At 46.4% G+C, this 55874-nt stretch overlaps 2 protein-coding genes across 4 annotated transcripts in view; both read right to left on the bottom strand.

Moving 5' to 3' along the window:
* Positions 1 to 22903: 22903 nt before the first annotated feature.
* On the bottom strand, positions 22904 to 34173 carry Tmem171 (transmembrane protein 171). Of its 3 annotated transcripts, none has more exons than XM_013025223.1 (4): positions 34086 to 34173; positions 30431 to 31146; positions 26226 to 26367; positions 22904 to 23190 (listed from the first exon to the last, which is right to left on the bottom strand). In XM_013025223.1, exons 2-4 carry the CDS (start codon positions 31071 to 31073, stop codon positions 22992 to 22994), a joined length of 984 nt encoding a protein of 327 aa, XP_012880677.1. In that variant the 5' UTR covers positions 31074 to 31146; positions 34086 to 34173; the 3' UTR covers positions 22904 to 22991. The 3 variants fall into 3 exon arrangements, with proteins under 3 accessions (XP_012880677.1, XP_012880675.1, XP_012880676.1); XM_013025221.1 differs by lacking the exon at positions 34086 to 34173 and adding an exon at positions 33905 to 33962; XM_013025222.1 differs by lacking the exon at positions 34086 to 34173 and adding an exon at positions 33905 to 33962 and having other exon boundaries at positions 22904 to 23187.
* Positions 34174 to 51812: 17639 nt separating this feature from the next.
* The window catches only part of Fcho2 (FCH domain only 2), a 133538-nt gene continuing 129476 nt past the window's right edge, over positions 51813 to 55874 (bottom strand). Inside the window, exons 25-26 of the mRNA XM_013025285.1 lie at positions 54532 to 54696; positions 51813 to 54221 (exon numbers count right to left, since the gene is read on the bottom strand). Coding sequence (XP_012880739.1) covers positions 54199 to 54221; positions 54532 to 54696 — 188 coding nt within the window. The 3' untranslated portion in view covers positions 51813 to 54198. The remainder of the gene's footprint in view (positions 54222 to 54531; positions 54697 to 55874) is intronic.

Raw genomic sequence — 55874 nt, 5'->3', positions numbered from 1 at the left:
TGTGTGTGTGTGTGTGTGTGTGTGTGTCCATAAAAAAAAAAAAAGCTGGGAAGGTGTCTCAGTAGTACAGTGCTTGCCTCACATGCATGAGGCCCTGGGTTCAATTCCTCAGCACCACATACACAGAAAAAGCTACAAGTGGCACTGTGGCTCAAGTGGTAGAGCGCTAGCCTTGAGCTGAAGAGCTGGGGGACAGTGCCCAGGCCCACAGTTCAAGCCCCACAACCTACCAAAAAAAAAAAAAGAACAACTTGGTTGTGTGCCAGTGGCTCACACCTCTAATCCTAGCTACTCAGGAAGCTGAGATCTGAGAATTGCAGTTCAAAGTCAGCCTACGCAGAAAAGTCTGTAAGACTTTTATCTCCAATGAACCACCCAAAAGCTCAACGAGGAGGAGACCCAGTGAAGGCTCAAGGGGTAGAGCTCCACCCTTGAGTAGAAAATGCTAAGGGATGAAGCCCAGGTCCAGGTCCTTAGTTCAAGCACCTGTACCAGCAACAAAAGAAAAAGAAAAAGGCTTGGGAAGATGTCAAGTTCATGTTTCAAAGATCTGGCTTCTCAGGCTAGGGCCCTGCAGGTCCCTTGTTTTCACAACACTGTGGCCACAGTCACGCTCCCTGATTGCCATGAGAACCCACAGCATGTCTGATAACAAAAGGGCGCCCAGGATCTCAACTGCTTAGAGCACAGAAAAAGCAAAATAAAACCAAACACAGCCACGAGCCTAAATGCGGATGGAAAAAAACAGGCATCTGCTCATTGGCTGGCAAAGATGTCTCGTAACCCTTTAACATTTCCAAAATTCAAAAAGAATTGTGTTAGGATAACAATGCCTTGGGAGGGGGTTGAGAATGTGGCTTAGTGGTAGAGTGCTTGCATGAGGCCCTGGGTTCAATTCCTCATTACCACATAAACAAAAAAGAAATAAAAGAGAAAACTGTTTTTAAATTATTTTTTTAAAATGCCTTGGGTGGCTTTGCAACCAATGGCGGAAGGTGCAGGTGAATGGAGGTGTTGGGGGGAAAAGAAGAGAGGCAGCGGGAAGGGCTGGGCACTCTGCTGTGCATGCCAGTCACCTGTGGCCAGCATTTCCTTGTACCTGGGAGACAAGGCAATCAGAAAAGATCAGAATAGGCTCTAGAAAATTGCTCTATGGGCTTAGTTCTGCATTCAGGTTGATGAGAGAGGAACATAGGATCAGAAAGCTCAGCTCAGAAACCAAGGGGCTACACCTGTTCCCAGGTTCTGCCCAAGGCAGGACTTCTTCCAGCCATGCCTGAGCTTTAGGGCTAGAGCAGAAGCAGGCAGGTGTCACTGAGAGAGGTGAAGAGAGTCAGAACGCCCAGCTCTGTGCCTTCAGAGAGCTTCAATGGGGCCTACCAGGAGCATGAGCAAAGATGGGGGTGTGCACCAACCCTCAGGGACTTTCAGAGAGAAGAACCAGGGACTTTCAGACAGAGGAACAATAACAGAAGAAGTGTAATTCTCGGCCCTAAGAACAGAGTCTCCATTTACATAATGTTCTTAGGGCCGAGAATGTCAGTGTCCTCAAGTCAGGAGAGGGGAGACACACCTTGGGGGAAAGTTTAACAGGAATTGTGTACTGACTTTATTTTATTTGCCTCAACTGTGTCTGACTATAACAGCAGGTTATTAATATAATATAACCTTTTAAAATAGAAGGATAAAGTGATTGCAGCTCATGCTTATAATACTAGCTACTCAGGACGCTGAGATCAGGATAGAGATTCGAGGCCATAAAAGAGTTTCAAAGACCTTATCTCAACCAATAAAAAACTGGGTGCTTCCTGGCACCAGTGGCTCATGCCTGTGGTTCTGGCTACTCAGTAGGCTGAGAACTGAGGATCGCAATTAAAAGCCAGCCTGCCCAGGAAAATCCATAAAATAAACTACTTTTTAAAAAGCTGGAAGTTGAGCTGAGGCTCAAATGGTAGAGGAGCAGTGGTATTGATCAAAAAAGCTCAGGGACAGCATTTAAATTCTGAGTGCAAGGCCCAGGATACACACACACACACACACACACACACACACACACACACACACACACACACACAGAGCTAGGAGCCATAGGATTTTTCCTGTTATCTCAACAACACAGGAAGTGTAACTAGGAAGATCAAAGCCCAGGCCAATCCAGGCATGAGCTAAGGCAAAGAAGACTGGGGCAACTGCCTAGCAAGGACAAGGCCCTGAGTTAAAACTTCAATACAACTACCACTAAAACAACAACAAATCAACATAATAGCTCAACTGTGACTATGTTGAAAATGGAAAGAATCTCCTCATGTTTTAGGTTTTGCTTTGTTCTGAGAGCAACATGATTATTTGGGAGTGGATCATTGCTAGGCGGATTCTGTGCATTTATCCCGTCCTCTGGTTTGAGCTTCCCAGAGTCCTGGTAAGGGAGTTATAGAAGATTCATCACAAAAGCAGGAAAGTAGGTGATTGACTTCGTAGCAGCACAAGAGGACAATGTGTTTTCTTACTTTGTTTTCAAACTGCTCTACCATGAAGGGCAAGCTCTTGTTCACAGGGACCTCTCTGCATTCATGAGCAACCCCATGTCCGTGAGGCTGGGTTGGCCAGGCAGAGCTCAAGACCTTCTGATGATTCAATTGGTTTTTTCCCCTACTGAACAGAATGTTAGCTTGGTGGAGCTAGAATTTAGGTCACAGCCCCTGCTATTTCCAGCAAAGGATAAGATGACCTTTCCAGTGATGTAGTATTTGGCCTGAGGACCTTGTGAAGGGAGTTGCTCTATGCTAGGCAGTAGCTTGCTTCTGATCTCAGGAATTTATAAATGTGGCAAGTTGGGCTTTTATTGCACATAGCCATGAACATAGAGGCTTAAAATCATGTTCACTTTATCTGCTTGAAGTTCCAAAGGTCAGACATCCACCTGAATGTTATTGGAGTCTTAAGAGTAGATTCTATTTCCGAGCCCCTGCAAGTTGTTGGCAGAACTCTGTCAGGTGCAAAAACAGGACTAAGGTCTCTGTCCCTTTGCTGAGATCACCTCCTGCAGCTTTCCTCCCAAGCTCCGACTGGACACCACCGGCAGCACTTCTCTGTAGGTCAAAGTTCTTTTGCTTTAGATCTCTGGCTTCCCCCTTTCTACCTTCCTCTTCTGTCTCAACCAACAGAGGAAGTTCATTGGCTTTTAACGTGATCAAATTCCACCCACCTGGACAATCCCATTTTCAGGACAATATGTGACATTCATGTAAAACAATCCAGCCATGATCTCAGCTCACACCTCCCCAGGCCCTGAGCAATCAAGGGTATGGTGTAGGATCTTTTAGAATTCAGCCTATTGCATTCTAAAATGGCCCTGTTGCTGGGAGCCCAAGAATCCTTAAGAGTGATCCCCCTGGGATGTTTGTCCCAGCATCATCAACAACAGGGCTGACAGGTTAAGTCACAACTGCAACAGGTCCATGGGCTGCACCCTCATGAGGTGGGTCTCTGCTATGACTTGGATGTGGTTTTGTGTGTGTGTGTGTGTGTGTTCCCAGACGGTTCATGTGCTGGAAGCTTGGTCCTCAGAGCAATGATGATGCAAACTAGTGGAACCTATAAGAGGTGGGGCCTAATGAGAGATAGATAGGTCATGGTGGGGCGGAGGCATCACGCTCTGAAGGGATTAAGGCTGGTCTCCTGCAGTGACTCCTCATAAAAGTGAGATAATGTTTTGTTTGTTTTCAGTTTTTTGTTTTCAAAAGAAGAATGAATGTGTCCTCTGAATCTCTACAGTTTCCAGTCTCACCATGTTTTCTCTTCTGTCCCACCTCAGATGGGACTGCCTGACTTGACTTTCAGCCTCCAAAACTGTGGACTAAATACACATCTTGTCTTTGTACAGTATCCAGCCTTAGGTATTTCTGTTATAGAAACAGAAAATAGACTAAGACAGTCTCTGAGTATGGTTCCAGCATCTGTAGCACTAGCATCACCTAGCAACCTGGAAGGAAAGCACATTCGCACATTCCTATGCCCAAGGCAGACACGGAGAAGCAGCACCTTGGAAGTAGGGCCAGGAGCTTTGTGCTGGAGCCAGTCTTCCAGGCAACTCTGATGGGCGCTCAGGTTTGAGAATTTGCCATTTCTCTAAGGCAAGGCCTTCCTTGTAAAAACCAAACGTAGGAAAGTCAGAGCTAATCTTAGAAATGACTCTCATAGGCTGCAAGAATCTAAGATTCTGAGTATTCTAGAAGTTATTATACTGTATGGACCACAAGGGACACAATACCTATCATTGTGTGTGTGTGTGTGTGTGTGTGTGTGTGTGTTTGTAAGAGAGAGAGAGAGAGAGAACATAGCTCTGGGACCTTTTCTTTATGAACCCCTAGCTCCTCCTGTTCCAAGCAGTGGAATTAGGTCAGCTGCTTAGTCTCTGAGACACACTGTCCTCATTTGTACACTGTGGTATCCACTTCATAAGGTTTTCAGGTTAAATGACGGAGAGAGAACACTTTGTATAGTACTGTGATGTCAGGTGTGACTGACTTACTAAGTTCCTAGAAAATTTCTCCTTGGGTTCTAGTTCACCACTGAAATTTAAATTGAAGGCTTCGTGCATCCTTGGCTTGCTTAAACAGCTGGAATTCTACCACTTGAGCCATGCCTACAGTCCTGCTTTTTGCTGTTCCTTTAGAGATGAAGTCTTGTGAATTTCCCTGCATGGGCTGGCATCATCAGGATTCTTCAGAGCTCAGTCTCCTAAGTGGCTAGGGTGACACCTAAGTAGTCAGGGACATGGTGGACTGGCACCTCCAAGCCCATGTCACAAGGCCTGTGGGCTACTCCTTCAGATTGAGGACTAGCTTCTCCCAGGCCTAGGGGCAAAGATGAACCAAATTCTTAGCACAGTCTAAGCCCTGTCACTGTAAATCAAGACTGCTAAGCGTGTGCATGGTCCCAGGGCTGTGCCTCCTCCTCCTCTGGGAAGCTCGTGAACAAAGGGAGAAACCAAGCATCCCACACTGAGTCAGCCAGGACTGGGGGGTGGGGGAGGGTGGGATCATTCAGGGGCCTCTGCTGCCTATTTTTGTAATTTAGGGAGCTAATATATTATTGTTATTTTGTTTGCTTTGCATCTGCAAAGAAGCAGAACTGGTTATGTCCTAGAATAGAGTCAAGATGGGCCTCTGTAAAGTCTGGGTGAGGAAACGTGTCATTTGGAGGGACTTCAGCCTTCCCCCACCTCCACCCTGACTCCACGGGCCTCACCATGCAAGATGCAAGAGATCTTGCCAGAGCTGCAAAGCCTGAACGCACGTCAAGAACATGGGAAGGAGAAGGCCTGCTTTCCTTTGAGAGCTGAGCTCTCCTCGGCCTGCTGGGCCTGTGGCACTGACGTGGGAGGCAAGGCAGAGGCCACCCAGGGCGAATCCCTGCTGCCTGAAATGAAATCCACTACCCCAGAGCTGGCAGGCAGTGACAGAGGGGCCGAGCCCCCACAGCTGCTCCCCACCCACAGTCCTGTTCCCAGCTCCACATGGCTCCTGGATCCTCAGCACCACCAAGAGAGCTGCTGGGCCTGCACTATGCTGCTCCATTCACAACCACAGGAACTCTCTGAGCCACATGTTCTGGCTGCCCAGGGGAGATCAGTAAGGCCTAGCAGACACACACCGTCAAGGTCAGTGTCTGGCTGAGATCTTTAGCAATGCCAGACCTTACATGGCTAATGAGATGTAAGAGAGAGTCAGGCCCAAAGATGTGCTCAAACCACCCTGGCCATCACATGCTTTATTTATTTTCTTTAATGTCCTCTGCATGTCCCCCTCAGGCCAACCAAAGTCATACAACTTTGGGGTCATACCTGCTTGTTCCCTTGATCCCTCCAGAAAGCCCACCAATCATTTGATTCCAATGTAAAAATGATTCGGGGTAACCGAGCAGTCTCACTGAATGGCAAGCACCCTGGAAGGAGCCTGAAGACCCAGTTCCAACCCCATGGGGCATGTCTTTTTGGTGCGGGTACTAGGACTGGAACTCAGTGTCAGGAAACTCTTAGCTATTTTATTCAAGGCTGACTCTCCACCATTGGAGCCATACCTTCCCTTCCGGCCTTTTATTAGCGATCAAAGTCTCACAGACTTTTTGGTCCAGGCTGGCTTTGAACCATGATCCTCAGATCTCAGTGTCCTGAGTAGCCAGGATTACATGTGTGCTCACCAGCACCAGGGTTCCCATACAGACTTTTTTTTTTAAATGATACAGAGCAAAACTTAGACCAGATGAGGACTTAGAATAACCTAATGCACCAATCTTAAAACACATACACAAAATAATGATCATACCTTATGAAACTATATACCTAGTTGGGGAGGGAGGGAAGGAGGGAGGGAAGAGAGCTGGAGAGAGGTAGGGAAGGAAAGGGAAGAATTTAATAATGTTGAGAGCCAACTGTGTTTGGACTTTGCTCTCTAGACCTGAAATTCTAGAATAAAAATAAAACAAGGAAGCAAGCCCTAAAGTCCTATGTTTTGATTTTTGCCAAGAGAGACACAGAGGCTTGGAAGATGGGTGGTTTGGCTGTGGGGTTTTAAGCTGCTCAGTGACAGAGCTTCTAGTTCACTGCCCTTCCTGCCACAGCAAACTGCTACATGTGTACTTAGAATACCTCAATCTCTTCCCATCTAATAAGTAATTCACCCAGGTACAGTTTTAACTAGAGAGGTAGATCATTGCTGGCCCAACTCATACCTCACCTCAGGGAATCTCGCCACCCCCTCTTAAAGACAATGGTCTCACTGAATACCAGGTGATCCTCTCACCTCCTCTGGAGAGTCTGGCCCAGGATGGGCACCGGATGAGAAGGTGGTCTTCCCAGAGACATGAGTGAGGGGGTTCTCATGACTTGAGACTTTCAGTGCTAAAACTAGAGGATTCCTGGGCTAACTAGGACAAGTGGTCAGCATAGACAGGACTTAGGGCCTGTGTGGCTGGGCTCAAACCTATAGCATAGACAATCGAGAGCTCAGTTAGAAACAGGAAGATGCACAGATGGCAGCCGTTGCTGACATAAAGTGGCCTGGGTGAAAGAAGGTCTGAATTGTTAGAGAGCAAAAAGCTTAAGCAGAGGATTCTGGTACCCAAGAGAGGAAAAAGGTGTCCATCTTGGTCCAGAGATGAACCCAGATCTCGTTCCAAAAGAATGAGCATGTGCTGGGAGGTACAACTCTCCCTTCAGTCTCCTAGAATTACTGCACCACAGTCTGCATGCACCCCTTATATCAGCGCTCTGCTGTGGAACTACCCCACTGGCTTTCTGTTCCTTGTGCTCCAGCGAGGCTGACCAGCACGATTATGTGTTAGGAAAATTGGTTTTTTAGTAGCTTTAAAAGAAAAAACCCATCATGGCCAATTTCAAATCCCTGAAGACATTCTTTCCAGATGCTTCTGTTTGCTGCTGCTTTCATTGCCAAAGGTCATGGTACAAGATTCTTCTCTTCTGGAATCTGGCTAGCTCTGTCCCAATCAGCTTCTTATTTAAGATCCAAATTAAAAAGAAATGAGCAAAATCCAAGGCACTAAGGAATTTTAAGTTGGGAAACCGAAAAATGACCCTTGTTGATTTTTCCCCCCTGGAGCTCCTGAGGCACTCCCTCAGCCAAAGCTGGTGTAGAAGACTGGATTCTCCCAAGGGGGCTGTGACATTGCTCCTTTCCTCTCTCCTGAACATTGTTCAAGTGACACTGCCCTCATTAAGAAGTGTTACTGCTCCTGAAAGCAGTGCTTTTTGTGACTGCCACAGAGAGTACGGTGAACTCCAAAGCCAAATCATAGAGCACAGTTTCACACTGTTCACAGGAATGCTCACACCAGGCACCTTTGGTCATTGTGTGGGCTGTCACTGTGACCAAAGGTACCCAGTGTGAGCGTGTGTCCAGTGTGGCTGGGGGGCCATGCTATGAGGAAGCCCAAGCTGTCCGACCAAAGGGGCCATTCTGAGAGGTGTGCATATTCCCTGGAAGACCTAGGAACCCTCCCTCCTCCCATCCACCAGAGAAAACTTGTTTATCTCCATTCCATCCATTATGGATTTATCTTGTGTATGTGTGAGCATGCGCATAAGTGCATGTGTGTATGCCAATACTGGGGCCTGAACTCGGGGTCTCCTGAGAGCAAGGTCTCCTGTTCTCACATGGCTTTTGCTTAAGACTGATGCTCTACTATGTGGGCCATGGCACAAGTTCCAGCTTTTTGCTAGTTAATTACAGAGAAGAATCTCATGGATTTGTGTGCCTAGTTTGACTTCAAACTAGGACCCTCAGACCTCAGTCTCCTGTGTAGGTAGGATGATAGGTATGAGCCATAGGTGCCTGGCTATCTTCTTTATGTTTAACTCTCAGATGGCAATGTAATTTCCTTTGTTTCTCATGTGTTTCTCAAAACAACATACTGATAACAAAACTTTTAAGTGTCACCTATGACTACCACCTGAAGGACTGGGTAATGACAAACAGCTTTGGGAACCGCTGGGCGCTTCAGCCTTCTGTGAACAACATCTCCAGACAGGAAAAGCCGTAATAGAATCCAAGGCACCTCCTCCAGGTGATTACTACTGATATGTATGTGCCCTGTTAATCAGTCTTTCATTATAGTAATTTTTTTTAAAAATACCCTACAGAATCAACTTAAAAGGAGGATCTCTGACTTTGCCCTAGAGATTCAAAATAATAACAACAAGTGAAAAAAGACACTAAATAACCTATTATCTATGAGAGTCATTAATATTAATCTATTAACCTATAAGACTCAGTGATTTACTCAGACTCAAGGGGAAGGGGACAGCCATGGTCTTTGTTTCCTTCTATGTATCTTTCTTTTTTTTTTTTTTTTTGGTCGGCCGTGGGGCTTGAACTCTGGGCCTTGGCACTGTCCCTCAGCTCTTCAGCTCAAGGCGAGCGCTCTACCACTTGAGCTACAGCGCCACTTCCAGTTTTCTGGTGGTTTATTGGACATAGGAGTCTCACGGTCTCTCCTGCCCGAGCTGGCTTTGAACCGCGATCCTCAGATCTCAGCCTCCTGAGTAGCTAGGATTACAGGCGTGAGCCACCAGCGCCCGGCCTATGTGTCTTTCTTTGCACTACCACTTGTTCCAGATTTTACAATAGCTTCAATTTCCTTATCATCTCACACTACACAATGTCTCCTTATTTCCCTCCCTTCTGACTCTCCAGTCATAATGCTAATGAAAAGTCTGTCCACACTACATGCACACATCAAGAGGGATTTATGTTTTCTGTTCTTTCTAAGGAGACAGGTGCCAATGGCTCATACTCATAATTCTAGCTACTCAGGAGCCTGAGATCTGAGGATTACCATTTGAAGCCAACCCAAGCAGGAAAAGTGCATGGAACACTTATTTCCAATTAACCACCAAAGACCCAGAAGTAGAGATATGGTTGATGCGGTAGAGTATCAATCCTGAGCATAAAAGGTAAGGAAAGCTGAATGCTGGTGGCTCACACCTATAATCACACCTATAATCTCAAGAGGCTGAGACCTAAGGCTCGTGGTTCAGAGCCAGACAGGGCAAAAAAGTCCTGGAGACTTTTATCTCCAATTAATTCCCCCAAAAAGCCAGAGTAAGTATGGCTCAAGTGGTAAAGCACTAGTCTTGAGCAAAAAAACCTCAGGGACATCACCCAGACCCTGAGTTCAAGCCCCAGGACGCTTAAACCTTTTAAGTTCAAGCCTCTTGGGCGCACATGCACACCCACACCCACACCCACACACACACACACACACACAGAGCGTATGACCTTAGCCCCTCCCTCCTTCCTGACCTCTTGAGGATCCTGTCATCTCTGTTCTACTTGTCCACTCAGCCTCAAAGCACACGCAGTTCTCCAGACAAGCAGACCTTCTCCTCAGCTCCCTCCTTGTAGCCCAGTGATCTCAATGTTACATTAAATGCTTGGCAAATTGTTTGTAGTCTGCCTTCCCAGGCATCTCTATGACCCTTCCTTTTCTCTTCCCAAGCCTTGAAATTTAGTTTGCTCCTGATCTCCAAGACCCACGAAGCAGGCAGGTCCAGCGCCCTTTCTCTGCATTCCTGAAACTCCTCACACCCGCTGCCACATGCTTTTCTTGAGCTCAGCTTCTTGTAGTTAAGGTGAGAACTAGACTTTGCTGATTCCTTCTCTTCCTGCATCAGTATGAAGGGGCTGAGAGAAGGACTCACTGCATTCCCTACCCTGCCTTCTCCTTCCCTATCTATTCAAGGCACACTTCCAAACTGCTTCCTTTTCATACCTTAGCTCCAAGACCTCAGCTGGCAAGGATGCTGGACAATCTGAGCAGTTGTGCCTGAGGTTGCAAGAAGACATTGCATTTGTGCAAAAAGCCTCTTGCGAAAGACTTTGGTTTTCACTGTTTAGCAGTCACTTGGATTTGGCTTGCCCTGTGCCTTTGCTGAGACTTTTAGTTTGGCTGGCAGAATTCAGCCTGGGAAAACCCTGTAGAGAAGGTTGAAAGATGCCAGCAGTGTGTGACCAGTTAACCATTCACCTCCCTCCTGCAGAAGATGTAACAGGTAGGTGCAGTTGCTGCCCATGACCCTAGTGTCCCTGACCCCACACATAGATACTCCCTGCCTCACCTACCAGCCAAGAAAACAGGAAGCCGGCCAAGCTCCAACCAGGTTGCTACATCAAATCAGCCACATTATGGTGCACATTCCTAATGCTCTTGTTCTCTGGGATAGAACAGATGCACCTGGAAGACTCTGGAAGAAATCATTTTCTAGGAAAGAATTTGTACACTGTGGTAAGGACCTCAACTTTCTCTTCTCCCAATTATTATCATAATAGAATGTTATGGTTTTTATTTGCATGTCTGAAAACTAGAGACATTATGCATCTTTTGTGGGCTTCCTGGCCAGGCTTATATTTATTCTTTTTGCAGTATGTCTGTTAAAATGTTTTTCTATGGGTCTGGGAATGTGGCTTAGTGGTAGAGTGGGCCTAGCATGCATGAAGACCTGGATTCAATTCCTCAGTACCATATAAGCAGAAAAGGCCAGAAGTCATGCTATGGCTCAAATGGTAGAGTGCTAGCCTTAAGCAAAAAAGAAGCCCAGAGACAGTGCCCAGACCCTGCATTCAAGCCCCAGGACTGGAAAAAAAAAGTTTTTCTATTTTTAAAAGTAGATGGCTTATGCCGGTATTTTTGGTGTGTTGGGAGGCTGAGTTTGGAAGGATCACAGTTCTGGGCCAGCCTAGACTTAAAAGGTGAAAATATTCCATCCCAACTGAAGAAGTGGATGGGGTAATACACACCTGCCATCCTGGCTACCACTGGAAATGCGAAATAGATTAACTGTATTCTAGGCAAAGGTCAGAAAAAAAAATGGACTCAGGCCAGGCACCAGTAGCTCACACCTGTCATCCTAGCTACTCAGAAGGCTGAGATCTGAGGATTGTGGTGCAAAGCCAGCCTGGGTAAGAGCATCTGTAAGACTCTTATCTCCAATTAACCACCAGAAAACAAGAAGTGGCACAGTGACACAAGTGGTAGAGAGATAGCCTTGAGCTGAAGAGTTCAGGACAGCACTTAAGCCCAGAGTTCAAGCCCCAGACTGGCCAAAAAAATGGACTCATCTCAAAAATAACCAGTGTAAAAGAGAGATATATGTGGTTCAAGTGGTCGAGCACCTGCCTATCAAGTGCTCTATTTGTATGTCTATCCTAGGCCAATATCACAGTGTCTTTTTTTGTTGTTGTTATTGGTTGTGGGCCTAAACTCTAGGCATGGGCACTATTCCTGAGCTCTTCAGCTCAAGGCTAGCACTCTACCAGTTGAGCCACAGTGCCACTTCTGGCTTTTTCTGCTTATGTAGTGCTGAGGAATCGAACCCAGGGCCTCATGCATACAAGGCAAGCGCTCTTCCACTGAGCCACCTTCCCAGCCCCCATCACAGTGTCTTGATGACTACAGTTGTAGTAAGTCTTGAAGTCAGTTGTTTAAGTCCTCCAAATTGTTTTCCAAAATTACTTTGGCCTTCCTGCATACATTTGGAGTTTATGTAACTTATTTTGAGAAATGCACTATAGTTAATAATGTATGTGTTAGGTTTGTTATATGTATATATGTAGTTTATATGGATATGTTTGTAATATATATGTGTACATATATATTCCTAAGACATTAATCTTTTTATATTATAATATCAAAGAAAATAGTCTTTTTATTTCTTTTTCCAATTATTTGTATCCATAAATAGACATAGTTGTCTTTGTGTCTTCTAGATTCATGCTTATAGGGTATTTTATATTACTTTAATAAAGCACCTGGTGCTGGATACTTTATAAAGAAGAGGTTTATTTAGCTCTTGTTCCTGGGTGTCTAAGAGAATGGTACTGGAATGGCTTCTGGTGAGGGTCTTATAGTAGATGGTCTTATGGGGGAAATGCATGTAGGAGAGAATTAACATGGTGAGAGAGCAAGCAGTTCCCCTGCAAGTATAACCAATGACCTAATAACCTCCCATTAGGCCCCACCTCTTTTGCGTGAGGTGTTTTGTTTTATGTTGAGGTTTGTTTGTTGCTTTGTTTGTTTGGCTGGTTGGTTCTTTGAGACAAAGTCTTTCTATAAACCATAGTCTGCCCTTGAACTCTGGATTTTTCTGCCATCACCTCCTGAGTGCTAGTATTATAGGCCTATACCACCATAACTTAAAAGTTCCACCACCACTCAATACTTTTATATTAGAGACCAAGCCCCTAGCATGTAAATTTTAGGGCACAAATTATATCAAATCATATCAAACCATATCATTTCCTTTGGGGCTTGGGTAGCTTTTAATAAAATCTCAAGATATAGCCTATGTTCACAATCACATTTTATGTCTTTCTTCCCAATAGTTATGCTTTTTTACTTTCTTTTTTTTTTTTTTTTTGGGTCCGGTCGTGGGGCCTGAACTCTGGGCCTGGGCGCTGTCCCTCAGCTCTTCAGCTCAAGGCTAACGCTCTACCACTTGAGCCACAGCGCCACTTCCGGCTTTTTTCTGTTTGCTTATGTGGTGCTGAGGAATCGAACCCAGGGTCTTGAGCATGCAAGGCAAGCGCTCTACCACTGAGCCACCTTCCCAGCCCTACTTTCTTTTTTTTTACATCCTTTTTTCTTGCCTTTTCTGCACTTTGGACCCCAATATAACATTGAATTAGAATTGTGAAAGAAAGTCCTTTATTACCCTGACTCTCATATTAGAAGAAACATTGTCTGTCACCAAAAACTATGAGGCTAGCTAACAGCTTGTGGCAAAAGCATTTAACAAAACTCAAAGTGTACTGGAATCAAATATTGAAAGGATCTCTGTTGTCTTCCTTTAAAGAATGTTGAATTTTACTTTGGCTGGCAGTTGACTTATGTGTGGATGAATGTGTAGATCTTTGTTGACATGGTTGGTGAGTGGCCTTTATTCTCAGCTAGTTGAGTCCTAATCCTGGATGTGGTCTTAGGGGCACACTATTAAATACCCTGGTGTTTATGATCTTTTCACTATAGTGTTAGCATCTAGGCTGTGTGGTTTCCAGCTTATTATAGTCTTTTTCTCCCTGGAAGTTGTATTTGATTAACCCCCCCCGCCGCCCCCCCCCCCCCCCCCCACACAGACAAGTGAAACCCATGGACAATATGGCTTACAAGTATCAGAAATGTGTCTCTCTGTTCCAGAGTCTGAGAAGACCAAGAGCAAGTGGCTAGTCAGGGCTTACTTCCTGGATCACAGATGGCTGACATTTTTCTGTGTCCCATGGAGTATCCTGAGATCTCTTATTAAAAAAGACACTAATCTCATTCCTAAAGGCCCCATACTCATGAACTAATAATTTCCCAAGGGTCCCACCTCTAAATGTCATCCTATTGTCAATTCAAATTCAACATATGGCCTGGGTTCAATCCCTAGTACTCCAAAAATAGAAAAATCATGTGGAGCATGTGAATTTAGGGGAGACACAAACACTTGGTCCATAGTAGTAGCCATCCTGGAAGTGGGATCCCCTGGCCCCATCACAACTTAGGGGTCTGCAGCCTTGTCTGACAACTGGGCCATAACACTATGAAAGAAACATGCCCTCACCCCCCCTCCCCAACCCCCACCCAGCCAAGTGGCTCCTGAATTCCTGAAACATGTGGATAATAACGTAGAGTAGCCTATGTTCATTTAAGCCTTTCATGTGGCATCTCTTGTGGAATAATAGGTAGATCACTAGCACAGTGACTCACATCAGTAAGACCCCCACTTCCCTCCATCCAGGGCAGCCATCTTGAGAGCTACTGGAGTCAGGGCTCTGATGGCTTTCCTGTATGACACATGTGTCTTCTGCACTGGCTGCTGACCTCACAGCATTTTCCCAGGCAGACCCAACATCAGGCCTCCAAAGAACCAGGACTTGAGGTATCCACCCCCTGGACAAACTATGCGTGGAGATGACGTCATTGCCCCTCCTTGCCCACAGTGTTCTTTTGAGGCTTCTGTCTGAATGTGCAGCAGCTGGGCAGTCCCTCTGCTGGCTGGAGAACAGCTTTTCCCAGTGTGCAGCCAAACAGCACAGATGGCCAGGGAAACGGCAAGCTTTGTTGCATTAACACCATGTTCTAACAAAACCAGCAGACTGACCAAGATTTTTGAAAATACCAAAGTGATGATTTGGTGCCAAAATACTCTAGTTGACTAGATGGTACTTCTAGAGAAAGGTTAAGATGTAAGGAATCACCAGTGCTTTTGATTAGGGTGAGTTTAGGGGGGAAGGGAGGAAAAAAGCATAATGTTATTGTAGTTCCTTGTTGGTTTCATGTTGTATTTTATATATGTCTATCTAAGAGATGTAAGTTAATTTTGTTCACACCAGGAAAGACTCAAATTCAATTTTAAAAATTAGACTACAAGCTTGTAAATAATGATAGCGTATACAGGTCATAGAAGAATCAAATTGTAAGTTGGGAGAGGGTGAGGAGTGGCGGGAATAGTTCTAGCATTTAAACTCGGGCTTCATGCTTGCTAGGCTGGCACAGTACCATTGAGCTACACCTCCAGCCCCATTTTCCACCAGTTATTTTTCACCCCTCTTGTTAGGATAGGGTCTTGCTTCCCACTTGGGTATGCACTTGAGTCTCCATCCACCCACAGGAGCTTCATTGTCACAGAGATCACAAGCACACACCATTGAGTCCTGCTTCCTTCCATGGAGACAGTCCTCAGGACTTTTCTGCCCAGGCTGTCCTAGTAGCACAGTCTCTCTAATCTCAGACTCCCAAGAACATTTAGATGACACTATGTGTTGGCGGGAAGGGGTGGGGGTGGAATAGGGGTCTTTTATGTTGTCCAGGTCAGCTCAATCCTCCTATTCTTAACCTCCGAAGTAGCTAGGATTATAGATGTTAGCCAACAGCCACCAGCTTAAATGGCTTTGAGTATTTAAAACAATATTCACTTTTACTCATAGTCAGAGAATGCAACTTAAAACTATCCTGAAATATGATCTCTTGCTTATAAGACTGACAGAAAATCTTAATGGACTTGTATAATAGTCTTGATGAAAGAAAACAGCCACTTGCTGGAGCCATGGGGAGAAATTGCCTAAAAAATGTGCACTCACCTTCTAAGGTATCAATGACACTTCTAAGAAGTTGTCTGAAGACACAACTTCACAAAAGCAAACAATGTAAGCATGTGCTGCTCATTCTGATACTATTGGCAATGCTAAAGGATTAGAAGCAATCTTCATGCCCATCCTAAAATGACTGGCCGCATAAACTACGTGAGATTCATAGTGGGACACCACAGAGCTATGCAGAAGAAATGGGAACGCTCTCTGTAGATGAAGTAATTGCCAGAAAATACTGTTAGATTTATAAAAAGCAAGGTTCTGAGCAATGTGTGAGAGAGACAGAGAGAGAGAAAGGCTTTGGCTGTGGTCAGTAGCCTGTTACCTTGGGCCTGTGGTGACCCAGTAGATAATGGTAAAAGCTAGTGGAAAAGATCTGTTCTCTTCATAGTGGTTGGGAAGCAGAGAGAGAGGAGAGGATAAAGTCCCAATATCCCCTCCAAGGACACACCCCAGTGACCCTAACTTCCATCAGGCACCTCTTCTTAAAGGCTCCTCCTGTCAAATTGTCACAGGCTAGGGAGCAAACTTACGGGGTTCATTTAAGATCTAAATAATAGCAGAGATTTAGTATAGAACTTGACTCACACAATTTTGGAGGTCAAAAAGTCCCACTATCTGCTGCCTTTGAGTTGGAGAGGCAGAAAGCCTGATAAACAGGAAGGGTGTGGAGGGGCGAAGGGGAGCTGTTACGAATCCTGGATCCAGGAGCGGGAGACATGGATGCCGCAGGCCACAAAAAGAAAGCATGTTCACCCTTTTGCCTTTTAGTTCAATCCAGGTCCTAGACAGAGACCAGATAATGTCTGTATTCATGATGGCTGATCTACTTGACTCAGTCCACTGATCCAAAATGCTAGACTCTTCCAGAAACATCCACACAATTAAGTTTATATAAAAACTAAGGATCTCAAATAGAGATGAGCTGGGCACTGTTGGCTCACACCAGTAATCCTAGCTACTTAGGAAGCTGAGGGCAGATTATAATCCAGAGCCAGCCCGAGCGGGAAAGTCTGTTAAGACTCTTGTCTCCAATGAACCAGCAAAAGCTGGAAGTGGCTCAAGGGGTAGAGTGTTAGCTTTGAACGAGAGAGATAAGCAAGGACATAAGGCTTGAGTTCAAGCCTCGATATCAGCAAAAATTAAAAGCAAAATCAATCAAATAGAAAGAGGCACATTATAAATTAATGTACATATATACATTCAGCATAAATACAACTGGGAAAAAAGCAAGCGTTTTCCTTCATTAATTTTAGCATCTTTTCCCCATTGCAAAAATAAATAGTAATACCCACAAATACCTAACCTAACAGTAGGAAACTGGTGGAGGGGGGTGCATCCAGTTTAGGGAGCAGAAATGTGGTTGGCTTGTGGGCAGAGTCCCCTGAGGCTCTTTTCCCCTGGTAGTCAATCAGCACAATTGTTCTTCTGTGAGTCCTTGCTCTGGCTTCTTGCCTCCTTGTGTTTACTGGCAGCTGACCTCTTCATCCTGATGCTCTACGATTTCCCAGTCTGCTATCACCAGGACAGTGATAAAAAGGAAAGGCTGGAAGGACAGGAATTCCCTCCTATGAAGAGCTGTCTAGATTGGATGTCCCGGCAGCAGAGGGAGCTATGCTTCTCTCTTTCTTTTCTGCTGTTTATTTGTAGAGAACAATCAGAGTGTTCATAAATAGGTCCATAGTTAAATAGTTATCCAACTATGAAATTTCACAAATATACACATATGTGGTTATTTTTTAATTGAGGGAAAAATAGTTTTGATTGAATGACACATACATAATAATGTTCTGTCTTTCTGATTCTGCAGATAGCCAGTCCCTACCAAAGCCAGCATCGAACTCAGCAGGTGGTGGACTCCCAGCTCTGCACGTGCAGGCCAGCCTCCCTGTCCAACCTGTCCAGGCATCATCTATCATAGTCTCTGCCCCAGGACAGCTGTCACTGTCCCCAGTCAATTCTGGAAACTCTGTGTGTGTGTGCGCGTGCGCGCGCGCGCGCGCGTGTGTGTGTGTGTGTGTGTATTAGGGAGGAGAATCCCCACAAACAAAGCCATCTGATCGGGGACACCTGCAGCCAAGGCTCTTTCTTGCTAGTCTCACCAGTGGCTGGTGCTAAAGACATTTGAAACTGGAGTAACAAGTGTTGAGGTGAGTCCTCTTTCTAAGTTGGGAATCCAAAATTGCCTGCCCAATTACATCGCTTCTGGTTCATCTCACAGCCTCACCTTGAACTGGAAGTTTCCCTTGAAGCCGGTGTGTACTGCCCCTCACTTTTCCAGTGCCCTTCATCCCATCCAAAGCTAGCAGTCCATTGTGAAGAGGGGAGAAGGCCCTGGCAGGTGTTGGATTCTTAATCTCGAGCCAAATGGCAAGATGGAACAGGGCAGTTACCTGCCACTGCTGCATACCCAGTGCTGAGGTCCCTGTCCTGTGCACACTAGTGGGGACAGGCTGGCTCTGGGCAGGTGTGGCAGCCAGGCACTTTCACAGCTAGTATCTTTCCTGATATCTTTTGCAGGGTGGCAGGAGGAAGTGACAGACAGTGAGTCCTATGCTCTGCCCACATAGTGCAGGGGTCATTGACTGCCACACAGGGCAGAGTGTGAGTCACTCTGCCACCCTGAGTGGGAAGAACAGAGTCCCCTAGCCAAAGGAAGGCTTTCTGGGAGGCAACAGCCCTTCCTTGGGCAGGATGTGAGATACCAGCCAGATATTGAGTTTCAGAAAGAGCCAGGCCCTGCAGTGGCCTGGTGTCTCCACTGTCTTCTCTGTAGTACTGGATCCTCTGTTCAGTTTCCCAGAAAAAAAAAAAGCCTCCCCCCTCAAAAAAAAAAAAAAAAAACAACTCCTAAAGAGTAAGCAGGAGGGCCTGGGAAGGTGGCTCAGAGGTAGAGCACTTGCCTTGCATGCCTGAGGCCCTGGGTTCGATTCTTCAGCACCACATAAGCAAAAAGAAAAAAGCCGGAAGTGGCACTGTGGCTCAAGTGGTAGAGTGCTAGCCTTGAGCTGAAGAGCTGAGGGATAGTGCCCAGGCCTAGAGTTCAGGCCCCACGACCAGACCAAAAACAAACAAAAAAAAAGAGTAAGCAGGATTCACTGGCTAATAGATGACCCCGTCCAGCTAAGGCAAGGCTTTGTGTTTGGTTTTACCTGCTGATCCAGTTGTTTGTGTTGTTTTGTTTTAATCCTCATTCAAATCTCCTTTGTTGTTTGTTTTTCAGTACTAGAGATGGAACCCTGGATCTCACATTTGCTAGGCAAGCTCTCTATAACTTGAGCCACACCCCAGCTCTTCTGTTGGTATTTTATTTTTGTGACAGTGTCTTGCTCACCTTGTCTGGTATGGCCTCCAACTCCAATGTGCAATTCTCCAGTAGTTGAGCCACCACTCCTGGCTCTAACAACAGATGCTGGAGGGGATGTGGACAGAAGGGAACCTTACTGCTTTGTTGGTGGGAGTGTAAACTTGTTCAACCACTTTGGAAAGCAGCATGGAGGTTCCTCAAAAGACTCCACATAGAGCTCCCCTATGACCCAGCAATCCCACTTTTGGGCATTTACCCAGATGATCACAAACAAGGCTATACTAAAGCTACCAGCACAATTATGTTTATCAAGAAAAATTATATATATATATATATGTAGATAGATATATACACACACATACACACATACACACACAATAAAGAATTTTTTTAACTAATAAGGTTTCTTTGGTATTTCTTGATAAAGAAATAGTGTCCTGTGAGGAGCTGGCATAGGACAACCTTGAAGGTTCACCCCCCTGCCCAGCTTCCGGCCCTTCCACACGCAGGGCAGTCAGGGACAATACAGGCCAGTTAGGTGACTGCCCATCCATGGCTCCCTACTGCCACCTCCTTCCCCACCTCACCCCACAGGCCAGCACTCCTGCCTGGCTAAGGTCACTGCACTGGGCCAGACAGATGGCAAGCAGTCATGTGCTGCCTTGCCGGAATTTCCCCTACAGAGCATTCCTTATTAGGAAAAGCTGCATCCGGGTCCTCCACTGTGTTCCTGGACTGGAGGCAGCATGCATGATACTCCCAAGAATCCCAGGTATGCAGGATCCAGGAGGGCCCTGAGGCCAGCCATGCATGGCTCCCCTGGAGGCTGCACTGGGCCCATCACCCCCATGTGAGCTTCCTGCCTAAGCTTCCCTTTGCAGACCAGCCCTACCAGAAGCCCACAGAGCAGGGCTTCCCACTCCAGCACACAGCCAATAGAATCCTGCCACCTTGATTCACCAGGGACCAGATGGTTTCCATGCTGTTTAGCACTTGCATGTGGACCCAAGGCATATTTGCCTCCATCAATAGGCATCATCTATATGCGCACAGGGCCCCACTCAACCTCTTCCAGAACAAAGAGCCACACTTTAAGAACCCAGCCCAGTGGCTGGGAATGTGACTTAGTGGTAGAGTGTTGCCTAACATGCATAAAACCCTGGGTTCGATTCCTCAGTATCACATAAACAGAAAAAGCTGGAAGTGGTGATGTGGCTCACATGGCAGAGTGCTAGCCTTGAGCAAAAGAAGCTCAGGGACAGTGCCTAGACCCTGAGTTCAAGCCCAAGGACTGGCAAAAGCCAAAAACAAAAACCCAGCTCAAGATACATGCCCCCCCAAAAAAAATCCAGAAGTAGAAGCATTGAGAGGAGAAGGCAGGTGACAGGAATCTGGCTGTGTCCCTGCTGTCCTGGAACTCTCTGCATGGTCTTGGTCAGGGCTGCATGGAAAGCTGGGACAGCGGACTGAAGGAAGCTCCCATCAATGCGGCCAGCTGTGAACCCAGTCTTCCCCCGAAAGCCCCTCCACACCATCTGGGACATGGGAACGGGATAGGGTCTGATTGCTTAATGAGCACGGGTTTTTATTTTAAGGAATTAAATACAGGTGATAGTACAATATTGTAAAGGTACAAAGTGCTACTGAATGGTTTGCTTTAAAATTGTTCATTTGAGGCTGGTGGAGTAGCTTAGTAGTAGAGTATTTGCCTAGTGTGCATAAGACCCTGGGTTCAACGCCAGCACCACGCATACACACACACGCAAACACACACACACACACACACACACACACACACGGATGCACACATGCAGTAAAATTTTTGTGCTCATTTCACCTTGATGAAAAAAAGGAAGGTTAATGCATCTGAAATGAGTGTGTATCCTCTCAAAGAACACATCTTCCTGCGACTATGTAACCACTTCAGCTCTGTCACCTGGCATTCGTCCCATACTCAGGGTCCCTGTCATTGTTGGAAGATTTTATAGACCCTGGCTTAGTTCTCCAGTTAGCAGAAGACTTCAAAGGCTGAGGTGGCAAAACAGACTTCTCTAACCAGAAGATCAGGCTCCCTCCCGGTCATTTGTCAAAGCTTGCTTGAGTTTCATATATAAAAGAAAGATACCAAGGCCTGGGAAGGTGGTTCAGTGTTGGAGTGTTTGCCTCGCATGCATGAGGCCCTGGGTTCGATTCCTCAGCACCACATAAGCAGAAAAAGCCCGAAGTGGTGCTGTGGCTCAAGGGGTAGAGTGCTAGCCTTGAGCTGAAGAGCTGAGGGACAGTGCACAGGCCCAGAGTTCAAGCCCCATGACCACCAAAAAATAAAAAACAAAATAGGAGAAAAGTAAGATACCCAGTTTACAAACCCCAATCTTGAGTCATTAAAAACATTCTCAATTATAGGTGAAAATTCATAGCTATTCAGATGTAATACTACCTAGAAGTTTCAGCTGGGTCATTTTGAACAAATAGCAATGGTGATAATACACCCTCTGTTCCAATGTGAGAACGTGAATAATTAACCTTCCAGGAGGGGGCGGGGGAAAGAGCCAAATTTTAAGAGCAATTCAATCCAATAAATGTCCAATGTAAAAGTAGATCAGGTCTGCTGATCATTGTGATGGTGATTCAGCAATGGCTTTAGGAAAACCATGGCAGCATTAACACCCTTGAAGCATGCGAGGGCTGGAGGACGCTGACATTTGTGGGGATTGTGGTTTACAGAAATGTTTACAGAAATGTTGACTTTTTTTTTTTGCTACATCTAATTTTGTTACCAAAAAAAATATCCAAGTGTGTACAGATTTTATGTTCTGAAAGTCAGCTTCGCTGAGATAGAAAAACCCATCATCAGGTCATTATTTCTTAAGGATTCATTCCACCTAGAAGGAAACCTCCTGCGCATGAAGGGGAAGGCTCAGACATGTGGTGCCCATGCTTTACTAAGCAGAGTGGCAAACTTTGCCGGGTCTTGCCAGGGGACTTCAGCTGATGAAGAAGGCCAACTTTTACGGGGCACTGGAGGTGGGTGAGGTCCATGTCACTGCTCCCAAGTAAGGGCTTAAAGGGACAAATAATAGGAAAATTAGGAGAATAATCTGTGTCCAACACAGGAGACAAAGCAGCAGGCTAATGATTAACAACTGCATGTGGCTGGCCTCTGACAGTACAGGGTGGTGATAGGACCTGGCTTTCAGAAACCAGCCAGGCGGGTTCAAAACCCAACCTCAGCATTAGCAAGTTGCATGACCTTGAAGAAGTCAGTTCACTCCTCTGAGCCATGTTTGTTTGTTTGTTTGTCTTTAATAAGCCAATTTAATCAAGATTCCATCTATCATCAGCTACTGGTGGCTCACACCTTGAATCCTAACAAATCAGGAAGCTGAGATTTGAGGATCATGGTTCGAAGCCAACCCAGGCTGTGAGACTATGAAACTCTTTTTTGGGGGGGATCCAGTCGTGAGGCCTGAACTCAGGGCCTGGGCGCTGTCCCTCAGCTCTTCAGCTCAAGGCTAGCGCTCTACCACTTGAGCCATAGTGCCACTTCCGGCTTTTTTCTTTTTGCTTATGTGGTGCTGAGGAATCGAACCCAGGGCCTCAGGCATGCAAGGCAAGCGCTCTACCACTGAGCTACCTTCCCAGCCCAGAGACTATGAAACTCCTATCTTCAATTAGTCACCTGAAAATCAGAAGTGGAGCTGTGGCTCAAAGTGGTAAAGTACTAGCCTTGAGCAAAAAAGCTCAGAAACAGTGCCCAGGCCCTCTGTTAAAGTCCCACAACTGACAATGAACAACAACAAAAAAAAAAAATTGGCCTCCCTCCCACACTTTCAGTGCTAAAGGGGTAACTGGGACTGGAAAGCACCATGCTTCTCCGACACCAACAGCTGCAGTCTAACCAGACACCCCTTGCTGCTATCCATGCTGACCAGGAAAACAATGACCCAGCCAATGCTGTTGCATTTTTTTATTTAAAAAAACACACAAACAAAACAGTGATCAGTTATATATATATACAAAATTACACAGGTTCCCACAGTTCATGGCGGAAAAGGCTCAGAAGATGGGGCTAAGGAGGGGGGCGTGGGGTTTTCTTTCTCTTCATATCTAGGGGGTGAGTCCAAGGAGAGGTGTGAAGGGGGTGTGACCTCAGAGAGTGTGTTAGTCCCAGAAATGGTGTACACGGCTTCCCGCCCTCCTGCAGAGACTGCACCCTCGCTCTCAGGAGTTGGGGTCCTGCTGAAAAGAAGAGGGTTCATGAAGGGAGTGACAAAAACAGCTGCACCCTGAAGTACCAGGTTGTGTCAAATGTTCACTTACACTCTTCGAAGCACCCCAAAGTCCTACGGAGTCATGTCTCCCACCTGGTGCTTTTTATAGCTCTGTTTGGGCTTCTTACCCCGCACTTTCCTAACAGCTGATAGTAACCATAAGATAGCCTCGCTTCTGTGGTCACTGCCCTGAAAAGGCTCAGAGTACAAAGGGTCATGTGCCATCCGAAGGCAAAATGCACACACGCATACACATGTACATACGCACACATGAATGCGCACACATGCTTGCCCACACGTTCATGGTGCATACACATGCATATACATGTGTGTGCACATATGTGGACACACTGCTGCACACATACATGCATGAATACACACACTGATACACACGCACACTTGCTGTCCTCTGCCACTTTTGTCTTCTGAATCAGCTAATACGAGATGGACAAACATACACAAAAAGCAAAATGAAAGCAGCAGGGCGCTGGTGGCTCATACCTATAATTCTAGCTACTTAGGAGGCTGAGATCTGCGGACTTCATTCAGAGTCAGCCTGAGCTGAAAAGTCCATGAGACTCTTAACTCCAATGAACCATCGGAAACCAGGAAGTGGCCCTGTGGCTCAAAGTGGAAGAGCACTAGCTTAGAGCAAAAGAGCTCAGGGACAACACTCAGGCCCTGAGTTCAAGCCCCACAGCTGACGGAAGAAAGGAAGGAGGGAAGGAGGGAGGGAGGAAGGAAGGAAGGAAGGAAGGAGGGAAGGAGGGAGGGAGAAAGGAAGGAAGGAAGGAGAGAAGAGAAGAGAAGAGAAGCAATCCCAAAACTTTCCAGGAAGCAGGAAGGCATGCTTGGCCACTGTTGTGGCTCTGAGAACTGCCAGCATCTGAACCCCACTCCCACTCCGCTGTTCCCCAGCTGGCTGGCCCCGTGCACCTTACTTAGCCTTTCAGAGCCTCAGTTTCCTCATCTGTTTCTCCCAGAGTGTGAAGGATTGATTCCTGTCTCATTTTCCCAGGTCAAGCAAGACACCAGTTGCATACAAACAGGCTTGACCACATGCCTGTCGGCAGGCAGGTTATTCCAACCTAGGCCTGGACAAGGATAGAGCCTTGGTTGGTCCCCAGGAGACCAGAGCCCATTTTTATTTTCTGCTTCCTTGTTAGGGCCTATATAAGCCCACTTCAAATCCAGTCCCTCGAACAACCTCCAAACATGTGGGAAGGTCTGTGTATCTTGCTGGCAATAAATAGTCCTAGCTTGTTGACAATGGAGTCTGGCCTATTTCTTTTCCATTCTTCTCCACTTTCCTAAGAGAGTGGCTTTGCAAATCACAGAACACAATGTAACAAAAGCCAGACCCTGGGCACAAACATTGATGGATTTGTAGGGACAACCTTGATTGATTTGTAGGGACGGGGGAATTTTGTCATTGGAGAGGGGGGAAAAAACATCATTGTTTCACCTTCCCAAATGCCCGGCCCTAACCCCATCCTTTCTCCACACTGGGCAAGGCCTCTGCTCCCTTCCTACTGACAAACTGCACAAGCTCCACCCTTGCGGCCACCATTTTCCCTCTCATCAGATAACCTGGCCCCCTACTTTTGTGGGAAAAGGGTCTCTACATCGCTTCACCCTCTCCAACACCTTGAGGAAAGGCGTGTGTGCTGCTCCCTCTCCAGACGTGCCCTGCGGCTCTACCTGGGTGGTGGGCATGAGGGGGTGCTGGCCTCCCCAGGGGGCGCCCTCCAGTGGAGAACAGGAGCCATGAGCCTTGCACACTGGCAGCAAGGTAAGAAGACAGCACCGAGCTCCAGCCCTAATTCTCACCTCATCAGCCTTGGAACTTGCACGCGCTGCCCAGGTCCCACACACCCTTCCCCACTTTATGCCCCTGCTCTCAAAACTGCACACATCTCTCGGTCTGGAAAGCAGAGCTCACTGGGGCCTTCCACCTTCCCACCTTGCCCCTAGACATTTCCCAACAGTCCTTTCTTCCCAGCCTACTACCAGGTTTCCCCATTGTCTATTGCCCCACTCCCTAAGGGAAGAGGCCTGTAAAAGTCCTTGCCTGGCCCTTTCCAGACTTCTGCTGGATGCCTGCTGCTCTCACGGAGTGTTTCAGGGTCTGCCCTCCTCCTGGTTTTAGAAACTTCACACCTCCATCTCCAGCACTTCCCGTCTCCTCCCCACCTCTCCCCCCTTCACACACCCCCACCCCCATCCTCACACCCCCCCCCAGCCTCTTCCTAGCCCTATCCAGTATCAGTCTACCTCAAGTCTGCGCTCACTCTTCCACCTGGCCTCTCAGGGGAGGGGGCTCCCCTGTCACTCACTCTGGGATCATCCTCTCCCCTGCTCTTACTCACTGCCAGCCTCCTGCCCATCCCCTCCCATGGCACCGTGGTCCTGAGTGGGCCTCAGCCCCTCAGCCTTCATTGCAGGGTGAGGTGTAGCCCTCATGTCTCTCTTCAATCCACTCTGAGGAGGCTGAGGCCCAGGAAAAGCTGAACATGGAGAGAGGGCTGGGCTAGGCCAGGTCCTCTGCAGGCTGCTTGCACCCATCAGCCAAGTACCTCTGTTAGCGTACTGAAACCCTTCTGTACCTGTGGTGGGATCCCCCTGGGGCCGGGGACTGTCAACAATCTGTAGCAGTGAAAGTAAAGCCTAACAGAGCATGGGCCTCTCAGCCCTTGTGTGGACATGGGGGTGGAGGGAGGGGGGGGGGACAACTCAGTGTAGTAGATGGGGGATGGGCTGTTAGACACTGAATGGCTACCCCTGCTAGGAGCACCAAAGATGTCAGAGAAGGCTTGATACTAACCCTGTCATCGATTATACCTTAGGAGTTCCTGACAGCCCTTGAAAGCTTGTGTTAATGTCAACTAATTCTGACACAACCTCAGATACACAGCCCATGAACATTTACGTCTATGCCACAGCTTAGAGCTAAATTGGCCTGGATTCAGCCCTAGGCCTGGGAAGTTCACAAGCAAGTCTTACCTATGGTGAAAAAGACTGTAATATGGAGGTGGATTTTCAGAAGGAAGCACGCTGTGGGCCTCAAGACTTCGAGTTCCAGCAGAAACTGAAGACTCAGGAAAGTAAGGTGGTGGAGGGGGTGGGAATAGGATCACTGAGTCACCTGAGGAAACACAATATTTGGTTAAAAGCAAATTAGCAAGAGCAAAATACATGAGTTCTATATCTGGCCTTCTAGAGACAGTAAAAGGTCAAAATAGTTGTTATTCACTCCAGAAGTAAAAATAGGCCTATTAAGTCCATGTAAGGTAGCTCATGTCTCTAATTCCAGTTACTCAGGAGGTAGAGTAGGAGGATCAAGGTCCAAGGTTAGCTGGGGCAAAAGCTCCAGACTCTATCTCAAAAACAAAAAGTCAAAAGCTGAGAGTAGGTAAGGTATTGCTCAAGTACTAGATTGCTTGCCAAACAAGCACAAAGCCCTAAGCAAAATCCCCCAATATTATCAAAAAGGTAATAATGTTATATATAAAGTAGGACAGGCTACCAGGAACTGGGGAGAGGAAGGGTACAAAGTTTCTGATTGGAATATAAAAAGTTTTAGAAAGTGATAGTGATGATAATTATACAAAGCTGTGAATGTACTTAAGCCCCCAGAGTGTACATTTAAAGGTAGTTGACGGGGCTGGGAATGTGGCTTAGTGGTAGGGTGCTTGTCTAGCATGCATAAAGCCCTGAGTTCAATTCCTCAGTACCACATTAACAGAAAAAGCTGGAAGTGGTGCTCTGGCTCAAGTGGTAGAGCACTAGCCTTGAGCACAGAGAGGCTCAGGGACAGAGCCCAGGCCCTGAGTTCAAACCCCAGAACCGACAAAACAAAATACAACAACAACAACAACAACAACAAAGGTAGTTGGCATAGTAAGTTATGGTCAGGCATTGGTGGCTCATGCCTGTAATCAATCTTAGCCACTCAGGATGCTGAGATCTGAGGATTGAGTTCAAAGCCAAGCCAAGCATGAAAGTCTGTGAGACTCTTATCCCAATTAACTACTTTAAAAGGCTACAGGCTGTGTGCCAGTGGCTCATGCCTGTAATCCTACTCAGGAGGCTGAGGTCTGAGGATCATGGTTCGAAGCCAGCATAGACAGGAAAGTCTGTGAAATTCTTATCTTCAATTAATCACAGAAAAAGCCAGAAGTGGTGCTATGGTTCAAGTGGTAGAGTACTAGCCTCAAGCAAAAGGAGCTCAGGGACAGCACTCAGGGCCAGAGTTCAAGCCTCAGGACCGGCAAAAACAAACAAACAACAACAACAACAACAACAAAGAGGTGGAAGTGAGGCTCAGGTGGTAGAATGCTAGCCTTGCATGAAAAAGCTAAGGAGCAATGACTAGGCCCCGAGTTCAAGCCCTAGTACTAGAACAAAACAACAACAACAACAACAAAAACCAAAGTAAGTTATGTTACAGTTATGTTACCATGATTTAAAATATATATATATATTTATTTATATTTACTATCTTTAAGTAGTTGTACAAAGGAACTGTCATTCACGCAATGCAATAAATGTCACCCCTTTCAACATTGTCACCTGCCCCTTCCCTTACTTAATTTTAAGTTATGTATTGAATTTTTTGCAATTTAACAAAGCAGTTTATGTGATAAAATGTATTTTGATCTGTGTTTTTTTATTCTTTTTGTTGGTCAAAGGACTTGAACTCTGGGCCTGGGTGCTGTCCCTCAGCTCTTCCAGTTTTCTGGGTTTTGGGGGGGTTTTTTGTTTTTGAGATAAGAGTTTCATGGACTTCCCTGCCTGGGCTGACTTTGAACCGCAGTCCTCAGATCTCAGCCTCCTAAATAGCTAGGATTACAGGCGTGAGCCGCTGGTGCCCGGGGATCTGTGTGTGTGTGTGTGTGTGTGTGTGTGTGTTAAGTGAGTCTTTATTTCTAAGTCCAGAGCCTCCAGCATTGCAGTATGCATGCGGCCTCTTCCCAGCAAGTCTGAGCCAAAGCATGTCTGTGAGGCCTTTACAAACTAGTTCCCTCGCCTGCCCAGGGATGAGGACTGCTCACGGAGTTCTGGATGCGGGGTGGAGCCCAGTGTGCCCTGCTATCTCTGTGTGGCTCTGGCATCAGGGGCCAGGGAAGTCAGACAGTTTGCTCAGGGTCATGCCAGGTTGGTCATTGGCAAATGACTTTTAACATCTCTGCACCAATCTCCTCTCTTCAAGGAAGTCAAGTTCTCCTCTGCCTTTATTTTTTCCTACATTATCATTTGGTGTCACCATCTTACCAGAGGCCTTCCTTGGACCTCCAATAGTGGTCCAGCCACCTGTCTAGAATGTTCTGGGAAATTCCCATGATGCAGTGCACTGGGATTCCAAGATGTGGGTCTGGTCCCTAGTTTCTCCTTCTCAAAACACAGGGATATAGTCTACAACACGCAATAGCTGCAGAAATCAAGTACCAACCTCTTTGAGTTTGGTCTCTGTCTGTGCAGCTTGGATGAAATTTTGGAGAACACAGTCATGGAGAGAGCATGGCTTCTCTTGTGTGTTCAGGAGCTCAACACTTTCCTTGGTAGTTGGTTGTGTATGTGTGTGTGTGTGTATTTTATATGTGCCAGTACTAAGGCTTAAACTCAGGATCTGGGGATTTTGTGGTTAATGGGAGATAAGAGTCTCCAGGACTTTGCTGCCCTGGCTGGCTTCAAACTGTGATCTTTGGCTCTCAGCCTCCTGAGCAGCTAGGATTACAGATATGAGACACTGGTGCTGGGCAACAGTTGACTTTGGTTGACTTAGACCTATGTGCCTGGGGAGGGCTGCTGAGTGAGGGGGAGGGGGCAGGATGGACTCGGCCTGCACACTGGTATAAAGGATGCTGGGGACTTGCTCTTGCGCCCCGGTGTAAGTCATTGATGTTCTAGTGCTTCCAAGTCCTCACCTCTGACATAGAGATAAGAAGTCAGTCTCAGGGGGTTGTTGTAGGTGTGGCTGAACTGACCTCAGCAGGTGCTTTAATATATATGTTAAGGTATTCAGGTGAGTGTTTGGTACAGGAATTGACCTTTGGAAGTATTAGCTATCAAATACATGATTAGTATTTGCATTGTGGCCAAACTGGCACAGGAATACCTGTAAAGCCATCCACCCCACCCCCACCTCCCACCCTGCAAAGGCCGTTCCTGATAAGGTCGGCATCTTGTCTGGTCCCTTCCCTCCATCTGTAGTCAGTCAACACTGACTACAGAAGAAGGCCCCTGACAGGAAAAGATGTCACTTATCACATTCCTTCCCGTGGACCCTCTGCGGCCCTTGCTCTGATGTCCTCTACTTAGCCCTCCTATGCCAAGACTGCTGTGGCTTCAGAACTTCAACCTTTCAAAAAGAGGAGACTGGGAATAAGAGGGGCCAGGGGAGGATTTGCAAAAGAGCAGCGATGGGTTTTTCCTTGGTTGCGTGACACCAAGGTCAGAGGTAAGGATGCTGCTATGAGGGCAGTTGATTCTGGGAAAGGATCCGCTACCTCTTCTGCAAACTCAGGGGTCCCAAGAGGAATTTTAGGCATTCCACGGGGGGGGGGGGAGAACATTGTCATATTTTGCCTCCGTCTGGAGAACTTTGTCCCCTGGAGAAGGTTCCAAAAATGAAGAGCAATGCAGAAAGCAGCACAGAGCTCCTGAGAGCTCTGCAGTCCACAGACATGGGACAGGCTTAGACTCCTATAATGTTCATCCTAGAAATGATCTCACATCTCTGCATGCATCTGGAGGTGGAGGAAGGAATGATGAATGGCTTATAAAGAAAGCCTGTCAGCAACAGGGGAGGGAGACTCCCCCCTCTGTCACACACACACACACACACACACACACACACACACACACACCCCTGAAGGGCTACACAGTTTCAGTGTGAAGCTAGTGACCATCTCCATGGCGGTCCTCTGGGTTCTCCTCACTTTCCTCTGTGACTTCAGTCAAGGTCACCACTGAATGTTTCTATTGCAGAGTCTAGCTGCTGAGAGGAAATGATGCTTGCCAGGATTCCCACAGGTGGACTACAGAGGAGGCACTGTGTTCATGTGCACAGGCCTAAGTGCGTGCACACAGGTGTGTGAGAGGAAGTGAGAAAAACCCAAGTCAGATCAGAGAGCACCCCAGTGAAACCCTCAGGCCAAAGATACTGTCTTTCCCACCAGCAAGCTTGCTCTGGAATGACCACTCACCTACAGTGACCTGGACAGGCTCCGTGTTCTGGGTGTGCCCCTCCTCGCCCTCAGCAGTGTCCTGGTGCATGCTGGAGTTGTTCTTCTTTTTTACGTGGGCAACCACGAAGAAACATAATCCCACCAGCACAATCAAGGGGCCCATGATCTGCAGAGAGAGGAACCCACAGATCGGGGGCTCTGTGTCCGCAGTGTCTGTCTCATTCAGGGATTCCTGTACCCAGTCTGAGCCACATCCAGGGACCCAGATGCCCAGAATGCTGATAAGCATGCCGCTCGTCAAGAAGAGAAAACCAAAGATGAGGCACTGGGCAAACTGGCGGCTCTCTCCACAGATGAAGGCTTGATCATTGTCTGCCTGATTGCTGCCTGGCTGTCGCCCGTCCCGGAGCTGAAGTCTTGCCCGAGAGCGGGCCAGGATTACAGCCCCAAGCCCAATCACTGCGCACGAAGGCCCAGCTACCTTCAGCACCAGGCTGCAGTCTGGGATGGGTTTGTATTGGCATGCTTGGTACCCAAAGATGGACAGCAGAACTCCCACACACAGAAGGACGGCCCCGAAGACAAAAAGGAAGAAAATGAGCTTGGTGACATGCCCATCCCGATGGTCCCCATCTGGTTCAGCAGCTGCTACAGAAGACATGGCCAGAAAAGGCCTCTTCCTTCCCCGAGGTGAGGCGAGGCGTGTTTCCTGTCCTCCGACTGTTTTTTGAGCTCTGCAAACATGAAGGAATGTGGAATTAAAGTAGGGCCAGACACTCCTGACCAGCTCAGTTCTTTTGCTGGCCGGCTCAGAAATCTCCACTGGAGGCTGAGGTCACGGCAGGTAGGACCTTAGACAGCAGACACAGTGCAGAACAATGCATTGGTTTATGAGTCAGAAGAACTGGCGTTCACAAACTCCTCCTTGTGAAATGTTATGAAGACATTCCCCCCCAAAAGAGGGAAGGCAGTAACTTTGCATCTGAGATAAGAGTATCCTATAAAAAAGAAAATAACTGGGCGTGGTATTTCCTGTTTGAGACTTACAAACTCACTTCCTCAAGCAGAAAATAATAGCGCATGAGGGAAGAGCCATAGGGGCTCTGATTTCCAGATGCCCAGTAGTTGACCACTGTAGCTCCGGGCATTTCCACATTGATTTTTTTTTTCTCTATAACTAACTTTCCACTTGCTGTTTTGGACTTGGGCAACTTTCCATCCCATGCTTTATTCTAGCGCTACCACGACAGACGACCCAAGTTCAGCAGTTTTCACAAAGTCAGCAGGTGTGAGAACTTTTACATTAATTCTGTCAAAACCTGGATCTTGAGGAGCCAGGCGCTGGTGACTCACACCTGTAATGCTAGATATGAGGGAGGTTGACATTTGAGGAGCAAGGTTCAAAGCCAGCCCAGGAAAGTCCTTGAGACTCTTAGCTCCAATTAACCAGCAAAAAGCTGAAAGTGGAGGGGTGGGTCAAGTGATAGAGTGATAGCTTTGATCAAAAAAGCTAAGGGGGGGGCTGGGAAGGTGGCTCAGTGGTAGAGCGCTTGCCTTGCATGCCTGAGGCCCTGGGTTCGATTCCCCAGCACCACATAAGAAAAAAGCCAGAAGTAGCACTGTGATCAAGTGGTAGAGCGCTAGCCTTGAGCTGAAGAGCTGAGGGACAGCGCCCAGGCCCAGAGTTCAGGTCCCATGACCAGACCCTCCCCCCAAAAAGCTAAGGGACCTAAGTGGAAGCCAATGGGAAAGCATCTTCTACAACCCCCACCCCAATCTCCTACTCGGAGGGTATTATATACTAACTACCAAGTAGTCTTCAGAGCCAACTAGCTCATAGTTCATAGAGTCTATCAGCCAGTTATCTTGCCTTTCTCCAATGGATGCAAAAGCCCTTATACAGGTCCTCAAACACAGTCCAAAGCCTATAGAACACTTCCATTTGGGGCTGGGAAGGTGGCTCAGTGGTAGAGCGCTTGCCTTGTATGCATGAGGCCCTGGGTTCGATTCTTCAGCACCACATAAGCAAAAAGAAAAAGCCGAAAGTGGCACTGTGGCTCAAGTGGTAGAGTGCTAGCCTTGAGCTGAAGAGCTGAGGGACAGCGCCCAGGCCCAGAGTTCAGGCCCCACGGACCCAAACAACAACAACAACAACAAGAATACTTCCATCAAAGAAAACCTAAAAATACCTTGTGTCACTCATACCCGTGGTCACATGAAAGAATTCAAGGCTGAGGCTCGTATCCAGGTTTTGATGGCTCATGCCTGTAATCCTAGCTACCTAGGGAGGATAAGATCTGAGGATCTCAATTAGAAGACAACCAAGCAGAAAAGTCCATTGACTCTGACCTCCAATAACTGCAAAAAGCTGGAAGTGGAGCTGTGGCTCGAATGGTAGAAGCTGGCCTTGGGTGGGGGGTGGTGTGGGGGAGTAGGGAGACAAGCAAGAGCCCTGAGTTCAAGGCCTGGTGCTGTCACAAAAAAAAAAAAAAAAGACTAAAAAGGGAGTGGAGTGGGGGTGTGGGGAAACCATGTGGGGTTTTTTTCTGTTCTTTTTGTTGTTGTTGTTTGTTTTGTTTTTTGGGGGTGTGTGTGTGTGTGGTTGTGGGACTTGAACTCTGGGCCTGGGCGCTGTCCCTCAGCTCTTCAGCTCAAGGGTAGCGTTACCACTCGAGCCACAGCTCCACTTCTGGTTTTCTGGTGGTTAACTGGAGATAAGAGTCTCATGGACTTTCCTGGTGGGGCTGGCTTTGAAAGGCAGATCCTCAGATTTCAGACTCCTGATTAGCTAGGATTACAGGTGTGAGCCACCAGTGCACAGCCTAAGTCCAAGGTTCTGTAGGCCAAAACCATCTTGCAAAACCAAAATCAGGAGGAAGGAAGATCAGTTTAGGTAAGGGAAGCAGACATCTGAGGATATACTAGGAAGTACTTTTCCAGGAAAATGCACGATACAATCACAAGGAAGTGGAGGGAAAAAAAGGAAATACAGGACAGAAATAACCATTCATCTCAAACTTCGAAAAACCACGTTGTCTGCGATGCCTTTAAGGCGAGAGAAAGACTTAATGAAAGCATTGCACTAATTTTAAAACAGTTTCTGACTCATATAATCTCCTTGGCTGGTTTCAGAGATAAGGCTGGCTCTTGGCTACAAAGTCCTGTGAGGAACTCATTGTGTTTCTGGTATCTATCTTCCACTCTGTAGTGAGCTAGGGGCTTCCGCTTCATCTTAAGACGAATTCCCAAACACCAAGGAAGTGAATAGAAGCTCAAGCTGGACCTGTAACTGACTTTTCTCTGGACAAGCGTTACAAACATCAGGTAGCTGGAAGGTGGGGGGGGGGGCAAGTTGTGCCTCCACCACCACCCGCAGAGATGGACCCACATTAATTAGATCATTAAAGCGAAAATGTAACACTGAACTCTTCCCCAAACCTATTCCCCTCCCCGCTATTCCTCTTGCTTTTGGCATTTCCAAACCAACAGCACCTCTCCATCTCCGATGCTCTGGCAGAGCCAGGTGAAGGGCGACAAACACCTGCCTGTGGACTTTGGAGGAGCCTTGGGGCGCAGTGGCGGGGTGGCGGGGTTCCCCAGGCGCGCAGGTTCCGCACAGGTCCCTCGGTTCAGCCAAGGCCAACGCCCAGGCCCGGCGGGTCGCGCTGCTTACCTGGTCCGGGTCCTGCTTGCGCCCTCGGGCCGCGCTGCTGTGGCCCGGGGCTGAGCGCGTTCCGTCTCCACTCGCGGCCTCGGCGGTGCCCGACCCACCCCGCTGCGCGTCGAGGCGCGCAGGGCGAGCCGCCTCGGGGTGGGGACAAGGAGGCGGTGCCCGGCGGACGGGCGCAGTGACCTGAGCAGGGCCGGGCAGGGCAGGCCGGCGGGAGCCGGCCGCTTCGGGCTGCCGCTCTTCGGGGGAAGCAGGGCGCGGGAGCCGAGAGCCCGCAGTGGCTGCGGCGGGGGACCCGAGCTGGCGGACTTGGCCGGCTCGGCACGGGTGATCGTGAGCACCGGAATCCGGGGTCAACGGGCAGTGGGTGCGCGGGCCAGGCTTGGGGCACCGGCGAGCCGAGATTCTCTCCTTGGCTGCCCGGGGCTGCGCGCCACGAGGGGCACCTTGGGGGCGTGAGGCGCGAGCGCCCGGCGGGGGTGTGGGGTGCCGCCGAGCCTTGGGACGGGGAGGAGGGTGGGAAAGAAAGCAGCGAGCTCTTTCCGGGGGCGGCGGCGGCCTCGGCAGGGTCCCCGGCCGCCTCGGGCGCGCCTCCCGCGGCTCCGGAGACCTTGGCTAGGGTCTCTCCGCCAGCTCCCGCGATCAGGATCGATCGGGAGACCCTGAGCGCTCCGAGAACCACCGAGGGGCCCGGGCAGGCGTGTGGACCGCCTTCTGAGACGGAAGCGGCCCCTCGGCAGGCCCCGTGCAGGCTCACCGCATTCCCCCGGCCCGCGCGGCGCCATCCCCGGCCTCGGCGCCCCCTCCCCGGTGCCCCGCCGGGTAACTTTTCTCTGCCCTTGAACGCCAGTTTCCGGGCCGGGCTTGCCAAGCCCGAGCTATTTGTGACCCGCCCCGTGACACTTGACCCTTCTCCCACGGTGCCAGTTTCCCCTGCCCGAGGTCAGGGTGCGGCCAGGCCCCTCGCTGGGGCCACGCGCGCGGGCCAGCCCAGAGCCTGGGGACTCCCCCCGGCCTCGCCTTTTCTCGCCAGCTTCCTGTCCACTTTCTTGAAATCACACTGTTCAGATGAACCGTTTAAACACCATCCGGACAGAACACGCTCTGCGCAGCAGCCCTCCTCACCGGGCGCGAAGTGTGAGTTCCACTTAGCTACTTACCCCAGGCAGGAAGTGTGCGGCCAGGGCCTGGGGAAGGGTGAGATTGGGGTTCACTAGGCGAGTGCACTGGACAAATTCCAGCCTCTGGAATGTGGTGGGGGCACTTGCCGGTCGGGGTGAGGAGAAGAGACCGGAGGGAGGCCGGAGTGTGGATTTCCTCATAGCCAGGCTGCCCTGAGCGCGGAGGCCCCGACACAGACACGGGGAAGGACATAACAGATGAGCCTGAGAATTGGAGGCCACACCCGCTCAGAGGAGGTTGGAGCCCAAAGGGTATGGGGACCCCCCCCCAAAAAAAAACCCTGCCACTTTCCAGCTGATAAACACAGCACTTAGCCTGACACTGGTGACTCATGCCTGGAGAGACGGAGAGGAATTCAGTTCAAAGCCAGCCCGGGGCAGAAAAGGCCCTGAGACTCTTATAACCAATTAACCAGCAAAGAGGAGAAGAGGGGGGAAATACAGACAAGAATCCAATGTATAGCCTACAAAGTTAAGAAGAGGGAAGGAAGAGGTGGGGAGAGGGGTATTAAATGGCAGGTCCTTTGTACAACTACCTAAACAAGGAAAAAGAAAGGAGAGGAGAGAAAAGCCAGACGTGGCATTGCGGCTCAAGTGGCAAAGCATCAGGCTGGAACCAAAAGGAAAAAAAAAAAATAGCGATGGAGAGCATGCGGCCCTGAATTCAAGCCTGAGCGCCATCACAAAAACAGAAACAAGAAGCACCCAGGAGCAGAGAGGGATGGGGCCTCCACAGCGAGCGCCTTGCCCAGAGGCCCAGGCTGCTCCTTCTCCCTCCCCAAGTTCACCTGTCGCCTAGAGGACTCACCCCAAGACTGTGAACAGAAAAACATGTTTTATCACCTGGTCCTATGATAGCAGGGGGAGGGATCTGGGCAGGTAATTGCCACAGTATCCCAAGAGCATTGCCACCACCACCAGCCTGGTCTGGGGTGGAGACAGTGGACAAAACGTCAAGCTATGGCACCTTCTGGAAGGGCACCAGGTGTGCCTGGCCAATAGCCAGCAGCAATGATTGCCCAACGTCAGTTGGCACCAGGCTTTCTAAGAACTCAAGCCCTCACAGAAAATGTGTCCCCTCTGACCTCATCTTGTCAGCAGCTCCTCGCTCCTCGCTATACCAGGGCAGGTACCATTTCTTCTCTCCCCCCTTCCCCCCCCCCCCCCCCAACCCACATCTCCTTTCTCTTTTATTTGGAAGTTGATCTCTGGCCACATCCTGCAAAGGGCCTGTTGATACAGCTGCCCCTCGGGCACCACATGACTGCAGGCTCGCCACCCATGACAGACTTAAATGTCCTGGCACCAAGGACAATCAGATTAGCCTTCCCTCTGGGATATCTAGTGTTGGCTCTGTTTGTGTCTTTTGGAGCCCATTTGACTAAACGAAACTCCTTGGAAACTGATCATCAGTCAAGTATGAAAGACGCACCATTGGCTTCAAGGTCCTTAGGGCCAACTAGTCTTAGGAATGAAGCTGGGTGACCTGTCCAAAAAAACCCACATGACCTTTCCCAAATCCTTAGAGAATTGCATCTAGATTTAACAAGAAGCTGAACACCAGTGGCTCATACCTGTAATCCTACCTACTCAGGAGGCTGAGATGTGAGGATCAAGGTTCACAGCCATCCCTGACATGAAAGTCTATGAGACTCGAATCTCCATTTAACCACCCAAAAAAAGCCACAAGTGGAATTGTAACTCAAGTGGTAGAGAGTCAGCCTTGAATGAAAAAGCTAAGGGACAGCATCCTAGCCCTGAGTTCAAGCCCCAGTAGCAGCACAAAATGATGATGATGATGATGATGATGATTTAACAAGAACTACAATTCAGTTTATGAAACAGAGAGATGAAGAGGGGGTGTGCATTCATTTATTCACTCAGCAGATACTTACTGGATCTCTACCATACACCCACCCGTAAGTTCTTAGCCCTCATGGAAGTGGCAGTGTGTACTAGGGTGGAGGCAATCAGATGTGGAACTTGTACACAGCATGAAGTTGAGAGAACCATACATGATGGGCGGGGACAGGTGTGGTCAGGAAGCTATCTGTGCACAGGTGTCATTGCAGCACAAACGTGAAGGGAATGAGGAAGCCACACATGGATCTATTGTAAATGCATAAAATTACCTCAAGACTCAGACACTAAAGGAAGAGCCTTATTAGCTCTCACAGGGGCCGAGGGTCAAGAATGAGGGCCAGTGTCCAGGAGAGGCTCAGCTGGGTGGTTCTGGTGTAGGGGTGCTGGAGGCTGCATGAAGCAGGTGCAGGTGTGGGAGGTGTGGCAGGGTGGCAGACCCAGGCAGCTCAGTCAGGGCTGTTGGCCAAAGGCTTCAGCTCTCTGCAGAGCTGCCTAAATGCCCTCATGAGGTGGTAGCTAGCTCCCCCTAACATGAGCCACCCAAGACAGCCAAACAAGAAGGAAGCCCTGGGGCTGGGAAGGTGGCTCAGTGGTAGAGTGCATGCCTTGCAAGCATGAGGCACTGGGTTCTATTCTTCAGCACCACATAAACAGAAAAAGCCGGAAGTGGCACTGTGGCTCCAGTGGTAGAGCGCTAGCCTTGAGCTGAAGAGCTGAGGGACAGTGCCCAGACCCAGAGTTCAGGCCCCATGACCAGCAAAAAAAAAAAAAAAGAAGGAAGCCCTGGTGCTGTTTAGGAAGTAGCCTCTGAGCTACTTCTATTTCATTCCAGTCCTTAGCCCTGAGCCACCAAGCAAATGACAGATTAGACTCCTTTCTTTTTTTTTTTTTTTGTCAGTCGCGAGTCTAAGAACTCTGGGCCTGGGCACTGTCCCTCAGCTCTTCAGCTCAAGGCTAGCGCTCTACCACTTGAGTCACAATGCCACTTCCAGTTTTCTGATTAATTAATTGGAGATAAGAGTCTCATGGACTTTCCCTGCCCTGGCTGGCTTTGAACTGAGATCCTCAGATTTTAGCCTCATGAGTAGCTAGGATTACAGGCATGAGCCACCGGTGTCCAGCTGAGGCTCCATTCTTAAAGGGAAGTATATCAAAGAATCTGTGGTCAGATTCTGAGGGAAGGGAAGATTACTTTGGGCAGAAGCAATAGCAAATGCAAAGACCCTGGGGTAGGAATATTCGTTTATTTCAAAAAGAGCAAGTGTGTCTAGAACAAGCGAACAAAGGGATGAAGAGGTAAAGAAAAGTGTGTGAGGTACCAAGTGTACTGGGTTGTGTCAGGCATCAGGTAGTGAGGGTCATTGTGACTGTTAAGCAGATGAGAAGACTTTGGATGGTTTTTGAGTGTGAGAGATCTGGTTATTTTTCTTTTTTGAGTATCACTATGTTGCCCAAGCTGGTTTAGAACTCATGAGATTAACTGAACCTCCTGCCTCTGCCTGGTCTGGAAGAGTATAACCTGAGGAAGAGAAAGGGTATGGGCGAGCCTGAGACAGCTCCCTGGGCCTTGTGTTTGGAGATGATTGAAATGACTGGGCTCTAGATGTATCTTGGAGAGTCAGTAGGATTTTCCACACGTGGATGCAGTTTTGATTTTGAAGTTGAGGGTCTCAGTAGGCAGAAAGATGGTTCCAGACAGGAGATGCTACAGACTTTGCTTGTAGTTTATTCACTTTGTCCATTAGCCATATGGGTGGAGAAGTCGAGCTGGCAATGAATGACAAGAAGGAGTTCATGAGGGCCAGGTGTGGTAGGCTAGGATCAGTGGGTAAAACCAGCCTGGGTAAAAGTACAAGACCCTACCTGCAAACCTGGAAAACAGCCTCCAATAACAAAGTACCGGTCCTGGCACCAGTGAAGTACCAGCCTAGCAAGTTCAAAGGCTCTGAGTTTAATCCCCAGTAGTTCTCTAACCCCCTTACCCACCCATCTCCCCCAGTAAAAAGAAAAGCAAGCACAGATCTCAGGAATCTGGGAGGACCGTGTCCTTTCCTGTGATCTGACAGCATTATTGGTCACAAAGGAGAGGCAGGTTTTTTCTCTGGAAGACAGCTTCCTTAACCCTCAACTCTCACACACAAAGCAAGGAATTGGGACCAGACAATATGTGTGTGTGTGTGTGTGTGTGTGTGTGTGTGTGTGTGTGTGTAGTGTCCAGGACAGAAATAGCTGGGAGAGTATCATAATGCCAGGCAGAGTCTCTGCTTCTTTGTTGCCGGAGTGGGGCCCTAAGGATGGGAAGACATACGTTCTTCACTCCAGTTAGGCCAACTCTTGCGCCCAAGGCTTTGCCAGCCCAGGAGGACCAGTGGTGAGGGAAGAACTTGGCACCAGCATGTCACAGAGTTCATGAGACTGCAGGACAGTCAGTGGGTCAGCAGGTCAACCTCCCTTTGGCTCTCTGCCCAAATGCAATGCCCAGAAGCTGGCTTTCCTTCAATCAATTCCTGGTATTTCTTGACTGCCCCCTCCCCCACCCCACCTACTTTCTAGGAATTTGTTTTCTCATGCTCAGTTTGGGCGGGTGGGGGGGGGTATACAGATTTCGCCAATATTCCCAGGACACTTAGCAATTCTTTTGAGCTTGCCTGGGCCCCACCCAGCCTCCTGTTTGCAAAGGGCTCTGCCAACGTCTCTGTGGGAATGAATGAAAGATTTAGATCAAACCCCTCTGCTAACCCCTGATGCATGGCTAGTTGTCCTCAACGCCCTTCCTTGGCCAGAGATGGGACAGTGGATCCTATGTGGGTGGAATCAACTCAGCCTGGCTTGTGCCTCCAGGCTCTGGTCACCGGTGGCCTCCAGGGGAGGAGACTCTGCACTTCTGAGGGACAGAATTCACCTCCTATGGTGACCACGGCTATTGGATAGCAGGTTAGAGGAGGCCAACATACTAATGGTAAGGGTTTTTTTTTTTTTTCAAGAAATTGAGTGGCCCCCTGGCATTTTACACTGTTTCATGGACTACCACAACCTATTGGATCTCAGCAGTAAGAAGGGGGTGACTCACAGGTTAGTCCTAGGCTTTGCTGTGTACTAGTTGTGGGGCCTCCGGTGAGTAAACACGTTTGCTGTACCTCAGCGTCCGCATCGTGATGTGGAAGAAGCAGGTCTCTGCGGTGTCCAGAGTCCATGGACAAACCTGTGTCTTTCTACCTTGTCTGGCTCCTCCCCCCATGACCTTCCAGGAGATGAAGCACCATAAGGGGATGGAGATCAGGGGCATGAGGTCATGAAGACTCTGGATGCCCAAACTGCATTGTCTTGAGTCCCCACCATCTCAGCAGAGCCCCTTCCTTCCTCCCCCAGCTACCTTCAGGGGCCCACGCTGTACAGCGCCATCTCAGATCAGTCCGCCTGCACCGTCAAGCTGTGTTACCTGTCCTGGGGTTTTATCTTTGGGCCACCAGTATCTACAGTTCCCAGAGCTTCTGGAAGGTGCCTTGCTGCTGTCGGGGTCCCTGGGGGGACTGCCAAGAGTGATCTTCTGCCAGTCAGTGGCCAGGGCCCCGAGTTCCACCTGTGACACAGCTCCTGGTCTACCCGCGGCAGGTCTCAGCCTGATTTCTAGGCCTTTGGTTCTGGCTCTTCCATTTCAGTTCTGGCTCCTTCATTTCCAGGGAGCACTGATGGAGTTAAATAGTGAAGTCGACATGGAAATACATAAAAGAAGAAAAGGTTTAGGGTGCACTTCCTCTTTCACATGGCTTGTTGGTAGCCGTGCTGGGAAAGTGGTGAGAGGTGGGCAGGAAGGTCCTTTCTAAGCTGCCCATAATGGAAAACCAGCATTTAAGACACACCTGGGATAGCCTGATCCTGAGCCGCAAGTGTATATGTGTGTGTTGGGCGGAGAACTTTCTGAGTGCCCTGAGACGTTGGGTACTGGGAACATGGTACCTGGTGGGGAAAGTGGGAGTGTCCAGCTGGAGGCTCTGGCCGGGGGTAGCTAGCTGGCCTGCTCCTGCCAGTCACACACCCAAACCCCCAGCTCCTCCCACAGCGACTTCTGCCCTAAAAAAACCTTAAGCAATAAGAATCAGAACACCTGAGAGCTGAGAGGCTTTGACAAATGAAAAAGGCAGTTTGGCTGGAAGCCACCCGCTCCGGAGTGCCCTACATTTTAACAAAAGGTTCTTTGTGGAAATCTCACACTGCAGGTAAAGCCAGGCCTGGAGGCTGTGTTGATTCTGAAAGAAGGAAAAGAAAACCAGTCTTTAGAGTTGGGTTTCCCCCCCACACCTTATAAGGTTGTTGAGAGAATACAGAGAGAAAAGCCTGCCAGCCCATGCGCTAGGATGTCCTCTACGGACGAATGTTTTTGCCTACATCCTAATTGCTGGCTTTCCACATGGTGGCTGCTGGTTTTTCCAAACACCCTAGGTGTGGATGCTGGAGTTTGTCCTGTTGCATGGTGCAGGGTCCTCCTCTGCTCCCCTCCTGGCTGGGCACTGGCCAAGGCACCTTCCTCTTCCAGCGGACAGGCAAGTGGCAGCTCATGTGATGTCAGTTGACAGCTGCAGTGAAATGCTTTTTCCCAGCAGGACCTCCCTTGGCCCCTTGGGATTCAAAGAGCACCTGAAGTCTTTCATTCAGAGCACTAATCACAAACGTGGAGTGTTTTTACCCCTTGCACACCACTTTTCTCCCACCTTTTACTGTTTGTTCAAGTCTTGTGTGTATGTGTGGGTGCCCCCGCCCATGCCCTTCCTGTTCCTGTCTGGCATTCCAGAGCTCCTCTTCTCCAGCTCAGGTCTTGGCACCTGGTCTCCACCTCTTCTGATCCTGCCTTCATGCAGTGAGGCTTCTCACTTCCTGTGGTCCCTCTTTGAGGCACTCAGTGCCCTCAGCTCAGCATGAGCCACTGGTTCCTGAAGCAGCCTTTCCTGCAAAAATGGAGAGGCTGCTGCAGGCTCCTTCTGCCTGGAATATCCAACCCCTGATGCTCAACGTCACTACCCCTCCCCTGGCCCTTATACTGCTCTACCGCTTGAGTCATAGCTCCAACTTCTGGGTTGTTTTTTGTTTCTGGTTTTGGTTTTGGTGTTTTGGGTGGTTGATTGGAGATAAGAGTCTCAGGGACTTTTCCTGCCTTGGCTAGCTTCGAACCATGATCCCCAGATCTCAGCCTCCTGAACAGCTAAGAGTACAGGTGTGAACCACTGTTGCCTGGCTAATATATCTTAAAGAACTATGATAAAATGGCTAGTGAGAAACATTCTTTAAAATACATTTTGGATGGGCTGGGAAGGCTTGCCTTGCATGACTAAGGCCCTGGGTTCGAGACACCACATAAGCAAAAAAGAAAAAAGCCGGAAGTGGTGCTGTGGCTCAAGTGGTAGAGCGCTAGCCTTGAGCTGAAGAGCTGAGGGACAACACCCAGGCCCAGAGTTCAGGCGCCACGACCAGACCCCACCCCCCAAAAAAATACATTTTGGATAAAATTTTATGGGGAGAAAGTATACGGGAATAAAAATGTACAATAACAAACATGTAAGATGTATGATTAAAAACAAGCTAATTAAAAATTATTGTTATGAATGAAGCTAAACAAGCTAATGATACATACTTCTCAAGTGATTTTTCAGTAGCTATCAAAAAGGTCCAGAAATAAGTGAAATGCAGCTGTTTCAGCGTCATCTCACCAACAAGTGAGATCAGGGCACAAGGCCCTGATAAAATTGGAGACAGAGACGGCTAGTTACAGAATGCAGCATGTCAACTCTATCCTACACAGCCCTGGACTGTTGGGTGTGTCCTGCTACAAATGACCCAGCCAGTGGTTACCAGGGGCTGAATTTCAGGAGTTGAGAGCTTGGTGTGGTGGAACTGTCTGGGAGTCTGCTTGCTTCTGGAGCCCCGGAAGGTTGAGGGAAGTATCAGACCTGCCCAGCTATGGGGAAGTCAGCTCCATCAGCTTCCGTGTCCCCAGGGTCTCTGGTCTCTGGTCCCTGGTTGCGGGTGGCCTGCATGCACCACTCCCCAGTGTCTCTAGGGGATGGAGAGCCCCCCTATTGGCTTCTGCTAGCTCAGCTAGAAAACGTAATGGCTTCAGCTCAGAACACACTCTGCTGATAGGCAGGGTATGTGTTTATCACATGTTGTTATCTCACTAGTCTGGAGACCGAAAAATAAAATAAGCTCATATTTCTGATATTTCTGCCTAGTCAACTGTGCAGGTTATAGCTCTAACTAGGAGGTCTGAAAAATGGAAGAAAAAAAAAGCTTTGTGGAAATAATTGTACAGCTTCACAGATCATTAGCAAATCTAACTTCCCGTAACAAACCCCGGAGTTGTAATACGTTTTATTTTTACCTAATTTTTAACTACCACTTAAAAGAATGCTCCCGATGAAGGCATCTACTCTGTATTACAGCGGCTGTATCTGTAATTCAGCTCTTATCTTCTTTCTTATCTGACTCACTTCTCTCTCAATACCCAAAATTAAAAGGCACCAGAAAAAACCATCCATTCAAAACAAGAATTACCACCAAGCACAATGGCTCACACTTGTGATGCTAACTACTTGGGAAACAAAAATCAGGAGGATCACGGTTTGAAGCTTACTTGGGTAAAAACTTCGTAAAACCCCATCTCAAAGCATGTCAGGTGTAGTGACATGCACCTGTGGTCCCAGCTACTCAAGACGCATAGGCAGGGGGATCATGGTCCAAGGTCACCTCCAGGAAAAACAAATGTGAGACTCAATCCAAAAAATAGCAAAGCAAGAGAAGACTGTGGATGTGGCTCAAGTGGTACAGTGCCTACCTAGCATCTGAAAGGGTCTGGGTTCAAACCTAGGTCCCACCAAAACAACTCACAAGACACAAATGAATTACAGATACAGCACTGTAATGTGTACCTATGAAGTGGGTTCCTTTAGGCAAATGTTAAGAGATACTCTAAGCTGGAATAATAGCCATTCTCAGTTCCCCCAGTTCATCCTGTCTCTGCTAACCTGCAAGACAACTTCCTAGATAATACTGCCTCTAGAAGAACTTCCCTATGATACAGATTCACAACCAACATGGTTGTACAGTTGAGTGTGGTTTAGCGCTTTAGAACCAAGCTGTTTGGGATAAACATAGAAGGCAGGGTGAGGTAGTCTCATACTCAAGAGGCTTGCTCCTCAGAGCTGGACATCTTCTAGCTCTTTCCAGCCACCAGTCTAAGCAGCCACATGGGTGAGCACCGGCCACTTTGCCAGGTAGTGGCTTCACACTTCAAAAATGCCCTTCAACCACACCCAGTAACAACAGACTATGCCTAAACCCCGTGACTTACAGAGCAGAGATCAGAGCCGTCTGTTGCTTGTTAGCAAGGTCACATTTCTAGAACAACAAGGGCATACATCAGAGACTGCATGTCCCCTTAGCTCTTAAACAAGGAAGTGACATTGCTTGCAATGGAAAGGAATGAGTCCTGGGTTTAAAGCTGCAAACTTGTCACAGGATCACAGGAAGCCTTTCTTAGCTACGAAGGTAGAACATACTTGCCTAAGGATTTTCCATTAAAAAATCTCTTTGGAGAGCTGCAGATGTAGCTCAGAGGTAAAGCGACTGCCCTAGCATGCCCCAAGCCCTGGGTACAATCCTTCTCAATATTGAAACACACACCCACACCCACACACAATCAAACAACAATCTTAGAGCACTGCCTGGTATATGCTCTGCACAGTCTCTTGGTGCTTACAAGGTAGCAGCTTGTATGTAAGAGTGGGTCCCCTTGAGAGACAGCCGGGTTTCTCACATTGTGAGGGAAGACAGCTATTTGCCAGGGTTTCTATGGGGAAACTGACTTCAGATATTGATGGTATCTAGGTGTTTTCCCTTGACTGCTCTAAGCAATTCTAGGTGATAGAGGTTTTGCAGTCACTCATCTGGGGAAAAAAAAAATCAGAGGTTGACATTTCCAGGACTTTTATAGTAGATAATATCTGGAGATTTTGTTGAGGCCATATAAAATATGTATACCTTGGATTATTTGGCAGGTGACATTAGTTCTGGCTAACTGCTGAATCTGAAATATTTGCATTTTAAAATTCCCACATATTTGTTGCCTAAAGACTTCAGGAACATAGTGCTGTTTTTTTAACTTCATTTATTTTTTTCTGTTTTTCTTTTTTGTTTCTTTTTCTTAATGTCAATGCTGGGACTTGAACTCTGCACCTGGGGAGCTGTCCCTGACCTTTTTCACTCAAGGCTAGTACTTTACTTTTCACTCAAAGCTAGCCATAGTTCCTCTGCCAGCTTTTTGCTGGTTAACTGGAAATGAGTCTCATGGACTTTCCTGCCAGTCTGGCTTTGAGCCTTGAGTAACTAGGATTACACATATGAACCGTGGGCCATCAACACTTAGCCTTATTCTCATAGTTTGCCTACAAGTCAAACACTCACACCGTTTTTGTTTCAGAAGATATGAAAATGTGTGTGTGAGAGAGAGAGGGAGAGAGAGAGAAATAGAGAGAGTGTGTGTGTGTGTGTGGCATTGGTAATGCTTTCTTAGTTGGTAGTATGGTCTGGTCACTGTCCCTGAGCTCTTTTTATTTTCTACCCCTTTGAGCCACAGCTACACTTCCAGTTTTTGAGTGGTTTGTTGGAGATAAGAGTCTCATGGGGACTTTTCTGCCTCCTGAGTAGCTAGGATTACAGGCATGAGCCACCTGCAGCTAGCTGTAATGCTCTCTTGTAGGAGCTGAACTTCTAAAATATTGACTTTCCTGATTTCTGGGGAATGGGGAGGGCAGGAGCTGAAAAAAGATCATTTCTGATCACGGCTACTTTGCCAATATGTGGTATGTCTAAGTGAATTGCTTGTTGACTTCTGTCCTCAAGCCATGGCACCTTGCGGCCTAATCTAGAGGACTGGCTGGGGATCTGAATCTTGGACTAAATATTGTGGGTGCCATTAACTTGAGCTCACAAGGAAGCAAACAAACGGACTGAGAAAGAGCAGCAACACAGCCAACGCCAGAGAGCAAAGGCCATTTCACCTTGCGCAGCCACAGCAGTGGGTGCTATGGCCTTGCAAGGTGTCCATCTGCATATGCTCAGAGAGCCATGGAAACTGGCGTGCAGGTAACTTCAAAATGCACTTCCCACTCCGAAAATCCTGAAAATGCTAGTTTTCTAATGGGAATATCTCACTAATGGAAGTCAGAAAACCAGTGACTTAATCATGGTGGCATGCTCATCATTTTCACTTTATACTTTTGGGAATCTCAAAGGTGCAAATGCTGTTCACTATGGTAACATTGTAGTTCTGAACTTTAAAAAGCTCCCGTTTTTCTGGACTTCTATCCAGTCACACACACACACACACACACACACACACTTCTATCCAGTCTCACACACACACACACACACACACAAATTGCCACGTATTTGTTGCCCAAAGATTAAATGTTTGGGAGGAAGGGCAGTAGTGGGGTTTGAACTCAGGGCTTTATGATTGCTACACAGGCACTTTACCAGTGGACCAAACCTCTAGCTCTTTTTTTGCACTGGTTATTTTTGAGATGTTTTCATTTTCTCTCTAAGCATATGCCTGGGCTTTAATCCATCTACTTTAGGTCTTCTTTCTTACCTAGAATAACAAGCATCTGCCATCACACTTAGCTGCCAGTTGAAAAGGAGTCTTGTGAACTTTATTCTGTCCAGGCTGACCTACAACTATGATCCTCCCAATTTCAGAGGATCATGATTTGAAGCTAGCCCAGGTAGGAAAGCCTGTGAGACTCTTATATTGAAGCACTAAAAAAGCTAGAGAAGTGGAGCTATAGCTCAAGTAGTAGTGCTAGCCTTGAGGGGGTGGAGGGTGGGGGGTACAAAAACAAAAACTCAGGGACTGCACTAGGTCCTCAGTTCAAACCCCAGGACTGACACCAAACTACAAAAGTAAAAATCACACTTTGCCTTTTAATAATATTCTGGCAGTACTTTAATAGCAATGACTATAGATCTTCATGATTTTTTTTAACAGCTACATAGCAATTCATTACATGGGAGTAATCATGTTGTTTGGCCAACTCTCCTAATCCTGTTATGCAATCAGTAACTTTGTATGTATCTCTCTTGTCACATTATTTTTTTTAGAATATCTCAGGGTGATTACTAGTTTAAAATATGTAATTTTTTTCTAGCCAACTTCTTTATTAACATGAGAAACTCAGTATTCAGTGAGGAAGAGCAGTGTGACCAAGGTTACACAGCAGGTTAGTAAGGAATTTTGTTCTTACAGCACAAGTGAATCAATCCTAAAACAATTAGCAATGATCTCTGAAACTAAAGGCCTGGGTCACAGAGCTGATTATAAGAAGAACTGGGAGAGTTTTGAGGATGGAATGGCAGATTTTCATTGCCCAGGAGTTTCTCAACAATTTCAAGTATTTTTTTTCCCCTCAAAACCTTCTACAGTGTATGTTTTTATCTTCCTTTCCAGGGATTGGACCCATCTATCTCAAGAGGTCCTATTGCACAGGGACTGGGAAGTCCATCAGAGACTGCAAATTCAACACCAAGTCACAGGGCTGCAGCCATGAGGAAGATGTTAGTGTGAGAGGCAATCTTCCAATTGTGGGCTTCCAGAAAAAGCTGACAGCATGCTCAGAGGGGGCTGTGCTGCCGAAACTTCAGAGTATACAGACCAGTTGTCCTTGCTCTGAAGAGCCATCCTGAATTTCTTTTTCTTTTTTTGGCCAGTCATGGGGCTTCTGAATTTCTTTTTTTTTTTTTTTGGTCAGTCATGGGGCTTGAACTCTGGGCCTGGGCACTGTCCCTCAGCTCTTCAGCTCAAGGCGAGTGCTCTACCACTTGAGCTACAGCGCCACTTCCAGTTTTCTAGTGGTTTATTGGAGACAGGAGTCTCATGGTCTTTCCTGCCCGGGCTGGCTTTGAACTGTGATCCTCAGATCTCAGCCTCCTGAGTAGCTAGGATTACAGGCGTGAGCCACTGGCACCTGGCTGCCATCCTGAATTTCTCAGATGAACCTATAAGAAATCAGGTTCCATTTCTATCTCTGGTTAATGGTATTTGTCACCCAGCATTTGAAAATGTGACCAATTAGAAAAGAGGTATAAACACCAACTCCCTAGTGGCAGAGGTGGAAGCATCCAGCGTGGGCTGCATGCTGCCCTGGGATTGTACATGCAGTACAATGGGAACTCAAGTTCTTTTGGCAAGGTTACCATGGTCTACCACACCTGCAGCATCCTTGCCAAGTGTCCTTCTAAGAACCCTGAGTATCCATGCAGGCAGTGGCTCTGAAGATCCCGTTGACCAGCTCAGTAGGCAGTGGGAAACAAGATGAGACTAACAGCATTATACCCAGAGACATTCTGTTCTGGAGGCAAGACCTCCAAAGTCAGCCCTGGCTCTCCTTCTGTGAGTGACCTTGCCCTGAGGTAGCCAGTGGGATGAATTCCTCCTTGTCATGCAGGAGACCAATCCAATGCTAATTACATGGCCAGGAAATTCTATGTAATGCTTTCCACTATGCCTCAAATGATCAGGTCCTGTGCATCATCAGGCACAGAGCTGGCACACTTGGTATCACTTCCTGGGAGTTTAAACAGTTAGCAAATGCACACACATCCGGATGAAGGATGCTTCCCCTGCTGGGCCCCTACCTGGACAGTAATTCTTAACCTTGGCTCCAGCATACTAAAGGTGCTACTGCACCAGTCGGCCATAGCACCTCATATTAGTTGACTACCCGATAAGGACATAAGTTTGAACTGTACAGCACAAGGCTAAGCCATGCATCACTTGTGGGTGAACAGGAATGTACCCATGGAGGGGGGCTTGCTGCCTGAAACACCTAACCATATCTCCAGGGAGCTCTGGCAAGGCTATAAAATGTGGCCAGTCATCAGTGTCCCAGTATGCTTGGCACTCTCGAGATAGCTTAAGAGTTGAGTGAAATCATAGACTTACACCAAAGTTAAGTTTTCTACAACTGTTGGTGGTTGGTAAAGCGAGCCAGGCTAAGTTCTGGCCATGATGGCACACTCCCAACAGCAACAGTCCTCCTTTTTCTAGGGTCCAGGCACAAGGTAGTGATGGCTCAGCAGAAGGCTCCGAGTGGGAAGGTCTGCACACCTTGATGTCTGGCTTCTCTCCTCAACACACCTCCTGGAAGACTTCCTTCCCTCTGGATAGCTTCGCACACTCTTAGTGTGGCTGCATGACAGGCACAGGGCACTGAAGGGAGTCAGCAGTCAACATTTCCACGTTTTATCATGCTACCAGTCATCAAGAGCTGCCAGACGGGGGCTCAGGAATGGAAATTGTTTCTCTCAATTCTGGAGGCTAAAGGTCCAAGACAAGGCATTGAGAGGGTTTCTCCCGATAGCTCTCTGTCCCTGGTTTGTAGATGACCAAAATTTCTCATTATGTCCTCAGAGCGACTTCCCTCTGCTTGTGTCACACACAGATTTATTTGTAAAAAGGCTCAAACTGTTCTCTAGGAAAGTTATGCAAACTTACTGTTCCAAAGAGTAAAATGTAGAATACTTATCCCCCAGCTATAGATGTAAACATATAGTCTGGACCTATAGTCCCCCATAATGCAAATGTAAGGAAAAGACCAAGTAAATAACTTATATCAATGTAATGCCAGAATCAAATAGCTTGCAAATTTTAAGATATAAACAAATCATATTAAGTGAGGTAAGCCAAGCTCAGAGAGACAAACAGCGCATGTTCTGATATGCAGAAGTTAGATCTAAAACACTGTGATGTAATGAATTATACAGGATTCTAATATACATACTGAAACAAACTCCAAGATATGGAAACAAAACACTTTTTTTTTTTTTTTGCCCTGAGTTCAGGGCCTGGCACTGTCCCTGAGCTTCTTTTGTTCAAGGCTAGCACTCTATCATTTGAGCCTTAGCACCACTTCTGGCTTTTTCTGTTTATAGGATACTGAGGAAATGAACCTAGGGCTTCATGCATACTAGGCAAACACACTCTACCACAGAGCCACATTCCCAGCCCCAAAACACTTAAAAAAAAAGTTTTTACTTTTTGAAGATTCTGTCTTCTTTCCCTTATGTATGGTGCATTCATGTGTCCATCTTTGGGAGGGTGGGACGGGGGGCACAGAACTTGAGGGAAAAGGGTGCAAAAGTGCAGCAGTGGAGCTCGCTGAACACTGATGAAAGAAAGTGAGCTATATAACTCACGGGTGAGCCGGGAGAGGGGGACGAGGAGAGAACGAGGGAACAGAGGGCACTATACCAAAGGAGATGTACATCTCTGTAAATCACCTCTATAATAACAATACAATTTTTTTAAAGATATGAGGGGAAAAAATAGGTCTCTGTTTAAACTATTTCCTAATTATTTTCTGTTACTTGGAAGTTAACAGTTTTCACAGATAAAATTATTTAATACTAAAGATAAACAATGAATTTAGTTATCACAAATGATCGTTCAGACATAATTAGAGGAAGTATGGAGAAAAGCCACATTATACTTTAAAATGGGTATAAAATACCAGCAAATAGTAAAATCATGGAAAACAATACTTCAGTATAGAATGCCACAGACACTATAAATGCACCTTAGAGAAAGAACAATATGAATATTAGAGATGGGGTAGGTGATGGAGGACTACTGTTGATCAAAATCCTGTTTTCTTTTCCTCCTGGAACTTAATCACATTTCATTTCTCCCCTTTCTTTTTTTTTTTTTCTTGGTCAGTCGTGGGGCCTGAACTCTAGGCCTGGGCGCTGTCTCTCAGCTCTTCAACTGAAAGCTAGCACTCTACCACTTGAGAGTCAGCCCCACTTCTGGCTTTTTCTGCTTATGTGGTGCCAAGGAATCGAACCCAGGGCCTCATGCATGCAAGGCAAGGACTCTACCACTGAGCCACCTTCCCAGCCCCATTTCTCACCTTTCTATGGAGCTAGCTATAGCCATACCCATGCCATGGCTCAACAAGTGTAGGTGGAAACAATGAAAACTCCAAGTCTTTGCTAGCATATCTCCTGGCCAAATGGACAGGTTTTCAGCATCATCACAAAATAGAAGGGGCCTAGTTCCCATGTGGCTGTATGGACCACAGCTAACTACTCAAACCTACTTAGAACTGTGATGTGAGCGACACAAGCACTGTGTTCAGCCACTGTGTTCGTGGGGTTACCCCACAGCTAGATACCCTTTTGTCGAACAGAGGTGGGGGTGCAGGTAATGAAAAAAGCAGCACGAGAGATACCTGGCATAAAATGGTAAGAAGGTTCCCACCTGGACTAAATAAACTGTCTGTTATGATTTAATTCTCTCTCTTGGAGTTTCCTTCTTTTGCTCCTTTCTTAATCTGCCATTTTGCAGCAAGCTTGACGATCCTGACTACCTCTTTGAAAAAGTATATTTTAAAATTGGGCTAAAATTTAATATTAATTTAAAGATATTAAAATAATCCCTTGTTAAACAATTTTGACTATTTGGAGATATGTTCCAAACAAAGTTTTCCATATGACACATGAAAACTAAGTAATAGTTCATCTATATGTCTACAAAACTGGTGATATGAAGTTCATTGTTTGCCCACCTGTACTGACCTGAAAGCTACCACAGAGCAACCACTGTCAGCAAGGGAACAAAGACACACTATACCATCAATAAATTATATATTACATGTTTATTAAGGGTACAACTTTCATGTAAAATTTACATTTTATGAAAAAAATCAAAAATATTTACAAAATTTTGGAAGATAGATGTGCATTGTTCTAATTACAACCCAAAGTAGTAAATAACAATCCTTAAAAACTCACATTTGTTAGAGTTCTGTGTTTACAAGTTCTTAGTTAAAGAGGCAGCTACTATGTTTATTACTATACATAAGCAAGAACCAGCTTGCTCATACCTTTCGCATTGAAAACCTACTGTTTCTTTTTCACTCCATTAGATTTTTAAATGAAAAAAAAATCAATATAAACTCATATGGCTTCAAACTTATAACCTGTACCCAATACAAATTTATATATCAATACTTAATATGAAGACTGTGATAATTAAGAAAGTGCAGAAGTTTAACCATTTCACTAATTTGCACATTTTAAGTAATACTTGATTAAAAACAAACAAGGTGAGTATAATAATGTCAGAATTCCAGTAATAAAACATCAACTGCCAAAAAAAGCAGTTTGATTGCAAAGCAGACTTACAGTTAAAATTCCAAGAGGGGGGCTGTAATTGGCATTTTAAGGAGCACAATATAAGAGTTAGAAATTCTAATTTTGCTATTTAGTAAAGACGAACATTTTAGCAAAATGTCTTATTTGTTGCTTTAGTCAAATCTAAATTTAGAACGGGACTAACACTGAATATATGAAAACGCACATACTGTGTTATACATTTCTAAGGTGTGGATTTCCTCTGTATTTAGTATAACAATATGTTACATAAATGGCTAGTAAAAAGGCTTTTGTTTTCTGTAATGTTTAACAGGAAAATTAGTGGTTTTATATAAATTGTCACATAACAAAGTATTACTTCTACTATGAAAAATGAAGGGCACTGGTATTTATCATTATAAATAAAATTCCCATTTGAAAGTTATGCAATTTTGTGTAAAATATTTTTTCAATTAACCAGGACTTGTTAAAATGAGGGTTTTACTATAAGTAGTCCATTTTAAGAAATGCTTAAGCCAACCTATCACTTCAAATAATTTACATATTGTTACCTTATGGGAATTAAGAACAAAAACATAAAAATGTACAATTGTTCAAATTTTTAAATGAAACCAAATGAAAGTACTCTTCCTGTTTCCAAAAATGAATCTTTCTTTGTAATACTCATAAAGTACTACAAAATTCAAGTCCACAAACCAGTAAATAACTGTGTGAAATTTCAATGGTAAAGAGGGTCAAAGGAAATGCTACCTTGAGAGTTAAAATACCACAGCTGCCATTTCATTGACAAACTTTCTCAGAATTTATCTGTTTCACATACTTTTCGTGAGATTCATGTAGAATATCTGAGGTGATCACTTAGGTTTATTTCTCTTTCTAGTGGCTACAGTGTTATCACTAAATAAGTGAGCCAGGGCTAAATATAAATTATTCTTTAGTTATTTTGAATTCCCTTCCCGATTGCAGGACAGAGGTATTTACAAGACTTGCAAATATCTTGTAAAACTGCTTGGCCACCGGAAGCTTCTGACTAGAAGACCCAGCTCTGAGGACGTGAGGCACACTAATGGACATAGGTAGATAGGCACATTTCTGGGTTTTGTTATTGTTTTAAAAGGCACACATTATGTAAAACATACAAAAATAAATTAAATCTACAGCATTAATTCATCAAAACAATCATAACTTTTATAAAGTTAATTAACTGCAGAAGAAAGTTTTCTGCTGTCTTTTGCAAGCTTATTTTAAAACACATTGCACTTGAGAATTTTAACAAAATCATATAAAATACCACTTACACTTTATTAATATGTGATGAGAATCAAATTATATTGTTTGCATACAGCTTGGACTCTGGTCTCATTACCTTATGGCACATAACTCAATTTGATTGAGTGTTTTGAGTGACCGTTATTCAAAATTTTAAAATTCACATATCCTCATATCCATCCAATATCAAACTTAAGAAATTTCAGAGCTATCCAACCCTACAAATTTACAGAAAGCTAAATTTTGTGCTTGCTCTCCTGAAATTATAGGCCTATTTTTTTGACACTATAAGCGACTTTTTCAAACAGATATTGAAGATAACTTAAAATTTCGGCCTACAAATACTTCATTTTTACTTGAGAATCTGAATAAATGTGCTTCTTGAATATTGCATTTGATCATTACTGTGTAGAAAACCATTTCAGTGCTATTTCTTTCAATGACTCACTTTGAAAGTGCGATTTAATGTTTGTTGTAGTCAGCTCTCAAATATGAAGTTTAAAAGACATCATACAACTTAGAATAGTGTTTGGAAAGAACAGATAATGCAGAATGGAAGGTTGAACTATTTCCTGGAGCTAACCACTTTCATAGGTCCATCAACAATCCGCTAGGTATCGTCCTGAAAAACAATAAGCACAGCTTTGCAATCATACTTTCAAATACACCCAAGGAGGACATTTCTCATTGTGGTTACAGACATAGCACCCAGTTCCCATCTGCTGTTTACAATACATTAGAGTCACATCACAGGTGTTCAGCTATACTGACCACAGGAATGCACTCAACAGGTAGGTATGTCTCTACCTTATAACAAGAATGACACAAAAAACATCCATGTCTTTGGCTTATAAACTTGATAATTGTTTAGTAGATGCTAGAATACAAGTATTTCCCACATACATTAAGCAATTTGAATCTTCCCAACTTACCAGTGGCAAATCGCTTCTTTACTAAGGAAAGCCTATACCCAGTGCCAACAAGTTCAATGTCTACCCCTGACAGGGTACTTCCCTCACTGAGGAATTGCACTGCAAGTGTTGTGGGTTTACTGGGTCCTTCTGAAAGATCAAATTTTGCTCTCAGGGACCCAGAACCTACAAAGAAAAGAAAAAGGACTTACACAGAGTAAAATGCATTGCTACCAAATAAAATCAAATGAGCACATAAGCTAAATTCTATCCATTCCATATTAAGTTCATGAGATAAGTAAAGAAACCACTGTTCTATTTCCAAACCAGATTTTATTCAGTGAATCTGAATTTTCACTAAGTAATTTTAATTCATGTTTCCCTTTGACTTCAAAGATCTTCTCTATTGAGAAAGGGAATAAGATATAATCAAGGGCAGAACAGGGGGAAACCCTACATAGGCAGTATAAAGTAAAAAACAAATGACTGCTGAGTATCAGATCACGAAATAGGAAAGGAAGGAAAAGCAGCTACCTATTGGGAAGGGTTGATTCAGCATAACCATTTTTTATTCATTTTTATTTTTACCTGTTTAGCTATTTCAAAAGTCCTTGCTTATTTACATAATCATTCATTCAAAATACCTCAGTCTAACAGCATGGCAGAAACAACAGAACATAATTATCATGAATATGAAATGTTACAAAGGAGAAGCCATTAGGCTCAAAAGTGTACCTGTCTTCTGGAAGTTATATATGGTGATGAGTGTGTTTATTTATGTGGTATTATGGATTGAACTCAAGAGTCTACTACTTGCTAGGCAAGCACTCTATTGCTTGAGTCACACTATGCTAGCCTTTTGTTATGCCAGTTATTTTCAAGACAGTGTCTTGCTTTGCCACCCATGCTAACCTAGGACTTGTTGATCCTATCCTGTTTCTCTGTTTTGAGGATGACAGACACACACTAGAGTTAGACCACTGTGCTTTCTTCCCCAGAGTTGAGATGACAGGTATATGCCACCATGCCCAGTTATTGGTTGAGATGGGAATCTCGTGAACTTTTTTTTTTTTTTTTGCCCAGACATGCCTCTAACACCAATTGTCTGTCCCTGTTACTTCTTAAAATACACACTATTGGCCAGGCACAGTAACTACATGAACATGACAGGATACTTCAGAGAACATAATGCGTTTCAAAGACAGAGGTCCTATTCCAGAATAGCTACAGAACAGGATACAAGTACAGAACAGCAAATGAGAGAGAAATACAAAGGACCAGGCCATGTTAAGAAATTTATGACATATCTAAGGGTTCATTAGATATGTATTTTAATGTTTTTTCTTTCATGCATGTGTTTCTAA

This window comes from Dipodomys ordii, unplaced genomic scaffold (assembly GCF_000151885.1).
Source record: "Dipodomys ordii isolate 6190 unplaced genomic scaffold, Dord_2.0 Scaffold83, whole genome shotgun sequence".
NCBI lineage: Eukaryota > Metazoa > Chordata > Mammalia > Rodentia > Heteromyidae > Dipodomys > Dipodomys ordii.
Note: the sequence above shows the minus strand (reverse complement) of the source record. Positions and strands in the feature narration are given on the sequence as shown.

Excerpts from the sequence above, each read along its gene's own strand:
- Tmem171 (XM_013025221.1), bottom strand. Across the intron at positions 26,368-30,430 it reads GCCTGTCCAGGTCACTGTAG|GTGACTCAGTGATCCTATTC; the intron begins GTGAGTGGTCAT and ends GTGTTTCCTCAG. Across the intron at positions 23,191-26,225 it reads TACAGTCTTTTTCACCATAG|CAGGACCCCAACTCCTGAGA; the intron begins GTAAGACTTGCT and ends TCTTCTTTTCAG.